Source organism: Xiphophorus hellerii, chromosome 1 (assembly GCF_003331165.1).
Source record: "Xiphophorus hellerii strain 12219 chromosome 1, Xiphophorus_hellerii-4.1, whole genome shotgun sequence".
Taxonomy (NCBI): Eukaryota; Metazoa; Chordata; class Actinopteri; order Cyprinodontiformes; family Poeciliidae; genus Xiphophorus; species Xiphophorus hellerii.
Genome location: NC_045672.1, coordinates 4753353 through 4814300, shown reverse-complemented (window position 1 = coordinate 4814300; position 60948 = coordinate 4753353). Strand labels below are relative to the sequence as shown.

Sequence of the window (60948 nt, the reverse complement as noted above, 5' to 3'; positions counted from 1 at the left end):
GTAAAAATAAATAAATGTATATAGTTGTTCAAACAAAATTGTGCAACACGTTTTCTACAATTATGCAATTTTATAGTGCATGGGGGAAAATTTCCACTTTGTCTTCAATTCATAATTCAGTGAAAAGTTTACTTGCTTATTTCATTATTAGGTCCGTCTCATTTCATACAGAATGGTCATATTTTAAAGTGTTATGTATGTTTGAAAAGATAATTGGATAACAAGTGAAAAACAAGCGTAACCACTTCGGTTACGCTGGTTTATGTTTAATCATCAGCCGTTTTCTTTTTCTTTCTTTGTGGAAAAATGAGAAATCAAGTAACAATGAAATGAACACTGCAGGCAGTTGGAGGGTATTTTATTTTATTTTAAATACATCATTGGTTTAGCCTGCACACAGTAACATCTCAGCACGTAAAACTACACAGTACAGACGGTCTGCCGCTTGCAGCATGGCAAGCACGTAACACGGACAGCCGTGGTCAGTGTCAGAGAGCCAGGCCAGCACAAGTCATTCATTTAGACTCCATTTAAAACTAGTTTAGGTAGAAAAAACACTCGGATGATGTTGGCTTTTTTTTTTTTTCCTTCACAGCACACCTCCACTCCAACATCCGCTGGGGCGGCGTGGCGCATTATTAACAGTAATTCTAAAAAGGACAGTTTCTGTATTTTCTCAGAGAGAGACACTTGGCATCAAAGAAAATGCATAATTCAAGTTATTACACAAAGTGTCAAGAGTTAAGATCCCTGCCCACCTTTTGGAAGTTTCAAGCATCTCAGACTAATTTCTGTTCCAATTATTCCTGTGCATTGCCACAGTCCTCCTTGTGCAGTGCTTAGGTATGGCTTTAGATGGGGTTTAAAGAGAAAGGAAGGATGCAAATGAATGCCATCAGATTTTTAGCATGCACACAGGGCAAGGTACTAACCATATTTAGCCACACGAGAAGTATCTAGAACTAAGCCTGGTTTAACATTCCCACCAATTACTCTTCCCACTCTTCTTTAACAGAAATAATAACACAGGGTTTTTGTTTCTGCAGAAATCTCAGTTTTAAGTGTGACCTTTTATTAGAACTCAGGCAAAACTAATACGATTCAAGCCTTTAAAATCCTAAATGTGTGCTCACTTTTTCTGTCTAATATAATATAATATAATATAATATAAAAAGCTGCAGAATTTTATAATACCAGAACACACTGGCTCATAAAAGCTGAACCTTGCTGCTTAGTGATTCAATGGCATATCATACACCCAATTCACTGTGTTTACACACAAACAGAATGCTAAGAAATAAAAAAAAACAAAACACTTTCTTTAAAAAAAAGTAACAATTCAAGACTTTTAAAAAATGTAGGATTGAAAAGAAGTATTTCAAAATGGAGGACGAGTGAAAAACAAAAAATAACAAAAACAGACGGTTTGATGAAAACATTGAATTGAAAGAATCATGCGCAGACTTTCCAAGCTTCTCTTCGGGTCGCCCAGGTGCAAAGTTAACTGTGAGGATGACAAAAAGGAGAATTGTTTTTACAAAAAAATTAAAAATTGAATACTGATTTATACAAAATAAAAAGAATTAAATAAAAATATGTAACAAAATAAGTGATTGCATAAAATATTCACCCCATTTCAAGTGGCTGAGCTAATTCAACAGAGGTCAGAGGGCGTTTGATTAGGGGACGTCTGTGCTACTGCGGCATGTTTAGCATTGAGGTGCTATTTGAATAGCTTTACTGATAAGCTAACTCCTTTTAGCACAACTTGAACACAGCCGTAATTTTTGCATCATCCCATCAAATCATTATGGAGCCAAGATTAACCAGCAGTGGACCGAGAGAAGCGGCTTCGTCGTCCGCTGTTAGCGGATGTCGCTTGTGCGTCAGATTTATTGGCGTACCAGAAACAGTGAATATAAAGGTTTTGGACAGAACTTTTGTATGTACAGTACAGACCAAAAGTTTGGACACACCTTTTAATTCAATGAGTTTCCTTTATTTTCATGACTATTGACATTGTAGATTCACACTGAAGGCATCAAAACTATGAATAACACATGTGGAAATATGCACTAAACAAAAAAGTGTAAAACAACTGAAAATACCCCTTATATTCTAGTTTCTTCAAAGTAGCAACCTTTTGCTGTGATTACTGCTTTGCACACACTCTGCATTTTCTTGATGAGCTTCAAGAGGTAGTCACCTGAAATGGTTTTCACTTCATAGGTGTGCCCTGTCAGGTTAATAAGTGGGATTTCTTGCCTTATAAATAGTCATGAAAATAAAGAAAACCCATTGAATTAGAAAGGTGTGTCCAAACTTTTGGTCTGTACTGTATATATAAACAATTAACTGAGTTGAACATTTTTAAATCTATGTATGTTACTAATTAATAGAAATTTACGTGTCAAAGTCCTGAACCTAATCATACCATAAAATAGAACAAGATCCATCAGCCTCGGTGACAATGTTGCACTTTTTTGCAGTCTCACAATTTACTATTTATTGTAAATGGATAAATGCACTGGTCCGGGGTATAATATAGGTGCTACTTTTATTTAATCATCTATGGTCCCCGACCCAGTAGGTAAAAATTTTATAAGAGAAAGAAATACATAAAAACATAATCAAAACACTATATAAAACATAATTAACACTTTATAAAACATAATTAAAACACCATCAGGTATACAATGCAAGAGCATACACACACAGCCTCTGTAGAGTCAACATCCATTCTCCCAATACTTCTAGTTCCAATCCGTAGAGTTTTGGCCGCTAACAGGATCAGAGTTGGCACCAGGGTTACAATAGTTTTGGGTTTTTCATTACACTTAAATTTTATTTAGTTGTGAATTTTTGCTTGTCTAAGTCAGTTAGTTTTAATTAGTTTTTAAAGTGTGTTTGCTAGGTTTCATTAGTTATCATTGGTTAAATATTGTTTAGTCTCAGTTTCAGTCTTTATTAGTTTTTTCGCGCTTTGGTTAAATTTTAGGTGGAGGATTCAAAAAGGTCAAAGTATCGTATTGTGATTGTTTATACGTCAATTGCGTGACAAATACGCAACAGAAAATATAATTTTCAAAAAATGTATTCAGTTATTATGGAACCACAAACTGAATGGTGTTTTCTCACAACTTTTGTTCTTGACATTTTGCAGACCAGCGTAGGTGCCACCAGGAGGAGTACGCAGTGCCGTAATTTGCCGACGGCAGACGTAAACTGTTTGTGTGAGGGAACGGGAAAAACATACATTTCACATCAGATCAAAACGCCAGTAAATAGATTCATAAACACAAAAAAAACGTAGGACGTAATACGCATAATTTCAGTATGTTTTAGTTTTATGAATGCACGGTGTGCAGTTTTTCCCCATTAATTACCGTTTTTATTTATTTCATTTGACAAAAATGTCAAAATGCTTTGGCTGATCGCACCGAGATCAGAGCGGCATCATGCGTCGCTATCGGATGGTGGCTATCGCTACCATCTGATAGCTATTGCGTAAGTTGCTTCTGTAAGCGACTTACGCAACAAACAGGCGGCGGCTCGCCTTCACTCCAAACTGAGCAGCTCCACGTCAAAGATGAGCGTGGCGTTGGGGGGGATGATGCCCGGGTGGCCCTTGTTTCCGTAAGCGAAGTCCGGCGAGCAGATCAGCTTGGCCCTCTGACCCACACTCATCTGGAGAGAGCAGGAGGAGGCACACAGAGAGGAGAGATAATGGGTTTGCAGAGCTGCTCATAATGCAATATCTCGCAGGAGACATGGCAGGGTGGGGGGGAGCATCTAGAATTGTTAATGATGTTTCACTTTTACTACATCAGTTCCACTGTTATTACTCTCAGCAGCTCACGCAGCAGCCATCAACATCCCAGAGGGGAAAAAAAATAAAAAATCAAGCCTTTTTCAGTTAACAGAGAGTGTAGCTTATGAAATGTTTCTGACCAAACACTAATAACTTCACGTATTTCAAAAGATAAATGTTATCAACAGGAACAAAACACAACCTTTCATGGGATTCCTAGTGCAGCGCATATAAAAAAAAACCCCACAAACATTCACCCACTTGGGATATCTTATCCTTTTTTTCGGTTTGTTGCTTTTACAAATAAACCGCAATGAACTAAATTTGCCATGTTTTGAGAAGAAAATCCCTTTAATGTCAAAGTGGAAACAGATTTCTACAAAAATAATGACAATTAGATACAAATATTCAGTGTTGAATAGGTAATTCTACATTCCCCAGAAGAAGGCTACTTGAGTTGTAGCTGCATCTGAGCCTATTCTCATCCAACTAATGAAATATTTCTTACATTGCTTTAAAATTTTATGATTTAGTAGAGCTCACAACAGCATTGGCTCTGTACTAAGCCTATAATCAACTCCTTCTAGAAGTCATTTGCAATGAAAGAAAACTGATGAATTACGGAGAAGAATTTCATTAAAAAACAAAAAAGTCAGGGTGAATATTAAGAACAATTGTGTTTCAATTAGACGTAGAATTGTTGTCATTTGTCAATATTTTTTTAATCTAAAATTTATTTGCTAAACAGATAAAATAAGGTTTGGTTATGATTTCTTTTATGAGTTTGTCTACAGACTTATCTGAAGTTCCTTGGAGATATGTTTTAGAAAATTAATTTTGAGAAAGATTCTGCTGTTCTGATTTTGAGAAAGAAAAAAATACATACTGCAGCTTTAAAGATTGGGCTTTTCCAAAGGCTTTCTGTTTCAGTCCATGTAGTTGTTTTCTAACGACTCCCAAAAGTAGTTTTCTTCTTGTCGAACAAACATGCTGTTTAATAATACTGTTATTAACACCCTTCAGCCTACCTGCCCCACTCCTTCCTCCCACCCTCGGATCACTTCCTGTTTGCCGAGCTTAAACCGGAAAGGCTTGTCCCTGTCGCGGGATGAGTCGAACTTCCGTCCATCCGTCAGGGAGCCTTTGGAAAAAGCGGAGAGGAACAGAGCTGTTAGACAGGCAGCCAGTTTGTAGAGTTTTTATAGCATGTTATATTTATGTATTCCTTCAAAGAAATTGGGTGTAACCGATTGAAAATTTCCAAGTCTAGTATTCTGATTAGCTAAAATATGACAATATTAATAATAGTAATATGATGCATAATACATACAGTAAAACCATCTTAAGTCGTTCCAGCTAAGTGTTAGCGGTACACCACTTTTATTGCAGTTTTCTGGCCAATAGCAGAACTTATAAAAACCTGATCTGTAGGTTCCAGTTTTTTGAAGCAAAAAGTCGCTTTACTTCATTTCATTTCATTCTTAATTTCATTCACTCAATAATAAATACGAACAGTTCACGTAACACCTAAAAGAAATCAAAAATGAAAAGAAGCAGAAAGAAGCATAAACCTATATCTGGTCCCTACTCACATAGGAAAATTTGCTATTCAGTTCAGAAGACTAACACAAACATATTTCAAAAATTACACAGCAACACATCAGCTGATTCATTACCATATTGCTGCGTCATAATAATTTTCAAATTTCTTTTAGAAGAGAAAGAGATTTATATTGTTTTATCTCACTGTAAAGAGTGACCCATAAACTGACCCCTTTAATTGAAGTAAATCTTTCCATTGTCACCATTCTGACTCAAAAGTGTTTTGAAAATCTCAGTTCCCTGTAAGTTGTAGCTGCTTTCTCTTTTTACAATTATAATTCCATTGTCTGGCAAAGAAATTTTATGCGCTTTGTTATGCACGATTTAAAATATTGTACTCGTTTCAGTAAGTTTAACTGTAAAAGCTATACAGCGGTGAAGTTGTAGAGAAGATCGGTGCAGAAGGTTCGCTTCACATTTAAGCTACGGCAGTTCGCATGTCACCCAAAATGAAGGAAACTGGGGCAGATTTTCTGGTGCATTTTTAGTAAGCGTTGTCAACCACTGCAAACATTGCTTCAATCTTTGCACTACTTCTGCTTCGTGACCACACTGTGGTTATCAAAACTACTATTAGAGATAAAATACATTTTCCTTGATGGGTTGATGCTGTTATCTTTGCTTTTTGGCAGAAAAATAAATGAACTTTGTGCCTTCTGTGCAGCAACCGCAGCCGTCTGTGGGCGGCGTCAGGAAAACCCATGCATCAACCTCCAAGGAAGCCGCCTTCCAAAAATAATTCACAGCCAGGCTTTTAGAGCCATTAGCACCAACAAGATGTGGGTGTGCACGGCGTGATGTGTCTGTGTGGGTGCAGCTTTGCTCATCTTATTGGGAGGGATGCAACCTTTAATCCAGCCAGCTGAGTGGGACTCCTCTCCGCTGCTGGACAGCCTGATAGCAGCCTAATGGAATTATCCAGAAGAGCCAAAAGGTTCGATCCAAGCATCATGAGGCCCCCCCCCTCCCCTCCCCTCCATTTCATCAGCCAACAGCACAATACACTGATAACCATAGCATCACACTGACTGTTTTCCTGCAGAAGGATCACTTCAAAGAGATCCTCACACTGCATGGGGAAAATAAAGGGCTGGCTTTTTAATAGAATATCCTGTTTCATGTAAAATGTCAGGGCTGCTTTGTATTCTGTCAGAAAAATGGATAAGAAAGGAAATCCTGCAGACTGGGTGATACTCCTTGGAAAAAAAAAAAGAAATAAGGAGAACATAAGCCGTCTTCTAAACAGAAATGCCTTGTGGTGAAAGACTAAAATTAGGCCTTACTGCAAGTTACATAATGTTGAAGCAAGCAGGCTAATGTTACCGTATCTGATTCCCCTCCAATCTGCTAGTCAACGTCCTGATATATGTACAGTCATACTGGAAAGCAAAAAAAACATTCTAACAACCAGTTTGGGCACTTGGTCAGTGACTTTTAGGATGTTTTCACACCTGATAGTCCAGTTGATTCGGTTCGATTGAGAACCAAAATTGCAACATTTGTTATATTTCCAGCTGCTGCTGTTCTCTTTCACCCTCTGCACTGTCAAATGACCCAAACCCTTTGAAAACCCTTTTTTCCCCCCCTCGCTTATGGTGGCACTGCACCAAAAAGCTCCCAGAACTAGCTGCAGAGTGTTGCTGGGTAAAGGAGTGTCTGGGTTTCCCCACTGGACCTAATCTAAGATAAGTAGATCATAATCAGCTTTATTGGCCAAGACTGTGCCCACAAACAAGGAACCTGAATTCAGTTCAGAGGAGGTTGGATTACTGCAAATATGCCTAATTCTGATGTGGGCACTCTGACTGCTGTCAGACTGTTGTTTTTGCAAATGGAGCTCTGTAGCGCCAGCCTGGTAAAAGCCTCCAAGTCCTACTCTTTAGTTCGTACAGAGAGTCTGGACCCTTGATTATTGAGAAACAGTTGCTTGCTTGAGGCATGGACTCTGTTGACGCTTCAAACAACTGGAACCAATTTTAGCCAACCGCTAATGTTTGGCAGTGATGTATGAAATGTGTCAACTTGATCGTGAAGAAGCTACATTATAACGCTTACTAGAAATAGCCTGTGCTATAAACTGCGATGAGAGAAGTGCCAGGTGGAGAGAGGTATCTATCAATAAGAGGGGCCGCAACATTTTTGCCAACAATACAATGTCTTAAATATTCATCATACTCCAACTTTAGTTGCTCAATTCATTCTGATAAATCAAACTCAATGTGAGAAGTTCCAGACGGAGCATTTGAGGGAAATGAGAATCAAGGAGGATTGCATAGCAAGGAAATGGCCAGGCTACTGTAGCAAAAATCTGTGTTTAAACAAAATAAAAGGTTAGCTGTATCTTACAGAGTTCATCCCTCAGCTGTGGTAGAGAATGCTGTAACCTGATTGATGGAGAATATTGCTTTTCCATCAGTGAAGTCCATGTCTCAAAGAACACAAGCTGCCACAATAAACAGAGGCGATGCAACAAACTGGGAATTTAAGAGAAAGAAAATCCAACGTTTACAGAAAGAAACGATGTGACTATGTTTACAACAAAGACATTTACCTTTCACTTTTGGAATGTTCTGCAAAACCAGGACTTTCATATTAGTTTTTTTGTTTGGTTTTTGATTAAAATAACCCTTAAAATCAGAAATAAGAATAAAGGCACCAGCAAGGGGTGCTGTTCAGTTATATACTGAAGGGTGGCACTCGATATATCAGAATCAACTTGTTTAAACACCTCAAATTCAAACCAAGGATAAAAAATAAGAACTAACAACAGGTGAACACAGACCAGACTTTTTTGAAGCTACCGAAAACATAAATATGCTTTGTAATTATTATTACATTGTTGGATGCTGAACATTTGGTCTGTTTTTTTTTCAACAAAATGTAAGCACAGAAGAAAACAAACATGCATCTGTATCGACACTTCTTACTGGTTAGAACTATTTAAGGTGGTGCAGGGAATCAGATACGGCTGTATTTAATAATTCGTCAATAACCAATGACGCTTGCATGCATTGCCTCGGGCTGCTACTAAACGTTAATGCTTGGTAACTGCAGAGCTGGGGAGAGCACCTAAAAATTGTACTCAGGCAAGAGTGGCACTAATTCAGTATATTTTTACTCAAGTAAAAAGTAAAAATGAACTGTCCTAGTAATTGCTCAATTAAGAGTAAAATGTATTCTATAAAAAGGTACTGAAGTGCAGAGTAAATGATTAATTTTTAATTATAACATCTGATTAAGTATTTAAAAATGATGTCTGAGTTCCAGGCATAGCTGGAACATCTTTCCAAATGATACCTGTTGACAGTCCATGTGTTTGAATCCACACCTTCATAATCTGTAACTAACTGGAAATGGCCGAGGGGACTTGTTCATGGTTTTGCTGTGGCTAGTCACATTTGTTTCCATCTGCAAGAGGATCACGGCTTCAGTGAACAGTTGTTTTCCTGCAAGACAATGACCTGGACCATGGAGCTAAAGCTACACAGAAATGGTTTGAAGACAACAAGATGGATGTTCTGGAGTGGCCCAGTCAAAGCCCAGACATCAATCCATCAGAGAAATTGTAGCTGGATCTGGAAAGGGCTTGAAGAGTTTTGCAAGGAACCGTGGAGTAGAATTGCAGTTTCTCTCTTTTTTTCCCCAACGCGTCCTGTTTCAAAGTGTGGCACTCAGACAGCGATTCCCAACAGATTTACTTTCACAAGCAGAGAAAAACATCTTTAGCTATGATGCTCCACTTGAGCATCTTCCTGAGTCTGTTGAATTATTGCCCAACAGGACAATTGCATCCTTCTGTGTGCCACACCCTTCTTCGGCTGACAGTCTTGTCCGATTTGTAGCTGGAAGCCATGCCTGTTCATGGCAACTTCTAACTGCTTGGAGAGAGAAAGAAGGATAGAGAGAATCAAGACAACAACCCAGAGGTCTGCAGAGGAAAAAAAAACAACAACAGAGAACCAAAAAACCATAGCAACCAACGATATATGCTTATATATATTTTAAAAAATACAACATCACCGAAAAGCACACGGTTCTAGTTAATACAAGATGTATTTAGTGGCAACCACATCCCAAAAATAAATGTATCTGAAAACACCTGAATGAAAACAACTGTGTATGTGTGAGCATGTTTGTGTATATAAGGTTTCCCCATAAGAATGCTCACTAGCATGTGTGGAGAACAACAGACCCAACCGAGGCAGACATGAGGGAAATTGGAGCCCAGACATCCAAAGCACAGAGACCCGAGAGCACCACCACAGGGACAACTGCACCTCCCTTCCAGAAAGGAGCACTGAGTCCCAGAGGAACCCCCTGTAGCCACAATGCAGACGCCTAAGTGGCCTGCCCACAGTTTCCACCAACAACTGGATATGCTGTTGGCTGGATGTGCAGCATATCCAGCCATGAACACCAAGACACAAGCCCCCAACAGCTAGTATGCCCAGGTTGTGCCAAGCAGTCACTAGAAAAGGAATCTACCCAAACACCCAACCCCAGACAGCGAAAATCACCAATGCACTGGCAGGCAGAGGCACCAGCCACCAGAAGGAAGTGTGGCAGGGGGGAAGAAGGCACATAGATGATTCAGGAGAGGGAACACCCCAAGACCAAACCTGGCAGATAAACAGGCAGACACAATCACATGTTCCCATCCTCGCACAGACATCCACACCCATTCACCCAATGTAAACACACACAGAAATGGATGCCATACACCCACTAGCACTCCCGATACACACTTTGTACTCCTAGGTCCAGGTAACGATACCCCTGAGGGGCAACTAGCACCCAAACTCAGGAGGTGCTTCTCTTCAGTCTGGGATGGAGCCAAGCAGACTGCCCGAGTTCCTGCAGTAGTGCAGTGGTCCATCAGTCCAGACTAGAGGTTGGTACGGTCCAAAATACCCCGGTTCAGACAACGACCCCATCCAGACACAGTTGCAAAAAAGGTTCACAGTCCAAACGTGCCAGTCAACCAGATCAGCCCCAACAGAGGTCCAACTCTATGTGCCCCCACCCTCCACAGTCCTCTAACATGAACCCCCCCAATAGGCCACCCCCAACCAGTGTATACCCAACATTCCAATAGAGATATGATAAACCTCCCACTCTCAGGGCGAGAAGAGAAGTCCACCCCAAAAAGCAAATGAGAGCACAAGCACACGATGCGAACGCCTGCACACAGCCCGGCCACTCCAAACACCTCAAAAATCTGATGTGCAATTGAACTCTGATGCGGATCAACAAAGCAAACTTGTTTGCCTACAAACCTAGGTTTCAGTTCTGTTGAAGTGAACTCTGGTACGGTTGGAATGCATATATGAATGCAAGCGGACCGGAAACATGGGAAGCGAACTTTAGCGCGAGGCATCCTGGATAAATACAACCAAAACAAATGTGCATGTCTTGCGACTGTGGGAGAAATGACTTGTGGTCTTTTTATCAACGACGAAACAGGAAACCCTACAACCGCTAAAATCAGACATCACTCCACTTTTGTTGTTTTTAATTTCATGGAGAAGGAAGTTGCGCTCAGTTTCTTCTTCCATTGTTTTCTTGTCGTTTTCTTTAGTGGATCTTGGTGCAGCGCCACCACAGGCGAGGGGAAGAGAAGGATCTTTGAAATAGTGCAGTGTGAAAGCTGCACCAGCCCAAAATGTACCAAAAGATGCAATTTTGGACCCCAATCAAACCGAGTTCCCCGGTGTAAAAACACCCTAGTCACCATATTTCTAAAGTTATATAACACAAGCAAAGGACAAGGAGCACAAAACTATTTACATTTTAAATAGCAACAATACCAATAATAGTAATAATAATAATAACAATTTTCACACTAGTCGGTACATTTTGAAATTCATGACTTTCCTTTTTTGCAAACCATAAAAACAATCCCTTTTATGCAACAATTGACAATCAATTTTATGCTTCATATCCGTGAGGAGGATGACCGGCTCCAGAGGGAAGGACTGGCTGAGGCGATGCTGATGAGGTTGGGAGGGAATCTGCTTTCATGTGCGTGTCTGCTGAAAAATATTAAATGAACAACAATACAAGCGGGGCTGCCATTATTCCAGCCTCCCAGACGATTCTAATCCGCTCAGCTCAACTGCCACTGACCCCCCACCACCCCGCCCCTCGACCCCGAAGAAACTCCAACAAAAGACGGAACCAGGCTGGAAATCAGACAGGATTTAAAGTCTGGCTGTCTGTCTAGCTTTCTGGGGAAATCCTGAGGCGGGATTCATCATACTCGCTGTTTATGAGTATTATTGTTGTATCCAGAGCAGACAGATGATGACCTGAATGCTTTTTTTATTTTATTTTTTTACTGAAGCGCAGTGTGGAATCCAGAGCACCGATCATGACGCGCTTTGGGGGACTTTTTCCTGCAATATCTCGTAGGAAAACCAGTCCCAGGGACATGTGTGGCTGGAAGTCAAGCCGCAGCTGCTGTAGATGTGAGGCAGGAACATGCCAGTTGTGCCTCGCAGCGTGTCTGTGGGTCCCGATCATTTCTGACCGCGGTGCTTCCAGGATAGAACTATTCTGAGCCAGGGTTTTATTTGGGGTGCAGAGACAGTTGCCCGCAGCAGTCACCCAGCTCGTCTCAGAGCAATCTCCAGAGAAGGGGGCAGAAAAAGGAACAAGTTTCATCTCCTTCCCCAACTCACCCACGTAATGCACCACACACGTCTGGCCTTTTTTGGGGAAGGTCCTTCCTGTGGAGGAAGCAGAGAGGCGCTCAGTTGGAACCGTGCAGAACAGGCGGTGATTTCTGCGTCCTGCAGCGGAATTAGACAGGAGGAGAGCGGACAGACGGGCTCTCCTACATTCCCTCTCCACCCCTCCTGTGCGGCGGCTCTTACCGTCTCCCGGCGTGACTGTCTCGATCTCGACTCCCATGTCAGCGGTGTGCGTCTTCCTGCTGCCCAAGGACCCGGTGCGCTCTTAGTGCAGCCCTTCAGCCTGCTTGGTCGCTCCTTTCCTGCTGGATCTCTCTCTCTCTCTCTCTCTCTCTCTCTCTCTCTCGCTGCAATCAACGTAAGGAGAGCTACAATGCATTCAAACCACTTCCGCTTCGGACTTCAAAATAGTTGAAGTCTGGAAAAATTTGGCACTTCATTTCACAATTTTAATGAAAAACACACAAAAAGAAAAGGATACGGAGGAAATATTCTTCAGCTGTTGTGTCATTCCTTTATATCCTTGCTTTCATCCTTTTCCTACCTCATGTCAAAGGCGCAATGAGGTGGGAGGTTTGTCATATAGTATATATACTGTATATATATATATATATATATATGTAGCTTCTTGTTTCTGTTTTTGATTTGGCACTCAGACAACAATTCTGTAACACAGCACCAGACAGGACATATTAATAAAAAAATATATAAAAATAATGATGTGATCCCTAAGAAGAAATTTAACACACATTTTGTATGTAAACAGCATTGCTCTGCAGACAGATTGAGATCAATTTCCATATGCAAAATAGAAAAAAAAATCATCAGACAGTTTCTCAAAAAAATCAGACAGTTTCTCATATCTTGTCTAATTAAAAGTGTTCCCATGGTGTTTATGTACCCATTCTGGGTAGGAAATAGTATTTTGATGAACCAGCTCCATGTTGTAGCAAGATAGCTTCCTTTGTCTTTAACGAGAGGAAATGAATTCAGATTGAACTCCTGTGAAAGCGATTTATTCTGATTTTATTGATTCTGTCTTGCCTTTTAGCATCACTAGCTAGTCTGGTCATCTCAGTCTGAAAACCTAAAACAGATTGGGAGCCTTGGTTCTGCATATAATTGGAATATATCTTACTAGTTTAACTATAGATCCATGAAATAAAACAGAATAATACTGACCCCCCCCCCCCCCCCCATTTATTTCAGTAAATTAAATCACCAAATAAATCAAAAATATTCAAATTTATTCTGAATATTACAAAACAAGATAAGCGGCAGAGTAAAGATGACAAATAAAGTCTTAAAGTAAACCTCGTTATAAAGAATTGGATAGCTTCCCTGCTTTTATTGTGAAGGTCCACTGGATGCACCATTTTCCTGTGTTTCTGACTAACCTGACGCCTGGAGGGCAGCGTAGCAAAGTGGCAGAAGTACTTTTCGCTACAAGTAAGTCATAATTATTCACAAAGAAAATCCAGAGATAAACAACCATTATTCTGGTTACTTCGATCCTTTCATCAGACACATGGGGTGTTGAATTAATGCAGAGTAAAGGAAGAAGAACTTAGATGTTTCTAATTATACAAAATAAATAAATAAATAAATAACAGGAGATTTAAACGCTAATATATAACCATACCTGGCTTTTAATTCTCTAACTTTTACATGAGGAAAACCAAATATCAGGGCTCTTTCTTGTTACCATAGAGAAAGTGTCAGACATGTGAATGCTGATTTGAAAAAATAAATAAATAAATCAGCGTTAATCGGAATGCTTTTTAAAATCTTGTTTGACTTAATTACAAAATATAAAATTAAGATCAGGCTGTTAAGTCTGACTTTTTTCCCTCCTTGTTTCATCATGCATCACCTGTCTTGTTTTTCAAAATAAAAGTCCGGAGAGGAAGCAGCTATCTTCACATATCCTTGATTAAACGAAAGCTCGACATTTTTAAAAAACGTAAAATGATTTAAGGCAATCTCTTCCTAACCCACATGCATGAGAAAGTCTGGAGACAAATGTGAAGGTTTAACAATTATTGGAGACAATTTTAAATGTGGGCAGTTTCTATATGTCCAAGAGTTGGTTACATACACAGTGTTCCAACTTATTATGCAAATTGGATTTAAGTGTCATAAAGATAAAATTTTTTGTTGTGCTATTAAATTTATAGATGGTATTGTGTGTCAGGGCTCTTTGAATCACTATAATTAATTTCAGAGAGCTGGTTGATTAAGTTTGTCTGGTGAGCTCAATTAAAGGAAATCTACTTAAGAAGGATGTTCCACATTATTAAGCAGGCCACAGGTTTCAAGCAATATGGGAAAGAGAAAGGATCTCTGCTGACGAAAATCATCAGATAGTGTAGTGCCGTATGACAAGGTATGAAAACATTAGATATTTAAGAAAAACTGAAGTGTTATTGTACTGTGAAGAGATTTGTGGCTGATTCTGAACAAAGATGGGTTTGTACAGATAAAGGCAAAATGAGGAAGGTTTCTGTTAGACAAATTCATCGGATTAAGAGAGCAGCTGTTAAAATGCCCTTACAAAGCAGCAAACAGTTATTTGAAGCTGCTGGAGCCTCTGGAACCTCAAGGTGGAGGATCCTCCAGAGGCTTGCGGTGCATGAACCTACTATTGGGCCCCTAACCAGAGCTCACAAGCAGGAACGGTGGCAGTGGGTCCAGCCGTACATGAAGATTAATTTTCAAACAAACTTGTTCACTGATGACTGCTGTGCAACCCTGGATGGTCCAGATGGATGCAGTAGTGGATTGGTGGTGGACGGCCACCACGTCCCAACATGGCTGAGACGTCAGTAAGGAGCTGGTGGAGTCATTTATTGGGCCGAAGTCATGAGGAGAGAATCATTGGTCGGCCCCTTCAGAGTCCTGAAGGTGTGAAAATGACCTCAGCAAAGTATATGGACTTTCTGACTGATCACTTTCTTTCATGGTTCAAAAAGAAGAGCCGTACCTTCAGTAGCAAAATCATCTTCATGCATCACAATGAATGCTGCAAGGAATACCACTGTGTCATTGGCTGCTATGAGAAACTCATGGTGTGGTCACCATCCTCCTCTGACCTCAACCCTATTGAGAACCTTTGGAGTTTCCTCAAGCAGAAGAGCTGAGGGTGGAATGCAGTTCATATCAAAACAGCAGCTCTGGGAAGATATTCTGACATCCTGCAGAGAAATTCAAGCAGAAACTTTCCACAAACTCACAAGTTCAATGGGTTACCTAGCAACAACCTATTGAGTAACTTGCACAGCAACAGTTTCAGGTTTCGCCACTGTGGCTCATAACTGCTTAAAATTAAAGGATGGCATGGAGTGAAAAATGTGAATAAGATAAGGAAACGTCGTGCCACCAGCTACATCGCATTTCAGATATTTAAAACAAAAAAAATTAATCAATAATTATTGATATCAGCAATTATTCATACCAAGTGACATAAAATGCTTATATTGTGATAAGTGTTCAGTTAAAGTCACAGACTCAAACTGACAACAGACAGTCTGAATAATGGGCAACAGTTTAGAAACATTACTGCATCTGAGATAAATGATTTCTTGTTAAAAGCGCCTGGAAGAGGGAAGCTTAAATTCCCCAAATGGGCCATGGAATAAATCCCTCACAATTTGTTGGGTCATTTGTTTTTTCGTACCTTTTTGTATAAATCTCCCAGCATCCTTTGCTCTGTGGCAATCATCTTCTTGGCCACACCCATGATGATTCTGGACAGAGGCGGAGCCACAACGGAAGATTTAAGCGTCACCTTCTGGAAAAGAAGGTCAAAGTTAATGAAGAAGAGCAGAGCTGCAGTCGAGACTAACTTCTCTGTGTCTGAGTTTGCTTTTTTCTTTTTCCAACACCTGAGTTAACCAGCGGTGAGTACAGCTGATAATATTGATTGTGTTTCTTGCCATCAACATCAACATGGAACTAAAAGATTTCAACAAGCAGCAAACTGGGGAAAATCATCTAGTTACTTTCGGAAACACAAATCATCTCCAGTCATTTGTCTTGTGTATGGTGCAGTTCTTGTTTTACTTCCATTAAGAAAAAAAACAAAAGCATCTGTAGTTCAAAAGTCGGTTTTATTGAACTCCAGTCAATAACAATTTCTCTCCACCCAGTTTAAAGTTCACAGAGAGACTCTTGCAGGCAGAACAATCCCAGTTAATGTGTCTGAGGAGATTAAATGTTATCTTTATAATGTGTCAAAACAAAGTCCACGGGGAGATTCTCCAACTTCTTAAGGACTGGTGTCCGTGTTTCATCCAATTTTTGGGCTTCTGCAGTGACGGTCTAGTCAAAGTTAGTCCAGGAGAAGTCGAAGCCTGTCCAGCATCTGGATTAAAGCTGTAAACTTTGATGTGTTTTCTCTCATCTGTCATTGTCTCGGTCATTTCTCTGGACCACTTTGAGCTGAGACGTTTCAGTTGGACCCCTGGTGGTTCCTGGTGCACCGCTTGGTGAATATTATTCCTCCAAAATCGGTGACAACACGGTCCAGACCAGGAAGCATAATTGCAGTTTAGCACCTCTTTCCGCACTGTTCCGCACCCATCACCCCATTAGGACAGTGCCAAAGCCAAATGGATTACAGATTAATGTCATAAAGATAAACACGACGAACGAAACAGGAACAATGTGAAGGTTTAACAATTGGTTTATTGAACATCAGATCTCTCTCTTCGAGGACTTTTCTCATTTATGACTTGATTTGCGACATTCAGATTGACTCGTTCTGCCTCACAGAAACCTGGCTGCAGCAAGAAGATCATGTTAGTATGAATGTTCTAATTGTTCAAATATTCATATTCCTCAACATGAGGTGGGGGAGTAGCAACTATTTTTCATTCAGATTTACTAATTAATCCTGTGCCTACTAATAGCTGCAGTTCTTCTGAACATCTAAACCTTAGATTTCCTCATCCTAGTTGCGAAGCAATAAAATCACTTTTCTTTGTTGCTTTGCATCATCCACCTGGACCTTAACTCTCAATTTTGAGATCATATCTCCTTTTCTTACCTGAATCAGTGTTAAATACTGATAAGCTCACTATAGTGGGGGACTTTAACACTCATGTTGACAAAGAGTTCGATAGCCTAATTCTATCTTAGACTCAATTGGCTTTACTAAAATAATTCACAGTCCTACCTACTCTGGTCATCATACCTTAGACCTTGGCAGAGTGTGAAGAAATAACGGCAACTCTCCCTCCCCCTCTCCCTGTGCTGGCTGAACATTTTTGATAAGCTCTAATAAAAGTTCATTATAGAAGATCTTTATCTTCTATAAAGATAAAGTAAAAACTTTTAAAGAATTTGTTTCAAGCTTAATTACCTCAGAATCTCAGAAACACATCAGAAGGCAGCAATTTCATTTGCTTCATAATGTTTCTTCCTCATTGCATGTGGCATTAGACAACTTAGTTGCCTTAAAAAAGGAGGTTGGCCCCCTTGATTTAATTCAGTGCTGTGTACTCTGAAGAAGAACACTAGGAAATCTGAGAGAAAATGATGGTACACATTTAGAGGAGTCCTACTTAACTTATAAAAATAGTCTATTGCTGAATAAAAAAGTCCCTTTGCCAATCTATAACACTGTATTTTTTTGTATTAATAGAGGAGAATGTAGGCTTCGTTTTAGTCCAGTTGCCAAACGTAAATAATCATAGCTCTGGTGATTCATTCATTCACCCAGCTCTCATAAAGTAGAATGCCTTTATGGGATTCTACTGAAATAAAATTGGTTCAATTAAAAATGAAATTGTTTCCATACTCCAGAGTGTGATTACTACATCCTCTCTAAGTGAGGCAGCACAGAATGTAACTGTAGAACCTGATGTGTGTTTGGTCTGTTTGGGGTCAGTTGAGCTTTATGATTTGTCAAAAATATGAGCTTCTTCCAAACCTTTGACATGATTGTTGGACCTCGTCCCAACTAAATTATTTTTAGCTAGTTGTTTACTGCCATGTTAGCTACGACTAACCTATCCATAGTACATGGACTTGTACCACAAGCTTTGAATGTAGCTGTGATTAAGAAACCTTCTCTCAACAACAACACTATTAATATAACACTATAAATAGTGATTTATATATAGGATCAGTTGGAATGTATGTATTCCAACTGAAAAACATTTTTGCATAGAGAAGATGTTTCTTGCAAACTGCCGCTATAGAAATCACCCATCACCCCATTAGCACAGTGCCAAAGTCAAATGGATTGAAGATTAACCTGAAACAAGCAAATGATCAAAATGTCATAAAGATAAACACGACTAACGAAACAGAAACAAGTTAAACATGGTTTATTGAACATCCGATCTCTCTCTTCGAGGACTTTTCTCTTCAACTGAATTGAAATTGAACTGGTGTTTCAGAGAGGATCAGATCATTTATGTCTTTGTCTGATTTGGTTGGAGGTGTTGAAACCATTCAGGAGAGTTTGCCTTGTGAGGCAGAGAATCTGAAAACAAGAACCGATGTTTAGGATGCATCTCGTTTCACACCGAAAGTGTTTCAGAAAGCTGAGACAGCAGGTCCTGAAGTAACAGCTTCTATTGCTCCTGACGCCATCTGGTCTCAGGGTGATCAGATGTTCTTCTCCTTTGGTCCCACCGACTGAACTCCATACGTGGAACCTGATCAGAACGTCATTGCAGACCTTCAGAGTATCTTGATAAATCACTGATCTGTGTCTCCTGTCCTCAGAGTTCAGACATGTCTTCTGGCACCTACCTGTGGTCTGAAGATCAGTTCCTGTGCTCCATCTGTCTGGACGGGACAGATACGGTCACCACGCCATGCGGCCACAACTTCTGCAGAACCTGCATCACTAAAAGCTGGGATGGAAGCAGTCTCTACAAGTGTCCTCTGTGCAACAAGCATTTCACCGCCAAGCCTCAGCTGAAGACCAACACTTTGCTCTCTGAGGTGGTTGATCAGTTCAGACGTGACGCTAACCAACAAGCCGTCAAACCAGAAGAAGTTCCCTGTGACATCTGCACGGGACCCAAACTGAAGGCCATAAAAACCTGCCAGGTGTGTGTGCTCTCCTTCTGTCAGACACACCTGGAGCCTCACCTGACCGCTCCACGGCTGAAGAAACATCAGCTGATGGAGCCTGTGAAGAACCTGGAGGACAGGATGTGCATGGAACACGACAGACCCCTGGAGCTGTTCTGTAGGACCGACCGGATGTGTGTCTGCTCGCTTTGTCCCGTCTTAGGTCACAATAACCACAAGCTGGTTCCTCTGAGAGAAGAATCTGAAGGAACGAAGGCAAAGCTGAGGACGACGGAGGCCGAAGTTCAGAAGATGATCCAGAGCATGCAAATAAAGATAAAGGAGATCAAAGAGTCGGTTAAGAGCAGCAAAGATGCTGCGGACAGGGAGAAAGCGGGAGGCGTTCGGGTCTTCACAGCGCTGAAGGAGTCTGCTGAGCGAGGCCTGAAGGAGCTCCTCAAGGAGATCGAAGACAAACAGAAAACTACAGAGAAACAGGCTGAAGACTTCATCAGAGATCTGGAACAGGAGATCTTTGTGCTGACGAAGAAGAGCTCTGAGATGAAGCAGCTCTCCCAGGCTGAAGACCACCTCCATGTCATTAAAAGCTTCTCCTCCCTGACAGCCACTACACCCACCAAGACCTGGACGGCGGTCAGAGTTCGTCCACCGCCAATTGACAAGACCGTGGCGAGAGCTGTGGCTCAGGTGGGGGAGGAGATGAAGAAGATAATAAAGGAGGCGGAGCTGAAGAGGGTCCGGCAGTTTGCGGTGGACGTGACTCTGGATCCTGACACAGCTCATCCTAAGCTCGTCCTGTCCGATGACAGAAAACGAGTGGAGGTGGCTGATGTTTGGAGGAGCCTTCCAGACAACCCAGAGAGATTTTCCAAGTGTGTTTCTGTTTTAGGCCGGCAGGGTTTCTCTTCAGGCAGATTTTACGCTGAGGTTCAGGTTAAAGGGAAGACTAAATGGAGTTTAGGAGTGGCCGCAGAGTCCATCAACAGGAAGAGAATAACTCCACCGAGTCCTCAGAACGGGTTCTGGACCGTTATGTTGAGGAATGTAGATGAGTACACGGCGTGTGCTGACTCCCCGGTCCGTCTCCATCTCCAGCCTGGTCCTGGGAAGGTGGGGGTGTTTGTGGATTATGAGGGGGGTCTGGTCTCTTTCTATGATGCAGATGCTGCAGATCTGATCTACTCTTTTACAGGCTGTAGCTTCGCTCAGAAACTCTACCTGTTCTTTGATCCCTGTAACAATGATGGAGGTAAAAACTCTGCTCCCATGATCATCTGTCCTGTAAATCGGGCTGGTCGTTGATCTGTTGAAGCGCCATGCAGAACTTCTTTTATATATTTGTTATTTAGAGCTGATCATAAATATGTAGAGTATTTATGAACAGAGGCTTGTTTCACAAAAGCAGGATTCAGAAATCCAGGATATGAGATAAAGTCAGGCTCGACATAATCTTAATGGGATCAGTTCAGTTTCACAAAACCCACATCAGGCTCAGGAGGCACGACTATGTTGAGCCAGGCTGAAGTAATTCAGGTGAATGCGCCTCTACAGATTTCTTCCAACAGACCATGAGAGCTATCTTTTCCATGCTAGCTGGACAAGATAAGTTCCCATGGCAACATATGCACTACTGCTTTTGTGAAACCGAATCAAAGCTCAATTCAGCCAGGATATCCAGAAGCCCGGCTCATTCCGCTGCCCTGGCTTTGCGAAGCCGGCCTCCAGTTCGTGGTTCTGCTGCAAAATATTCTCCAAAAACTGGAAACACAAATAAACTCATTTAAAGCTAGCAGTCAAATAAGACTGAAAAACGCACAAATAATCTTAGATAATGACAACAGATATGCTAAAGAGACCCAGCTGTTTATAATTCTGGGCCTTTTAGAAGCAGGTTTGGGTCCTCTGTTCTGGACCAGAACCAGAACCAGTCACATGTTCCCCCTGCATCACTTTCATGTTCTCTTCTCTTTCTCCGAGCTGAACTGTTGGTTGGATCATTGAATAGAAGTAAAATATATGGAGACTAATTATTTTGTGTTATCTTTACACAAATATATTTGTGTTTCAATATACATGTATTTCTTTACTTTTATTGTAACTGGTGTTTAGTTTGTTTTTATTTGATCCGATCAGATTAATTCTGTACTGTACTCCAGATAAACTAATAATAGTATAAAGGGACAGACCTGGTTGGTTGGTAACTAATAAAATGACAGAACTGTCTGGTCTGTGTCTTTTATTTTGATGTGTAAAGTTGCGTCATGATCTAGAAAACTGACCTGTTGGATGTAAAAAAATAAATAAATATAATCATCAAAAATACACCAAATTATGTTTTTGTTGGAAAAATGTTTTCTCATCATGATTTTTATCTTTTCCTTATCTACTCATATTTACACATGTATTTTTCTCAATATGTTAGTCATCATTTGGTACTTAGTCATTACATTGTTTGCTAATTGTTGTTTATGTTCGTATATATCCTACATTTCCAGAGAGTTTAACTATGGAAAAATATGACATTAACTTTGCTCATTGTAAAAAAAAATAATTTTTGCAGTAATTAGTTCATTTCCTGTCTGTAAGATGATTGTCTTCTGCTGGGGGTTTTTGCAAGGTTGAAAAAGCATCCGCTCTAGTTTTGCGCAGGCTTAGGCAATGTACTGTTTATAAGCACAATCTTTTCTAATGGTTGTTAAAGAACGTTGTGATCTATGAACTTTATGTAACTCACTGTATTTTCTCCTTACTGCAAGTAAAACCCAGTGAAACAACAACTGCGCCTGCCTTTGTCACTGTTTGTGTCTTGGTTTGTCCCAAATATTAAGTATATGAAGTACTCACACATTTTGGATGTTTTTTTTTTTTTTTTTGCCTTTTTGTTTTTACAAATCAGTCATGAAGAACAAAATGTGGCTTTTTTGACAAAGAAATTTACTTTTTTGTAAAGTTTTGTAAATTTTCATAACTGTGAATAACAAATGTAATATTTCTAGTGGGAGTAATACATGTTACGTTAATGACAATAAAGACAATTCTAGATAGAATTAGCAGTAAAATATTGGACATGTGACTATTCCAGAATTAAAACGACTTAGCCAAAAAGATTTGGTTATATATTAAAGTAAACTGACAAGATCTTATAGACAAGCAATATTCAAGGCAACATTCCCGACAGACTGTTTTACTTCATTCAAAAGGAGTTTCTGCCCCCCAAACACTCTGCGCCTGTTTGAGGGTAGGTTTGTGTTGTGCCTTCAAAACAAAAGCACGCGAGTTGAAGATTTCAAAATCAAATATTAACAAACACACCTGTCTCCAATATTAGCGGGGAAACGTTCCCCCGTCTCCTACCTCTATGAATACTATAATAAAGTCGCATTACGTGAGTAAAGTACGAGAATAAAGCCATATTGAGAAATAAAGTCGTAGTATTACGAGGATAAATAAATCTTCCACCTGCACCTTTTAAATAAATAATATTACTAATAAAAACAAGACAGCGGGTTCTCCTTACATCAACCATAAAATGAGTTTATTTCACTGGAGGTCCAAACGTGTTTCTGTCTTCCCCAGGATGCATAGAAGATGTCATTGTCACAGAAATTCAGATTCTACTAAAGGAAACCAGTGTTTACAATCTCTATGTTCATTTGCTCAACCGGTTTATTAGACCAGACTCTCGCTAATATGCTGCTGTGGGAACGGGGCAAAGCATCTTTAACTGAGAAAAGGAAATTAAGAAACAGAGGCGTTTTAAAAAAATAAAGTAATTTGCTTTTCAACAACAGACCTGTTGTGGCGTTATATTAGAAGAAAGGAAAGTAAGGCTACTGGTATCAGTTGGTTAAATCCTTGTGTGGGGAAAAGAAAACATGATGAATCTAATCTTTGTTATTGTTTGTGCAGTTTACAAGTGGAAATCTGCTCCTGTACCAGAATATAAACTTTGTTCAGCGGCCAGATTATAGTACAAGCTAAAGTGTAGACTGGACTCCAAAGTGGACCAGCATAACGTTCCTTCAGCTAGACTCAACAAGACAAGAGGAAGTGACCAGCATCTGGTGATTTCTGACTGGTTCACCAGCGTTTCAGCCCTCTGGAGTCTGTGTGGATGGAGAGGGGGGAGCAACATCTTAACATTTCATTTTAGAAAAACAAAAATCAGGAACTAGAAGTCCATTTAAGTCCGTGTGTTCTGCTCCGTCAGAGGGGCTGTGGTTCTTCAGCCACTTTGGGGCGAGGGAAGCAGAGGGTCAGGGGGGGATTCCGGGGACGGGGGTGGCTGTCTCGTTGTCCCAGCCTCAGTTTAGCCGCTGGACGATGACAGCGTTCAGCAGGTTGGCCTCCTGCAGCGTCTGGCTCTCGTCTGCCAGCTCCTTGTTGGGGAAGGTCGTCATGAGAACAAACTCTCTGGCAGCCATGGCGGGTCGGGCCAACACCACAAACTGCCGCAGGTCCGAAATCCTGAGGAACACCGGCAGAAACAAGGAAAGGTAACATTAGCTTAGAGAGAAAATGATGCAGAACGCTTTATTATTTTAGTTTTTCATCAGTTAATTTCATCAGTTCGATTCACTTTGCTGCTTTATTGGCTTTATCTGTATATTAAATACGTTGTTTCTTTTGTTTGTTTGTTTTTTTTTTCTTTTTCCCTTCAAAGCCTAATGACCATGCATTGTCTTCTGTAACATACTTACTGTACAGTCTCTTTGTTATTTTTGTGTTTTTTTAACCTTTGTTTTATTATGCATGTTCCAACTTGTTGCTATGACAACTGAATTTCCCCGTTGTGGGACAATAAAGGATATTTCTGCTGACGTTATTCCCCCAATAAAGACATTTAGTGGAACACAAGACATGTTTGTTCTAACAAACTTTGATTTTATGTAAAAAAGAAAAAACAAAACTTGCCCCTCTGTGAAACTATAATTGCCCCTCTTGATTAATCTTCAGTCAACAGTGATTGACCTCACATGTTATTATTATTTTTTTTATTATTCCTTTATTTAACCAGGTAAACCCCGTTGAGATCTAGATCTCATTTTCAAGAGGGACCTGGGCAAAAAATTTGCAATCACTGGTGCAATCACAGATCACTGGTTTTAAATAAAAAAAAATAAAAATAAATAAGAAGATCACTTGAATAATACTTGCACTAGAATTTGCACCAGTTAGATGTTTTGGTTTCTTGAACTGGGACTTCTCTCCAGTGAGGGTGTGGCGGTGTATTAGCTTAACATTACTCGATCAAATATTTACTTTAAGGAGGCTCCCTTTCTGAATGAACAACCGCCATTAGAGTATTTAAACTATGTTATGACACCTATTTAAAATACTTGAACTTGTTTTGTTTCTGTAGATGTTTGGACCTGAAAGCATCATCCTAAATGGTGTCCTATAATGTTGGACCTGGGACTGGTCAAGAGAGATGAAAGCTGACAATAAGAACACTGATCTATGATTACATTATCTCCTTGTTATTTGTCTGCATTAAGTTGACTATTTCTTATCCTGTTTATTATAAAAAAAATAAAAAACCCAAAAGACAAATGAGGTTTAACTAAAAAGTGAGGCTTTTTAAAAGTCACGCTTAGGTTACAGTTTTGATTACAATCTTAAAGGGGCAGTATTATGCGTTTCCAGCCACATAATGTTTAGTATTTATTGATATAGCAAATCAAGTAACCATGTTACCTTCAGTTATTATAAAAATGCTTTATATATCAAATTACTTAAAAGAAATTTTACTTGAAATTGGGCGTCTGTCTCTTTAAGGAACTCATGCTCTTGCTGAAACTCCACCTTCATGAAGTCATTAAAACATGGCTCCTCTATTAAACCTTAAAGTTTTTACCAGAATTGAACTGAGAATTGAACCTATAACGAGCTCAGCAGATGCATAATTCCACCGGGTGTTTGCTGATTGCTGCTGGCTAGTCTGAAGGAGCTGAGTGGGGCAGGGGAGGGCTACTCTGTGAGGCAAGAGCTTGAAACCTGCAGCTGATGAAGAGCTTCAACTTGAAGTGAAATTAGGTTCAACCAGGTGTTTTGTACAGTTGGTTGCCATGATTCCTCAAACATGCATAAGAATGAAGACAACACCCCAAGTATGTTTTTGATGAGGGTGTAACATCTTAACCTGTCATAAAGCTCAAAAAGTCAATTTAACATAATACTGCTCCTTTTACAAAGTTCTGCAGTTTTCCGATATACAACTAACCCACTTCCAGAAGTCTCCGCCTCCAACCCTATAAGTGTTCACCTGTGGGTGTGGTTGAACCTCTGGACCAGCTTGCCGCCGTCAGCCAGTCGGATCTGAATGTTAGTAGTAGGTTGAGAGGGGTCAAGGCTGACGGAGGAACTGGCTTGGGCCTCGTTGGCGGCCTGGTCCTGCTGGGAGGTGGGTGGAGCTGAAATCAACTCTGGAGTGGCACTGGAGAAAAAAGAAAGAAGAAAAACCAAAGAGATACAATAATCAGGCTAAATTTATAAAAACTGTTGATATCCAGCCAAATATACACCTGGTTAGAAATCTCACCTTCCTAGCTTCTGTCCTTCACCTTCGAAGGCTTTAAAGGCGACCTTGGGCTTAGCAAAGTCCTCGTCTCTGTGGTCCTCCATGTCCAGGTTGACCTGGCCCCCTCGAGCACGCTGCCTCAGCTCCAGAGGAATCTCCCTACAGGAACACATCAACGTGACTGATGCTGGATCTGATTTATCCGCTTAGGACACAAGTGTCAAACTCCAGTCCTCAAGGGCCGCTGTCCAGTTTTTAGATGTGCCACAGGTACAAAACACTGGAATGAAAAGGCTTAATTACCTCCCTCTTGTGTAGATAAATTCTCTAGAGCCTTGCTAATTATTCTATTCAGCTGTGGTGCAGCAGAGGCACATCGAAAAGTTGCAGGGCAGTGGCCCTCCAGGACTGGAGTTTGACATCCCTGGCATGGGACATACGGCCTGTGAAAGTTGTCTCACCCTCGTCTAATTGCCTCCAGGAAGTTAGCGTTCCCTGGGTCGTTGTAAGTTCTAAGTTCACCGTTATCCAGGCTGAAGCCCGTCTTCCACAACTTCAGAACCACATGTACCTTAAGCAAAAAGAAACACACCATACCCGCATGAGACACAATCACTACACCCTTGGGTTTAATTCTGATGCAGTTGAGGGGGGAAAAAAAGCAAATTTTTTGTAGGGGTGCAATAATTGCAATTTTCTGGCTGACCTTTAAACACCAACAAAAATGACCACACCACAGACATTAGCTGCGTTTAAATAGGACTGATAAATAGGATTGAAGGCAATTTCAAAAATGTTTTTTGATAAAAAGTTTTGGCGCTAGGTTGAGGTGGTGTTTTTGGTCATATCGAAATGAATGGATTTTGCAAAACTGCAATGGAAACACTTCATTCACATCACAAGTCACATGATCAACAACCAGATGTTGCTACTGGCAGAAACGACAAAGAAGACGGCAGGAAGTGATAGGAGGACGATGACGTAGCGTGTTTTTAATTACTTATGTGAACAAACTTATTCACCTGTTATTTTAATTGCTTTATTTAATGGAAACATCGCACTTGCTAAATTTTTGAAAATAAGCGGAATAGCAATATCAAGTTTGTGGTGGAAGTGCAGCTACTGAAAACATGTTTTTATCACTCAGTGAGATTTTAAAGTGGTACATTTTCTGCTTTGGATTATTAGTGTTCTCTTTATTGCTCAGAAAACAGACTCGGTTTGTAAGGTGGCTCCATGTTTGTTTGCATCACAGAGGATAACCGGGATCTGATTGGCATGGTAACACCAAGGCAAAACCGGTAGGAAGTGAAGGGAAGGAGGACCTGCTCTTACGTCTTGCTGGCTGTTAGACGCTTGCCTCTCTCCAGATACGTAGGTTGACTCCTCTTCTGGAGCGGCGCCCAGTCTGTAACCTCCACCAACAAAAGCCTAAGAAACGACACAAGGTCATGAAAACAGAGTGAAAGACAAACAGAAAACAGACAGTAAAAACGTAAGTAAACTGGACCTTTGCTTTGCTGGATTCTCCAAGTCCTTTCCCAGTTCGGTCCAGCGGCACGGCTCCATGTTCTCTGGCCCCTTTGAACAGATCCTCCACGACCTCGTTGGAGCTCTTCTTCTTTGGCGGACCAACGATCTGTTGCCCGCTGCGCTCTGATCCCCCCGCGAAAAACCTGTTATGATTGAGACAATGATAAATCAAAATTCTTGTATTTCACAATAAGGGTGAAATACAAGGAATAGGGTTAGGGTTAGTACAATACAATAAATGCCCACCCCTGCAAAGCGAGGGAGCTTTCTCTGTAAATTTGTGTTTCACACAAAACTTTGTTTAGTCAAATCATCAGAAAGTCAAATGAATCAGAAGGGAATGATTCAGTCGTTGGCCTGGCCAGAGCAAACTGACTCATGGGAAAGCATTTTTCTTATGAATGGGGCGTCAGTAGCTCCGTGTCCCCTGACCGTACAATGGTGCTAATTAACATTATGAAAATAAATTAACTTAATGCAAACACAGCAATTTTGAAAAAAAACTGTTGTTTTACACTAAAGTTTTGGTGCTAAATTGAGGCGTTTGTTCTGGCCGTATCAAAATTTATTCATGTCGCAAAACTGCCATGGAAACACTTTTTGTGCATCACATGATCAACAACTGGTGGAAAAGATGAAAATGACAGAAAAGATGAGGACGACGACAGGAAGTAGTTGCAGGATGATGGAGTGCCATGCTTTTCAATGACTATTGTGTAAACAAACTTACAACTTCATGTGTGATTTTAATTGCATTTGTTTACTGGAAACACTGGAATTGCAAAATTGTATTTGTTAGACATTAGCAGAACATCAACGTTTTGCGCACATTTGGAAAGAAAACGCAGCTAGTGTGGAGAGTGTTGAACGGGACACAATGCTGATGTAGAAAATGGAATGTAAAGTATTTATCTAAAAGTATTTAGACAACATTAGCTATTTTGATCTGGGCCTTTATTTTCTCAGAGCGTACTAAAAGTAATAGAAAATAAAACAGAGATGGTTTTTGGGTTATTCCATAAAGGTTGAAATTCTCAGCAGCACACAGAACCAGAGTCTGTCAAGGCAAAGCTAACTGGTTTGGACTGGCATTCTTTACGCATTTCAAAGGGAAGAAAAAAACATAATTCAGTTGAGCAACTATTATGGTCATTGTTTAAAAAAGTGAATAAGCAGCTAGTCACACCAACTCAAGTCTGAGATACACAATACAAACAATACAGAAAATACCAGTGAACAAACACACCCAAAGCACGACTACCTTTGTTTCCAACAAAAAGTATGATTTAAGCCTGGTTTAAGACCATAAAGCCAGTTCAAGAGTCTAGATTAGTAAAATATTTGATAACTATTTATGGACAAAATGTTCGGTTCGTGTGCTGATTTAATAAAATCGCCATTAAATCCTCCCTCATCCGTTACAAAGCAGCCCAGTGGATCGCCCTGGCAGAGGAATCTGTTTATGCAGCAGGAACACCAGTGGCTCCCAGTGAACGAGGTGGGGGCCCAAACTGGCTTGGTGCTTTCTGGAACCAGCTTCCTAAGGTGTGCCTCTTCCTGTGTCGGCCTCAGTCAGGATGAGGATGCCAGAGAGTGCTGCTATGAGTGCAACAGCCATTTATAAGGGAAAGTGCAAATTGCTTTTCCCTTCATTAATCTAGAACTTATCAAAGCTTCTGAAATATCCACGTGTTTATTTTTATATTTAACAGCTGTGTTCCCATCCGATTGTTCTTCAAATATTCAACAGATTTTTTAAATGTTGCAAAAAAGAAGAAATAAAAAGAAAACAGGCAAATTAAGTGTGTTTCCATCTACTGGTTTGGAGTGTATCAAACAGGCTATGCAAGGCAGGATTTTGTCAGATGTTGATGTTGCGTATGGAGTAATAAACAGGAAGCAGAGGTTGCTAACAGGCATGGAGCACACATCTCAGAAAAATTGAGAGAGTCTTCCTTTGATAAACTTTAGAGGTTTGAACTTTGTCCCTCTGGTAAGGCACAGACACACCACTGGATGGGAAAGTTCGCTATGTTAGATTTATCCTGAAAATGTGTTTCCATCTCCTCTTTAGCACGTTAACTCTTTTTTGGAAAAGCCAAGAACCATGTCAAGTGAGTGGAAAAACTTGAAGAAGTTATTTAGAACTGTTCAGTTTCCATCAACCCTTTCTAAATCAATACATCAAAATGCAAATGAAAAAAGTATTGAAAGAAACATGGCAGGATTTTCCCCAGAATACAATAAGCCTGGAGGGCCATCAGGTTTTCTGAGGGCAACTCTGCATGACTATTGTCTAAAAGCTCCAACATGAAGAAGCTATTAAAATATAATCTGAATGACCTTTTATTCTTTAATTACACATTTAAATGTAGAAATAATTCCACCTGAGAAACAGAAAAAAGCCATTATTAGTCAGTTCACTTACCTCTGACCCTCCTCTTCATCACTTTCATCCTCTGCCTCATGCATCAGATCTCTGAAGGAGGTCACCCTGGGCTGACTACTGTACATAAATGGTAGTTTTTATATTGCAAAATTACTAAACAATAGTAATAATATTAATACAAGTCTGAATAGAACAAATGTTGAAGAAAAGATGTAAAAAAGATCCCACCTGGGCCCAGTAGATCGAGACACGGAGGAGCCGCCCTCAGGCTGAGGAAGTGTGATAATGTCATCATCGTTTCCATCTTCAAAGAAACTGCCCAGTGCAAGCTGGGGAGGAAACGTGGAGACGGAAATGAGATGCAGGAATGCTGCCAGGCGGCTTTCACTCAGCACCTGACTGGTGAACTAGTATCACCGGCCTCAGTGAGACCTGAAACTAACATCTGTCCTGGGTCAGGGCGGATGAAGAAAAACTTCACGTCAAACTTTCATTCCATGGTCTACTGGTTCTTTATGCACAGTGAGCAACAGAAGGCTCTCTATGAGGAATGGGGGTTGAAGTCTAGCCAATATTATGATACCTAATGTTAGAAAGCTGAGAAATATATTGATCAATGGATTTCTGAAGACTACTATTAAACCAGGGGTCTGCAGCCTGTGGCTCTTTGGCCCCTCCACCCATGGCTCTTCTATTAAGAAACATTTTTGATTAGAAGGCAATAAGATAAGGTGGTTTATGAGTTGTTTTGTAGGTTTATGCAGTATCTCCATATGTAAAACAGAAGGATACCAATCAGCCAAGGCTTTTGAAAATAACTAGCGCTACACTATGCTACCCATCTTTCTTTATTTGACATGTTGATGGGCAGGGCATATTCACTTGTTCTCATATGACAAAATAGGGGTTTTTTTGGTCATTTTTAGTCAGTTTGATCAAAAATATGAAGATTTTTGTTGAATTTCCTTTGCTTTCCACAGAAGCCGAGCGTGGACATTTGCTTTTCCCAATGGTTTTCTTGAAATAAGTTAATTTCCCAGTGGTTTTCTTTAGATGAGTTAATCTCGTGAAATCAAACCTTGGTTTCTCAAAACTAACACGAGACGATTGATGTGTGCATTAACTTCCATTCCTCAAATGCATGTGGTTGTGCCTGCATTTTAAGGAAATCAATTTAGAAGAAAACTATTAGACAAAATATATGCGGAAAACATCTGTTCTTGGCTTCTGTAGCTTTCAAAATAAGACTTAATTTAGCACATATTCAAAAAGACATTTCATGTGGCTCTAGTCAAGTTTTTAATTTTGTAGCAACAAGGGGAAGGTGGCTTTTTGAAAAGGGACACGTTTATTTTGTCTGCACAGTAAGTAACTCAGATCTGATCGTTCAGGCCAAATCTTAAAACCAAGTGAGAACAAAGGAACCTTTAGTTGCCGAATGAAACTGAAACTGCCGGGATAAGACAGAGCGCCATGTTTTCCCACAGCCACTGTTGTAGGTTTGACAATTAAAAATGAGAAGCAAAAACAAAAACATGTTGATTTATTTAAAGTAACGTTTCACATATCTAATCAGTAGCGGTAGTTGGTCTTGGTTTTTCTAACTCAACTGCTTACACTAAAATGCTGCCAGGTCTCTTATTTTTCACTAGAGTTTTTGACAGTTATTACATTACTGTCAAAGAAATTCTGGTTGAACTAAGCCAACACAGTTTAACAATGCCTCGTAAAAAAACGTAAAATCTGTTATCCAAACTCTGTTCTTGTGCTCACATGAGTCTGGCATGTTTCCTTTCGTATCTATGGAGTCGCTTTTAAGCAGAAACTCGAGATTATTTAGTTTCTCTAAATAACCTCTTTCGTTTATGTGTCTTATTAATATGTCTGTAATCATAAACACAATGTTATATTTGAATTCGACTGATGACTCTGCTATCTTTTCAGGTTACAGGCAAGCAGCTTTACCCTTACTGCGTCAACTAAATTTAATCCAACCTAACCTAACAGGGGGCTAACGCTGGCTAGCACGGCTCATTGGAACCACGGCACACCGGCTAAAACTTGACAGAAAGACGCCCGTATATAGACGAGTACAGCTGTTCATATTTGGCTATTTGGCTGTCCGACGACGTCGTTGTTGGTGTCTAAAATCACTCGGGTCGGTATTGTCCAGGGGTGACTTGCACAAATGACTGGCGACACAGGCTAACGTTAGCCGGCGAGCTACTCATCAAACACACCGTTTAACCGCAGTTTGCTTCTGACAGAGCGCGGTTCTGCCCGATACAGTCGAAGGAAAACCCGCTGAAAATCTCTACCTGCAGGTTCCAACCGGCGGACTCCAGGAAAAAGCGGGCCCTCTCCTCCTCCACGCCGGTAACAGCGACGAACTCCCTCACTGACTCCTCTTGACTCGCCATTTTGATTTGCTCCTTCAACGAGCCGTCCGCTTCCACCTGAGGAAACAAGCAACAGTTGTTCGTTCCTGTCTGATTTCAAAGTAGAAACAATAACGAAGAAATATGACTGAACCATAATTAAATTAATAAACCTGAAAATATACAGAATTTCAAAAAGTTTTTTTTCCTCATTAAAACACGCTCAAATTACTTATTTTCTAAAGGTTCATGCATATCATGCCCAGGACTTACTGAAGCAAGCATTGATAAAACCACAAGAGGGCAGTGTAAGCCCACATTAGAAAGACCATCCTAACTTTGACATCAGTTCAGTTAATCAAAACTAAACATCCATGTTGAAAATACAGAATGTCTGAAACTTATTTGTATTTAAAAAAAAAAGTATTTTTAGCACAGCTCCAAAAATCTTTTCTTAACAATGATATTCTTCTTGGTTAGGTAAATTCAAGGTTTCTGGAGAAGTTATATGGGATAGTCAAACCTAAAATTCAGGAGGAACAGTGTGGGTTTCATCCTGGCTGTAGAACACTGAATCATTTCTACACCCTCTTTAGGATCCTAGAGGGTGCATAGAAGTTTGTTCAACCAGTCTGCATGTGTTTTGTGCCCATCACCTGCAATGCGTTTCATTGTATTATTCAGGTAGTCCTGGGCGTACTCCCCAGGACTTTGGGTAGTAGCAGCTTGATACCGGCTGCTAGGTCCCTACATCCAGTGTGAGAGCTTAATTCACATTGCTAACAGTCAGACTTGTTTCATGGCCAAAGTTTCTAGGCAAAACCAAGGTGCTGAGGAGATCCATTTTGGTAGCCTAAAGATTGGGTTTCTTGTTTTGCAGATGACATAGTGCTGTTAGCTTCATCAGATCATGATTGCCAGCTTGCACTGGGAGCGGTTTGCAACCGAGTGTGAAGTGGCCAGGATGAAAATCACCACCTCCAAATCCAAGACTACTGTTTTGAGCCAGAAAAGAAGAGAGTGTGCTTTCCGACAAGGTCTTGCTTCAAATGGAAGAATTTAAGTATCTCAGGGTCTTGTTCAAGAATAACAGAACAATGGAGTGGGAGATCGATAGGTGGAGTTGTGCTGCGTCTGTTGTGGTGAAGAGAGACCCTCATTTCCTGGTGTAAGTTCCTACCTACCTTCATCCATGGTTAAGAGCTTTGGGTAGTGACCGAAAGAAAGAGATTGTGGATACAAGTGGCTGAAATGAGTTTCCTTGCAGAGAGTTTGGGCTCTCCCTTAGAGGCAATATGAGGAGCTTGGTTATCCAGGAGGGATTCAGAGAAGAGCGGCTACTTCTCTAAGTCAAGAGGAGGCCGTTGAGGTGGCTCAGTTGTCTGGTTAGGACAGACAACCCCTTGGTGAGGCATTCTGAGTATGATCACCAGGAAGAGACCCAGAGGATTACCCACGATACACTGGAGGGACGGTGTTTCTCGGCTGGCCGGGGAGTGTCTTGGTATTCCCTCAGAGGAGCTGGCCCAAGCGGCTGAGGAGAGGAAAGTCTGGTTGTCTGTGCTTAGATAGTGGATAACTTCATGGTGTGTTTTGTTTTAGTCTAGTAGTTTTGCTTGTATCACCCAATTCATTTATTTATTCAAGCTTTGGTATGATGATTGTGTATAAACCCAAACATAGCTATCTGTCTCTCACCATGTTATTCAGAGACTCTCTGATTAACAGATGCTGACTGAGAGTGAGGCCCCTCATCTGTTCCAAAAACTGTTCCAGCAAACACGAGGCTCCGATTTGCTAAGATAAGCAGATGGTGAGAGTATTCCCACAAGAGTTACACCTCTCCACCTCCTGATAAGGTGACTGCAGGCAGGGTGGTCACATGTCATAGAGCAGTAACTGAGACAGATTGAGAGCGTCTTAATTGTTTCAGGAGGGGAAAAGACTAGGTGGGAATTTAGTGCAACCTGCTGTTGGTTGTTTGGTCTTCAACACTAATTAATCTGAGAAAACCTTGTTGGCATTTCACCTTTTGTAGCACCACGCTCTGTCTCTTGGCACATGCAAACACAAAGCAAGATAAAATATGAACAGTGGCAATGGGTAAGGCTTAAACAGCAGGGGTTATGTTTTATATTCCCTCTGGGTGGTTTTTTTCCTCTTTCTTTAAGGTTTGAATGAGCAGACAAAAACAAGAAAGATATGAGAAAGACGAAGCAAAAAGAATTCAGATAGAGGAGAAGATAATGTACCACAAACGATGTCACACCTTCTGGCCTGGAACAGACTTATTAAGGTTTAAGTAACACAGCATACACAGTTATGAGTCAAAGAAAATCCACATGACAGGTTGCAATCAGGGAGTCGTTCCTCAGGTAAGCCCTGCAGGGATGTGAGGCTGGATGCTAATGTTTGCCTTCCCATGAAACCTGAAGCTGGAGCTGCAGTGTAATATTACAACAAGTGTCCTGTTCCAGAGGCTTAGAGGTGGAGAGCTGGACTCATTTTGAAGAAAGACTCATGACAAGGCAAGTGACAAGAAATGACAAAGATACAAAAAACTGACTTCTTCTTCTATCAAAATGACATTTAAACCAGCTTATGGAGATGAGATGAAAAGTTGTCATTCACATGTCCAAGAGGACCAGTGATGTTTTACTTGGCTGTAGGCATAAACGACAAAAAGCTATCCTTTTATTTAAAAAAAAGTTTGCTGCGATACTTAAAGGGGCCGTATTATGTAAAATTTAAATTTTTGAGCTTTACATCATGTTATTATGTTATTCCCACATCAAAAACATACTTGGAGTGTTGCTTTAATTGTTTCATGCACGTTTAAGAAATCCTTTAATCTCCCATGGAAACCATTCAGTTGTGTAAAACGCATAGGTGGACCTAACCCCGCCTTCAACATGAAGCTCCTCCTCAGAGCTGCTTGGACAATGCGAGAAAATTCTACATGTTTTGTGTATGTAGCATTTCTATAACAACTGACTGTAACATAGTTACTTGATTGTACTATAAAATGACACCATGTGCCTGGAAAATAGATAATACTGCCCCTTTAAAAGATGCGTAATTTATATTACAGAAGAGACAATATAAATTATGAAGACATGAAGACAGCCTTGATATATAAATGTAGTTTGGAAAAAAAAAGATTAAATGTCATGACACACACAAAAGAAGACTTTCAACAGCCCTGTCAGGGATGACAATGAACTATAAGTCCAATTTCTTTTCCTCCTGTCTTGGGTGATGAGGTCTGATGACTAACTGACCTGAAACAAGTTAAACGAGTTAAAAAGATTAAGCTGGTGCAATTATGTGTGTATAAGATTTACAAATTTGCAAATTGATACAAAATTGCCTCTGAGTTTATTTCCTTGCCCTGGCAGAGTCTGCTGCTTCTGTTCTTTCCAATGCCTTAAAAATGAAACATTTTATTTTTTTTTTACAAATAAAAATCTGAACGCTATGATGTCATGTATGAGACAAGTCAACATGTTGAAGAATGGTCTGACTGAACCCAAACTGAACTTTTTGACGTATAGTGCAAAACACCATGTGTGGCAGAAAAGCAACGTTCGCAGATGTTTTCCACCCAATGTGACTGAGCTTGAGCTTGGGCAAAAGAAATCAGACTTTGTGTGTAAATCTGGTAGAGATATACTCCAAAAGATGTAGAGGTAAATCTGGAAACAAGACATTCTACTTTGTTACACTTCAAATTTATGCACCATTTCTTGTCTCTCTGTTGTACACAAAAAACAAAACAATAAAATACATAAAGTCTGATCTTTCAATCAGACATAATTAGAAAAAGTTCAACAGACAAGAACACATTTGCCAGACAGAATACAATACAGGCACCCTTTATTGTTATACTTTGGGCAAATTCAGGTGTAACAGCAGCAAGGTGAAAGGACAGCATGTAGATTCAGAGAAATATTAAAAATCATTAAAATATAATAAACACACATGATCCATCAAAAATGAAGAACAATATACTGTAAAGGCATCATGACAGCATAAAAATAGTGTGGAATTACTAAATATAGCACATATTCATCCAAAGGAATGCCCAGCTGAGTCAGATCATTTTAAAAAACAGGGACATGTGTACTTGTGTATTAAAAATACAGACTACTTACATGGAAATACAAGAGTGGAAACAGACATGTGCAAATACCAGCAGAAATGTTATTTGAGATGGGCAGATCTGTGGAAATCTCAGCACGGATTTTATTTTAACTATAAGTACTGCTGAAAATCTCCATGAAAATTATTTTCAGCATTTAAAGCTAAACATTGTAGTCTTAATGACAAAATATTCCCCAAGCTATTCCACAAGAACAAGTTATGGTATTTCTGTACCCTATATAAAAAAAAAAGGATAACCAGAGTCAAGGGGAAAAAAAAACAGAACACCTGGCATAAAAATGCTTGAGAAAGAAGAGACCGTAACAAAAAGAAACCGGAGAAATCCACTTCAGTGAGATAAATCACAGATTGAGCACTGAAGTGACGTGAGAACTGCGTAGGAAAGCACTGGCCACACTACCTACGAGGATCAGGTTTCAAGTCTTGCTGTAATTACTCAATCGAATTTAGCTCTGGACTTTGACTACGCCATCAAGCCACAGGCTTTGTCAGATTTTTATTTGTCAAACCAAAATCTTTAACAATGCATAACAGTTGCATAATAGCGCAAAACCGTTTAACGCTGTTTTGCGCTGCTTCTGTGTTACTGTGGTACAAAATCCCAATAAAACACATTACAGGTTTCCTCGGTGTGAATACTAAACCCAGACATTGTATCTGGACCCACGACAGGCATCCGTAACCACATTCCAAAGGATAAGTGATGAAACATACAGTACAAACACTCTTTTTGTCTTTAAATCTTATTAACTGCATTCAGTAGGGCTGTTTCAATCACCTTCTTATGTTTTGCAACGAGACCCCGGCTAAGCCCCTGTACTATAATACTTACTCTGGTTGTGTCAATGTCATCGCTGGCAGTGGTTTACTTTAATAAAGAATGCAGAAGTGTACTGACAATATGACATCAGTATTTCCCTTGGGAGACATTTTTAGATGGTTTGACAGACACTGTCATGCAAATCCAGGTAAAAATGCTCCAACAAAGGCGACACCGGAGGGGCCCTGTCAGTGTGGGTTTTCTTCCCAGCCGTCATCAGCCTGACCACAAGCGCTAAACCGCCAGTCATACTCTTCTCAGGAGCTAGCTGATTTGATACTGCTGCAACACGATAAAGGTGACCTATGGTGGTTTCCTGTTCCATTAGAGTGAAGGACCTCCGGTGCTGCATAACAGTTTAAATCAAATCCTGATGAGTAAACTAAACAGAGTACAGAAATGGATTATACTTATATTAGTTATCAAAATGAAAAATTACCAATAATATGAAAGTTTTTCATAGTCAGCTTAAAAGGTTTTCTTAAAGGGTCAGTATTTTGTAAAATCAACTTTTTTGAGCTATAAATCCTGTAGCACTATTATTCTCTCATAAAAAACATACCTGGACTGTTGCCTTGAATCGTTCATGCATGTTTGAGAAATCCTCTAATCTTCCGTGGCAACCATTCAGTTAGGCAGAATGCCTGGTTGGACCTAGTCCCGCCTTTGAGGACAAAGCTCCTCCTCGAAGCTGCGGTTTTGGAGCAGCCCTCCCCCAGAACTCCTCCACTCAGCTCCTTCAGACTAGCCAGCAGCAAGTAGCAAACACCTGATGGAACTGCACATCTGCTGAGCTCATTATAGGAGCTACTTCTCAGTGCAATGCTGGTAAATATGTTGTAAAAGGGTTAATAGAGGAGTGATGTTACGATGACTTCATGAAGGTGGAGCTTCAGAAAGAGACAGTTTTTAAAGAGACAAAGACTCAGTTTCAAGGTAGTAAATTACAAAGTCAAATTTCTTTTAAGTCACATAAACCATTTTTAAACCAAGTGAAGATAAGTTACTTGATTGTGCTGTAAATACCGCTACATGCCTGGAAAAAGCATCTAGTGCTGCAGCTCTGAGAAGGAGCTTCATCCTGGAAGGTGGAGCTTGGTCCACCCAGGCAGTTTGTACAGCTGAATGGTTGCCATGGGAGATAAAAGGATTTCTCAAACATGCGTGAAGCGGATCAAGACAACACCCCATGTATGTTTTTGATGAGGAAATAACATTATAACACGATGTAAAGCTTAAAAAGTTACTAGTTACTTTTTGGGTTAATGTGTGACTTGGACACATAATGTGCCTCGTTAATTGTCATGAGGACACCAATGTCCTTATGGACCCACTGACTTACTGCCATTTTGCTCCAGGTTTAGATTTGACCACTAATGAATAACAGTAAAAAGAAAAGTATGTGGGCCCTTAACAAACTCACAAAGGAGGGACAAAGTTCTTTTTTTTTTGTTTTTTTTTTAAATCTCTCCAGGAAGACACTGATGCAACTCATCAGCTTTGTGTGCAAGATGTGTAATTGAATATAGATCCACTTAAAAGGTGAGGCCAGATATTACTCAGCCCAGACGGTGCCTAATTACTCTCTGCCTCTTTCAAAGAACTAACAGCTTCTGTAGGTAAAAGGAATCTTCCCTCTCAATCACCAAGGCTTCCCTTGGGTTCTGTGGGCAGGGCAGATGTACAGGCCGTCTTATCTGTTGCCTTCTCTACATTTAATTCAGCCTCTGATGTTTACAGAAAAGAAAACATCTACTATCAACAGGAAGGAGGTGCCAAGAAGGAGCTTATTATCTCCACAGCCATTATGCTGTTAGTTTTAGTGTCCATGTTAACAGATGCCTCCTCCATGGGCTGCCACCTTATCGTGGTGGAGGGGTTTGAGTGTCCCAATGATCCTAGGAGCTATGCTGTCTGGGGCTTCATGCCCCTGGTAGGGTCACCCAAGGCAGACAGGTCCTAGGTGAGGGACCAGACAAAGAGCAGCCCAAAGACCCCAATGATGAAGGAAAACTTTGGACTTGGTGTTCCCTCGCCCGGACGCGGGTCACCGGGGCCCCACTCTGGAGCCAGGCCTGGAGGGGGGGCACGATGGCGAGCGTCTGGTGGCCGGGCTTTTACCCATGGAGCCCGGCCGGGCTCAGCCCGAAGAGGAAACATGGGCCCCCCCTCCCATGGGCCCACCACCCGTGGGAGGGGCCAAAGGGGTCGGGTGCAGTGTGGGATGGGTGGCAGCAGAGGGAGGGGACCCTGGCGGTCCGATCCTCGGTTGCAGAAACTGGCTCTTGGGACGTGGAATGTCACCTCTCTGGTGGGGAAGGAGCCGGAGCTAGTGCGTGAGGTCGAGAGGTTCCGGCTAGAAATAGTCGGTCTCACCTCGACGCACGGCTCTGGTTCTGGAACCAGTCTCCTTGAGAGGGGCTGGACATACTTCCACTCTGGAGTTGCCCAAGGTGAGAGGCGTCGGGCAGGAGTGGGCATACTTGTTGCTCCCCATCTCGGCGCCTGTACGTTGGGGTTTACCCCGGTGAACGAGAGGGTAGCATCCCTCCGCCTACGGGTGGGGGGACGGGTTCTGACTGTCGTTTGTGCTTACGGGCCGAACGACAGTTCAGATTACCCACCCTTTTTGGAGTCCTTAGAGGGGGTACTGGAGAGTGCTCCTCCTGGGGACTCCCTTGTTCTGCTGGGGGACTTCAATGCTCACGTGGGCAATGACAGTGAGACCTGGAGGGGCGTGGTTGGGAGGAACGGCCCGCCCGACCTGAACTCGAGCGGTGTTCTGTTGCTGGACTTCTGTGCTCGCCATGGATTGTCCATAACGAACACCATGTTCAAGCATAAGGGTGTCCATATGTGCACTTGGCACCAGGACACCCTAGGCCGCAGTTCGATGATCGACTTTGTCATCGTTTCATCGGATCTGCGGCCGTATGTCTTGGACACTCGGGTGAAGAGAGGTGCGGAGCTGTCCACTGACCACTACCTGGTGGTGAGTTGGCTCCGGTGGTGGGGGCGAAAGCCGGTCAGACCTGGCAGGCCCAAACGTGTTGTGAGGGTCTGCTGGGAACGTCTGGCGGAATCCCCTGTGAGACGGAGCTTTAACTCCCATCTCCGGCAAAACTTCGAACACGTCCCGGGGGAGGTGGGGGACATGGAGTCTGAGTGGACCGTGTTCCGTGCCTCCATTGTCGAGGCGGCCGATCGGAGCTGTGGCCGCAAGGTTGTCGGTGCCTGTCGCGGCGGCAACCCTCGAACCCGCTGGTGGACACCTTCGGTGAGGGATGCCGTCAGGCTGAAGAAGGAGTCCTATCGGGCCTTTTTGGCCTGTGGGACTCCGGAAGCAGCTGATGGGTACCGGCGGGCGAAGCGGCATGCGGCTCGGGCGGTTGCTGAGGCAAAAACCCGGGCGTGGGAGGAGTTTGGAGAGGCCATGGAGAAAGACTTCCGTACGGCTTCGAGGCGATTCTGGTCCACCATCCGGCGTCTCAGGGGGGGGAAGCGGTGCAGCACCAACACTGTTTATAGTGGGGATGGTGTGCTGCTGACCTCTACTCGGGACGTTGTGGGCCGGTGGGCAGAGTACTTCGAAGACCTCCTCAATCCCACCAACATGCCTTCCACTGAGGAAGCGGAGCCTGGGGACTCTGGGTTGGGCTCTCCAATCTCTGGGGACGAGGTCGCCGAGGTGGTTAAAAAGCTCCTCGGTGGCAGGGCCCCGGGGGTGGATGAGATCCGCCCGGAGTTTCTTAAGGCTCTGGATGTTGTAGGGTTGTGTTGGTTGACGCGACTCTGCAATGTCGCATGGACATCGGGGGCAGTTCCCCTGGATTGGCAGACTGGGGTGGTGGTCCCCCTGTTCAAAAAGGGGGACCGGAGGGTGTGCTCCAATTATAGAGGGGTCACACTCTTAAGCCTCCCTGGCAAGGTCTATTCAGGGGTCCTGGAGAGGAGGGTCCGTCGGATAGTCGAACCTCGGATTCAGGAAGAGCAGTGTGGTTTTCGTCCTGGTCGTGGAACGCTGGACCAGCTCTACACCCTCGGCAGGGTCCTGGAGGGTGCATGGGAGTTCGCCCAACCAGTCTACATGTGTTTTGTGGACCTGGAGAAGGCGTTCGACCGTGTCCCTCGGGGAGCCCTGTGGGGGGTTCTCCGGGAGTATGGGGTACCGGGCCCTTTGATACGGGCTGTCAGGTCCCTGTATGACCGGTGTCAGAGTCTGGTCCGCATTGCCGGCAGTAAGTCGGGCTCGTTTCCGGTGAGAGTTGGACTCCGCCAGGGCTGCCCTTTGTCACCGATTCTGTTCATCACTTTCATGGACAGAATTTCTAGGCGCAGCCAAGGTGTTGAGGGGATCCGATTTGGTGGCCTTAGGATCTCATCTCTGCTTTTTGCAGACGATGTGGTCCTTTTGGCTTCATCAGATCGTGATCTGCAGCTCTCGCTGGAGCGGTTCGCAGCCGAGTGTGACGCGGCCGGGATGAGGATCAGTGCCTCCAAATCCGAGGCCATGGTCTTGAGCCGGAAAAGGGTAGAGTGCCTTCTCCGGGTCAGGGGGGGTGTCCTGCCCCAAGTGGAGGAGTTTAAGTATCTCGGGATCTTGTTCACGAATGGGGGAAGAAGGGAGCGGGAGATCGACAGGCGGATTGGCGCAGCGTCTGCTGTCAAGCGGGCGCTGTACCGGTCCGTCGTGGTGAAGAGAGAGCTGAGCCAAAAAGCGAAGCTCTCGATTTACCGGTCGATCTACGTTCCCACCCTCATCTATGGTCATGAGCTTTGGGTCATGACCGAAAGAACGAGATCGCGGATACAAGCGGCCGAAATGGGTTTTCTCCGTAGGGTGGCTGGGCTCTCCCTTAGAGATAGGGTGAGAAGCTCAGTCATCCGGGAGGGACTCAGAGTAGAGCCGCTGCTCCTTCACATCGAGAGGAGCCAGTTGAGGTGGCTCGGGCATCTGGTCAGGATGCCTCCTAGACGCCTCCCTGGTGAGGTGTTCCGGGCACGTCCCACCGGGAGGAGGCCCCGGGGAAGACCCAGGACACGCTGGAGGGACTATGTCTCTCGGCTGGCCTGGGAACGCCTCGGGATTCCCCCGGAGGAGCTAGAAGAAGTGGCTGGGGAGAGGGAAGTCTGGGCCTCCCTTCTGAAGCTGCTACCCCCGCGACCCGACCTCGGATAAGCGGAAGAAGATGGATGGATGGATGGATGGTTAACAGATGCTTCTCAGCACGTGCTCATTTATTCCAAATGGTCTCTTTTTTTTGTCTCTTCAAAAAGAAAAAGCCAGCTCCGTTTCTCTCTCATGGCAGCAGACAATCATCTGATACGGTCAGCCAAAGCAGGTCTGCAGAGACCGGGTTTAAGCTACTGACCCACATACAAAGAGAGTCCATGGAGTGTGAATTAAATTGCAAGAACTCTTCAGCATAGTGTTGGTGGAGATCATAAAATATATAATGTAATGCTGTGGTATTAGCTGCTACAGCTAGAATGTTTTGTAAAGCAAAATGAGAGGATTCTCCTTATTTTCTACTGCCAGAGCCAGATTGATGACGGGTTCCAGTCTTTTCTTTCTGGGTCTTTCTGTAAGATGTCATATGTTTTCTCCTTCCACAGCCCAGGGTCACTAAAGGTCAAGCACTCACCACTCCCTCATTGTAACTCATTGAACAGATATTAATGAGACTCTCCAAAGAGTTACGGTCAACAGATTGGCAACAAATAGAGATGTAAGAGGATAAATCATTCAAGTTTATTTGGTAGTAAATACCATCCAGTCTGCTACTTTGTGCACTTTGAGTCTAAATTCCAAAATATTGCCTTGCAGTTCTTTATACTTATCTTTGAAGCAATCTTTAACATAAGGTGACGGTTTTTTAGAGATTTTCTCTAGACTTTGTGTTCTTTTTTTGACTTTGTGTTCTTTTTCTGCTCAGTCTGATGGAGACAGAGCAGAATGGGGTTAAGGCCTAGTTCAAACCTCCCAGTCCACACTAATGTCTATTTGATCGCCAAGCCTTTGTGACAGGATGTGTTATCTGTTCCTGCACTTTAAGATCTGAGTCCTGCCAGTGTAAACAAACAGTATATAAACTCAAGTCTGAGCTCCAACCATGGGTAAGTAAACTACTTTTTTTGCCAGTAAACTTTTTCTGCCCAAAGCAGATGGGTTTACTTTGCCACCGTGTCTCACTTTTTGTCTCACTCATGACACTCCCGTCAAATGTTGCTCAGAATACGACAGACCTCAGTGGGAGAAAGAATCCCAGAAAATCGCTAGCGGTCTGCTAACGTGTTCTAACTGCTGCGTACATCATCGTGCTCCGATCTGTCGGATCGGATGCCATAACAGATCGGGTGAGTTTAGGGTCTAAGTCTTCAAGGGAATTTGGAGGAATGAATTTAACCAAATGGAGGGTTGAAAAAAATAATTACAATGATTAAATATGTCTTCCAACACATGAATTTGAACGCGCTTGTAGTAAAAAATAACAAACAAAATCTGGCATAAATTAAACTCAGTACCTGAAAGATTATTCAGTTGATACAATTTCCCAGCAGATCCTGGGAATTCCCATATTGGAACTAAAATTGGAACTTTGTGGAACTGTGTTATATTTGGTATCATTGATGTACTCAGACAAGTGAATTGTTACAAATACTATCTTTGTAACCGATTTCTGGTAAAAAAAAAACAACAACAAAAAAAAAAACTAACAAGTAGTGAAAACTTTTTAGCTATAGCCGTAGCTAAAAATTTAAGCAGTATTTAAGAAAACTGCAGAATTTTGAGGTAATTTGACAAAAAAAAAATCCAAACTACAATAACTAGATTTTATCAAATCACATTAAGCTAATTTATTGCAAAAGGTAAGTCTGCTAAATTTATGCATATTCCACACCTGTCAGATTTTAATTTGTCAAAAAACAAAACAAAACAAAAAACTATTTAAAACCAGCTATGCAGCACATTTTATCCATCATTATGTCACATAATACTAACAAAAGTATGTGCAACATAACAAAATGATAAAAACTTAATAGCAAAATATATACTTCTGGAAGCTGCTGTATGCACACAATTATGGAAGAAAGATTAGTATCAGGGCAAAATTAGATCTGAACACAAACAGTGAGTTGTAATCTGATCTCCTGACTTCACTGTCTTCAATGTTTACTCCATGACTTTCTCCATAACTAACTCCATAACTGAAGCAGCTCAGAAAGACACACTGATCTGGCTGAAAGAGTGTGTGAAACAAAACTTCTCACTTTGTTTAAAAATGCCAGCAGCAACATAAATTATTCTCATTTACCTCTAAAGTCTACGACTACATCTTACATTTGCAGCAACTAGAAGTAAACATGTTTACGTCTGCCTCACAGTGGAGCCTACAGGTAGAGAGAAGAGGTCTGAGTAATCATTAGCACACCAAGCCCCCTGGCTCTGTGTGCTGCTGTTAATGACCACTAAATCTAAATCAGACGTTGTAAAAGAAGATAATAAAAAACACTATAAATGAATATTGAACCAGTGGGGCTCTTTGTTTGTGTTTTATTATCCCACCCCCCACCAAACACACACACACACACACTTTAAATGCCCAACATTTGCTCCACATACACACATCTCTCTCTGCTTGGCGTAATACCACATGACAAACCACTAACTGCCTTCCAGACAATACAGCCCCCCGCCCCCCCTTCACAACCCAACACCACAGCTGTCCAGTGTTTCTACGACGGAGAGGCAAGGGTTACCGTAGTAACCACACGCTCCTCTGGATGCGGGAGCTCATCTGGCTGTGTGTCCGTCCATGCTGTGCCTGCAAGGAGCCTGCCCCAGATCAGAGTTGACATTTGGCAGCCTTCGGGGTCCGCTGTGTGTGTGTTGGTGAACAATTGTGAGGGGGAGGGAGGTGAATCCAGTCTGGTTGCCTTTTTTTTTTTTTTTTTTTTAACGACTTGAGACTACCGGGACCCTCTGGGCACATCAGAGATGTTCACAATTTTGATATTGTCAAACTTTTTTTTTTTTTCCAAAGATTTTGCTAAATATCTGAAGCTGAGTGCACCAATTTAACAGCTGGAGTGAGAAGTCAGGATGAAATATGAATTCCATAAGTAGGTCTTTTGATGAAGAAAACGAGGCTGGGACGTGTTCTGTGTTCCACGATTCCCTTTTCGTTCTTTTTGCGCCAGAGCTTACGTAAGATGCAGACAAGGCTGAGCCTCAGAAAACCAGAGTGAGAGGAAAAAAGGAGAGAGAGAGAGAAAGAAAAAGAGAGAGAGAGAGAGAAGCCAGGAGTGATTAACAGGATTATGCAGATGCTTGACTGGTGCTAAAGCCTTACAAATCACTCTCCTCTCAGATGAACAGGTCTGCTACATAACTAAATCAATTTCTACCTTACAGAGGCTGCAGGATCATCATCCAGTAACAGATTTTGCCCATTTTTTAATATCACAATGGAACATTTTTGAAAAATTTTGTAATTTTAGATCTTTAACGGGGCGGTATTATGTGTTTTCCAGCCACATAATGATATTTTATAGCATAATAAAGTAACTATGTTAACTTCATCGTTATAAAAAATAAGGATGTATCAAAATATGATTTAAAAGAAATTTGACTTTATAATTTAACACCTTGACATTGGGCCCCTGTCTCTTCAAGAAACTCCTGCTCTTCTGAAACTCCGCCTTAAGGAAGTCATCACAACATGGCTCCCCTATTAACCCTTTAACAACATTTTTGCTGGTAGAAATGAGAAGTAGCTCCTATAAATAAGCTCAGCAGATCGGCAGTTCCATGTTTGCTAATTTCAGCTGGTTAGTCTGAAGGAGCAGGAGCTCCTAAGGTTGGAAACTGCAGCTCCAAACAGGAGCTTCATACTTGAAGGCAGGGCTCAGTCCAACCAGGCGCTTTGTAGAGCTGAATGGTGGAAATTAAAGGATTTCTCAAACATGCATGAAAGAATCAAAGCAACACTCTAGGTATGTTTTTGACGAGGAAATAACATTATAACGCTGTAAAGCTAAAAAAAGTTGATGTTTCATTTACTGTCACTTTAAAAATATGGGTTAGATTTTTTGCCCTTTTTTCTTGAAGAATATGCGAAGCTAAGTCAGACTGGATGAGAGGATATAATCAGAGATCCAATTAATCAGATCCCAGATTAATTGGATCTGGGTTCTGGACTTTGACTGGGCCATTTTAACAATCACATGCTTTGATCTAAACCATTCAGTGGTTAGGGTTATTTCAGGAAGGTTGAAGATAAGCTAATTTGCATTTGCATCCCTTAAATGCACTGCAGTTTGTGGCAATGTAAAAAAAAGAAAAAAACAACATTTAGAAAGTTTAAGGATGCGAATACTTTTGCAATGATCATTACTCCCTGCGTTACACAACCATGAATCAGATCTTTTACCTCAATAAAACGGCATTCCCCTCACTCTCTCCTCCTAACATGTTTAATGACATTTGAATAGCATGACGTGTCAGAACATAACAGTGGAGCCCAGTGCTACGGAGTCTTGCTGGAATCATTCCAGACAGGAGAACTGGGACGCGGAAAGCAGGCCAAAGTTTCAGACGTTCCGAGCCAGCCGGCGCGGAGAAAGCGATAGCCGGTCTGTTGGGCGAGATAACGTGGAGTCAGACGCTCGGCCCCAATCGCACATGAAAGAGGTTTTTATAGGCTGAGCCGAGGTTTTTTTTTTTTTTTTTTTTTCCTCCCCGGAGCTCCTCCATCCCTCCACCGCAGACACACCAGGCATCATGCACTTCTCTGTCTTCATCACACATTCACCCCGCTCTCCCCATCCACCACCTCGTCTCTGATTCTCTCAGAGACAAAACAAGACCTTGGGTATCGTGACACTTTATGCCGCCGTGTTATCGCTGTGCGCTGGATGTTCACAGCTCTTTCAAACTTTCTGTCATCCTCCCCCATGCGCTTCCTCTCTGACTTTTTTTTTTTATCTACTTGGATTTGACTACACGGTTTGCGTGACAGCTCCCATATTGTCTCGCCGTCATCAATAGGAAAAAATAAATAAATAAATTGGAAAGCGTCAGTAAATATATTCTTTCATAAACGCCTCCGACATCTACGGCTTCATCTGCCTGTCAAACTCCACCGTTTGTGTTTGATCGGCAACCAGACAGCTACGCCCCTCCTCCTCCTCACATCTGTCTCTGTTTATGGGATTTTCCTCCAGGACCAGAGTTAGCAGAGGGGAAGTGATGCCAAGCAGCTTCCTGTCCCGTATAGTCATGCCAGTCTGGGAGTCCCTCTTTGACAGCTTATTGACACGCTGCACGTCACTGTTTGCGTGTGGAAATTTTGGCACATGCGCACAACGCTGGAGGGCAAAAACGTCCCATCCGTAGCCGCCCTGCCAAGGTGGAACAATTTCGTTAAGAAAATGAAACCTGGAGATGTATCATTAATTTAGTGCAATGTGCCGCAGCAAAGGGAAAATAATCCAGAAATAAATGTTGAACAACTCAAAACCACTAGTATTCTTCATTTCTCTCTCTGTCTCGCCCTGGACTATGCTGTGTATGCAGACTCGTTGCCATGGCAACCGACTGACAACAGCTCCACTAGTGTATCAGAATCTAACACCAAAAACCAATGTAAACATTTCCCACAAAAAGAACAGAACACTCAGTCCATTACAATTTTAAGTGTAGATCGCGTTTATGTTTTTTAAGTGAACTGACACACACCGAAGTTTACAGCAAATACATAACATGTATCAAGTACATGTTACGATTGTCAAAGTCAAGCTAGCATAACCTACTTCTCTCTCCCTCGCTATTTTTTTTTATTAAAACTTTTTCCTGTTCTTGTTTTCTAGTCGTTGACTATTTGTAGCAAACCACTGGGTCAGTTTTTCTTTTATATATCACATTTAAGGTTTAGCGTGTTTTATTGGCAACTTTCTCAGCTAAAACCAATGGTAGTCATGGTCGGTGAGCAGTTTTTTGCCCTCCTGCAGGACGCAGTGGGGCAGAATATCTATATGGGTTTTAACGAACATAGACGAATATCTCACGCAATTAAAACATTACAAAAAAGTTCCATATTTTTTGTCCACTGCAACTTCATATATTTGTGCTATTGCATTTATTATAGGCCTCAGGAGGTGTCCTTTACCACTTCTGTTTTATGTGTGTGGCGTTACATGTTCAGAGTCTTCGCATTACATCAACCAAGAGGCTTTTGCATGAAGTAAAGATAAAATGTAATTTCTGATGCTGTAGATATCATTTAGAGCAATTTAATTTGAATATTTAGGCACAATATTCCACCAGGCCTGCCGAGCTTTGTAGCCTTGAGAATCCATCCCCAGCAGAAGGTGCAAATGTTTCGACATTTGTAAATATTGTATGGAACCCTGTCAGTGACAGAAACCAAAATACAATCGCAACCCAAAAATAATCCAAATACAAAAAAAAAAGTGACAGGTAAAGCTCAAAGACCCATCTATCATGACAAGAAAGTCACATGCAATGCCAGCAAGATTTTACACACAAACTGAATCCATATCAACACGGAATTTAGGTGTATTCAGTCATTTGTCTGTCCAAAAATCTTCACACCATCCTTTCTACACAGGTGTTTAAAAGTTAATTGGTTATTTGTACTGAATGAATGAATGTCCTGCACCACAAAAACATGAAATATTCCCAAGTATTTTTGGCTGCTAGAATAAATGTGTTAGTACACTTGAAATAAAAGAAGTCCAGGAAGATATAGAAGATTGTTTTAAGTCAACAATTTCTTAATATTAATGAAAAAGTAATTGTTCCATTGGTACATAATTTCACTTTTAAAAAGATATTTTTCCCATGGTATATGTGAAATAATATGCCAGTGGAACATGTTTACCTATACTTTACTTTATTCAATTTTTTTATTTGATTACTCTATTAATTGTCATAATACATGATAGATACTTAATTACTAAAATAAACATTAACAACAGCCTCAAAGGAATTATTGACTTAAAATAATATCCTATAGCTTGCTGAACAGTTACTTGTAAGTTAGTTATGTCTTATTACAAGTATACTAAGATATTGGCATGCTGTGGAGGCACACGGGTAAAGCACAACCCATGCATGTCTTCCTCCTCTCTCATAACCCACTTTCCTGTCTGACCTCTCTCAAATAAAGACCAATAAATCCAATTGAGCAAATAAATCCTATAATAAAAGTGTAGTAAGATGTTTACACCAGAAACCAGAACAATATTACTTGGTAAGATTTTGTGGTTTTGCAGTGTGAAAAGTTGTGGCATCCATTTACATTCAGTCCTCATCTATCAGTGCTTTGTAGAACCATTATTTTCCTGCAATGACAGCTGCAAATTATTTGGGGAATTTTTATACCAGGACGGCATGTTTAAAGATGACATGTTTTCTCATTCTTCTTCTATTTTTTTTGTTTTGTTGTTGTTGCAAAACATCTCCAACTCAGACTAGATGGAGAACATCTGCGAACAAAACTTTTCAGGTCTCATCACTGATTCTCAGTATTTCATAGCTCTCGGTTTGACTGGGAGATTCAAACATGACTATGATTCCATATAAATCTTCCATTGTAGATTCCATTTGTTACATTTTTTCGTATTTAACAGTTTCTATGAAGTGACTGGCGCCAGCTTTTAGCACCACTCACTGCACTCATCTCACCCCCATTATACTCATTGTAAGACTACAGCACCAATTGACTTTACCTCTGTTGAATTACTTCAGTCATTTCAAAAGGAGTTCATATTTATTCAGTCATTTATTTATGTTGCATATTTTTTATGCAATTGTTGTTTTGTAGAAATCAAATTGTTCTTTTTATTTTCTGCACTAATTTGTGTTTTATCACACCATATTCCATTGAAATACATTAGTATATACACTGAAAAAATGAGAATTGAGGGGTCTTTCATTTTGCACAAACAAAATAAGTTAATAGTACACAAGACAATCATGTCTCTTGTATTTACACGATTGAATAAAGAATCATTTACTTAATTATCAACAATAATGAAACTACACATTTTCTTTACGTTGGTTTAACGTAATTATATTACATTTCTAAAACCATTGTAATCATGTTTTATCATCACCGGAAATGATGCAATATATCAAAAGACACTATCAAATATGATTGGACAATAATAAGAGCGGTCTTTTTAATCTTAACCAATCAGAAGCCAAACAAGATATTTGTAAAGATATCGCGATTGCCGCCCAGTTTCTTCCGACTCCTCAGCGACAAGAACGTTTAAGACAAATCTTTAGAGGAATATCGATTAGGTAAGTGATCTAAATATATATATTTTTTGTAGTTCAGAATGTTTCCACATGATTATTGTCTTGTATAATAGCTCATTGTTAAACTATCTGCATGTTCTTTTGTTTTCATTTTGCTAGCTATTCTTATTAGTATAGCTAATAGCTGTAGCTAAATACAGCAGTACAGAACAGTATGCTATAGTCCATCAAAGTTGTCCACAGAAGACGGTTGTTACCGATCATATTTTTAATTTGTGTGCTTGGGATAGATCAACGAGGTGGTTTCAATAGTTTCCAAGCAGTGAAATGCCACCAGGAGAAGTGTCCGTTACTTTATTTCCCTCATGGCTACTGTGACGATTTAGAACCGACTGGCTTCTCAATGTTCTGTTCGTATAGAAAATGCATGTTTTTTGTTCTTTCATATTAGCACTGTCAAGCAAATGAGCCACCTCTTCTGGGATTATACCCTTGTGGAAACATGATACACTAACAGAACCGATATTCGTTATTATGGTAACAATTCTGCATGTAGCGTCGCTGACAGAACGACAAAATAAGAATATGAGGGATTTTGAGTACTTCGACGGGTTTCTGGGTTATTTTCCCTTATCTGTGGTGCACTGCGCAACATTAATGATCCCCTCCATCTTCATATTTCAATTTGCTAACGTAATGGTTCGACTGCATCAGCGCCGCTGTATGGATGCCAAGGCCATCCAGCACAGTTCGCTGGGGGCGCAATGGTCCAGCGCAGTGCTGGAGCACAGTATTCGGTATGAGTAAAAATCCGAATGTTTTCCAAATTCTCAAGACTTATGCAAAGTGTCCTTTGTAAATATCTACTGATAACTGCAATATATGGTAACACATTTTTTTTTCTTTTTTTTTAAATGTATAGAAATATTCGAAAAATAGTGTGCTAGGAACATTTTTGACAGATTTATGAACCACCTGCATCGGAACAGTACTGTTTTGTGAATGTGACATGCTTATTAATGACAGGTAGAATGTTTGTCATGTAGATGTTGTTACTGTGAGCCCAACAGTCGTCTCTGGCTCGCTGTCTCTCGCCGCTCCGCAAGTGTCAGCCCCTCCAGCGGCGGCGGCGTCTGAGAGCTCACCCTTTTTTCAATAGCTTAAGGGAAGACTCAATGTAAAGTGTTTACAAATTTGGGTTGTAGAACAGATGTAAATTAATTATGGCTCCTAGATAGGAATTGCTTTTTTAATTCATTTTTGTAAGCCAAGATGATTTAGTATAAAAAAACAAATTTAAGTTTCAAATGTGCCTTCCAAACTTTAGCACCCATGAATTTTATGCTGATGGCAGATATTTGTCAGGACATTGAGTTTTGGTAATCTGGTGAAGAGCTTAGATTTTTTTTTTGACATTAGAGAGGTATGACCTGTCTCATACATGTTTTTTTGGATACCTTGTTAATCTAAGATGTCTAGGCACATTTACTTCACTGTTCACTTTGGCAACACGAGTGATTGTGGCCTTCTTCCAGATGTTTATAATTTGAAAATCATTCCTTTGTGCTCATTTTTTCAGATAAATGCTGAGTTTAAGAGAATTACGACCATACCGCTTCATTCAAAGTTCTTCTCTCAACTGGATCTCCACTGTGACAACCTGAGGAAGCTCTTCAAAAGAAGAGGAGGACAGCTCGGACAAAAGCTTAGACAAATTGTTGCACAAATGGATGATGTAAGTGATGTAGCCATAACACAACTAATAATATAGAAAATTACATTTTTCTTGTTTTAAATGTTGTCAACTTGGACTTTTACTCTTGCTTATTTTCATTTAAAACTGTACTTTTAACTTTATTAGTTTCTATCTCTTCACCATAAAAAACATTTGGGTAAAGTACATTATTAAACTTCATTGTGAAGCACAAGGCTTGAAAAAAATTCTAATTTTTTCATACTAAATTTCCTTCAGTGTGAAGATGTTGATGTTGCACGGGAGTGTGTCATTAAGGGAGTCTGCATATATATGGGAGAAGATCCAGCCAAGCTCATCCATAAATATGTGGTATGTATCTTAATGTGTATTTACACCTAGTGATAGATAAATCAATCTAAATATAGAAATAGATTTAGATCTGCATATAGTTGTATCTATATAGACTTAGATGTCTCTAGATATCTAGAGATAGATCTATCTTTACATGAATAGACACATAGACCTGTCTATATCTACATGTAGGTATACTTAGAGATATCTGTAGAGAAAGGACTAGAGATATCTATCTATCTAAAACTATCTATTTCTCTAAATCTATCTCTAAAACTGTCGATCTATATAAATCTATCTATATATCTATTTCTTTCTCTATGTTATGTTAACTATATCTATATATCAAGAACTAGATACAGCTAGGTCTAGAGAAAGAGATTAATTTGTCATTTCTTCACATAGGGTGTGGATGAAGCTAATATTGAAGAGGGTATTGGAGCCACCACCATCGGTGTTTTTCATCTTAAAGACTGTTCTTCAGCAGATGAAGACATCGGGGTCGTTCTTGAAGGCATCAGAGTGTTGTGCAATTTGGATAGTGTGCCAACAGCTGTTGCAATGCTTTTTGGACTGATATATGCAATGAACCTCGCCTACCCTGCTGACCTCCGCTACACTTTCGAGGTATTACAGAAAATAGTAATGGAACTGGATGGAGGTAAACTGTCAAACAAGGCATTGTCCCTTAAAAACCACCTCTATGAGTGAATAGAGATTTTCTCATGTTTAATTTGGTAATGTTCTCATGTTCAGTTTTTGTATTTCTTGTTGTATTCTTTATTGGAGGACACAAATGTATTTTTTTAATGAGGAACGTTCACCTGAAAGACTGGGCTTCAGCAGCTTTTACGTTCCAGTATGTAGTGCTACTTATAACACTACTGCTACTTAGTGTTACAAATATGTTAAAGAAATTTGCTATAAAAGTTACATTACACTGATTTATTGTCATGCAAATTACATGTTCAGAATTGTTTTAGAAATTTTACATACTTTTCTAAATCATTTTGTCTTTCATATTAATATCTTATAGATAAACTTTTAAGATGTAGTGTTTCCCTTGTAAAAAAATGTTCTTGTTTTTACACATTTGTTTAGACTATCACTATGGTATTACATAGTAATCAGTAAGACATGTGACAGATAATTGGTGTAAAAAGTTTAGCTTTGTCTCATATTGACATAACATACTGATAGTTTTAACAAATATGTTAAAAAAGTCTGTAAAGCTATGTACTGCAGCATTAATTAATGTCATTTGAATACATGTTCAAAAACAGTTTGTAGAAATTTGACATACTTTTCATAATCTTGTACATCTTTTATAGAAATATGTCTCAGGTTTTCCTTCATGTTCATAAAAATTGTATTTACTAAATTTAAAAAAAATTATGTCTCTTCAATTTAAAATATGTTAAGTACAAGATGGTGTGATTTAAATTTTCTTTCAAATAAAACTAATTTGTTCAGTAGCACTCGCTTTCTTTGTCTTTCTTGTCAAATATCAGTCTTTAATTTTTTACAGTAGAACAGCATATAGAGAACTTGAAAAAATTAAGTAGGATTTAAAGCTGTAACATGTGTTCCATTAACATGATAGAATTGTGTTCGCCCAACACAATTTCATTGAGTAATACTGGCAATGAAAAATAAGCTGGTGTTATTCATTACAATAGTGTTGCTGAGACATAAAAAAAGTTATTGATAATACATAATATATTTACATTATGGTAAGAGATAAAATGTTTGTAGTTTCAACTTAATATTTTCAAGTAATCTCATGTAAATAAAATATGTTGATTTGACGAGCTTTAAGTATTTGAGGGAAAGAGGGAAAATATGTCGGTTCTACTTATTTGCATTGTGTGGGACGGATGTACACAATAAAATTAAGTAAAATGAACAGCTTTTTTCTTTCAGTGTACTTTGCTTATAGAAGTATAAAGAAAACTTTGAGGTATGAAAACTTCGACAAAGCAAAGAAAGGGTTATGAATAGGCCTAAGCATTTTTTCTACAACTGTGTGTGCTTTTAAATCTCACTTCAAGCCACATACGACTTTGAGCTTTGAGCATTGGACTAGAGTCTAGAATCTAGTCACTAAACGGAGTACATGGAGTTCTCTGTGAGCACAAATCACAGCTCAGAACCTCCAACGTGAGTCAGAATAAAAACTGGGATTTTATATTATCCATCACTCTCCACTCACACAACAACAGATTTGGACCTGTTCTCACTGATGATAACACAAGCTTAAACAAGCCTGTTTGTCAGAGCACTTATTCCACAGAGGAAGACTCCATGCCAGTAGCCAAAGAGAACAATGTGTGTGGTATGTGTTCATCAGATTGAGCTGCATTGGCACACAAGAAGAGTTGACGCAAAAGGAAAAGAGATTGGAAGTGTAAAGGGAACTAAAAACAGGAGGTTTGAAGAGGTTTCACAAGTGCTGTGTGTTTTTTGTTTGGGTTACCGATGCTGAAAGATAAGAGATTGAGTAACTTATGGAATACTCCCAGTTACCTGCGGCGCGCCTTTTACGCATGACTTCTTTCACCTCACCGTCACAGTGACGGCCAGAGGTGATTCAGCCTCTGAGGGTGTGTGTGTTTTTCTGGATGTGCTACAATTTAATTATCCTGGTAAAAACCAGCCTCTTGTTCTTCGTTTTGCTTCATCCATAGTGTCTGGACGCTCAGCTATAGAGAAACAACGGCTCCCTGGATTCGTGGACTCTGCCAATCGCTAGCATTTGGCTGTGATGTACTGCACCAGTACATACACTATGAACTTTTCTGGAAATTACCATCCCCCACTGCAAAGACAGAATAACCAAGGTGAACCACATGGCTTGTTAATGTTAATTCAAATTCAGGTAATTCAATGTTAATTGGAAGCACAGCCAACACGAACTGAACAGTTTCATTCACTTCCTTTACTGCCATTGCCAAACTACAACCATAGGCAGACTACACTTGTAAAACAGCCCAAATCATAGTTCACAACTCCTCCTTCTGTTCACTGATTGGCCCGGATGAAATTCTAAAGGGGAAATCTAGCTCATTGGGAGAAATAATAATTTACACAGTTGTGTCCTGCCCTAATTTTTGGGTCATAGTCTCTGAAGAGATGGATGGGACTTTCTTGCTTTGGAGGTCTGTATTTTAAATCCATTAAGATACATATTTATAAGTTATGTTTTGGCGTCTAAATTGTTGACGTCCTATTAAAGGTGTAGCATCAGCAAGATTCCAAAGCTTGCACCACTCTTTTTATATAGAAATACTGTCTTAGAAAAAAGTAACTAAAATTGGTATTGTTTGATTAACAAAAAAAAAAAAGAAAACTAGATTTTAAAGTTAAGTGGAAAAATTATAAACACTTCAACTTCCAGCAAACATCTGCAGAATGAGCTCCTATATGGTGTCAAAGTTGAATGGTTGGGACTCCACAACAAAGTATTCAGTTAGTGAATGCTTTGAGCTTTCACTGTATTAAATTAAATTATGCATGGGATTTAAGCATTTTTATCACTATTTCTCCCTCCAGTAATGGAAATCCTCTAAAGTTACGCCACAGATCGTTTGCATGGGTGTGAATTGTTTTGTTTACAAGTACAAAATGGAGATAGGAGGAACAAAATGGCAAAACTTACATAAAAACTGGGGCTCTGAGTGGCAAAGGGTTGAACTCACCCTGAACCCAGATTTCCTCATCCACCATCTGTTTTAAGTAAACTTCTCTATTTTTATCTCATGTTCTGCTTGGCAGTGTACTCAATGTTCTTTGTCAATTGTCTCTGGTGCCACCTGTTGAATGGGAGGCTTTACCACATACCACATGCTTTGTTGGGATGTCCAATGCAACATTTTATTGCCATTTGGCAATACAGATTAGAAAATATATGTGACACAAATGTGGATGAAGTCATCCAGTATCCATCAGGATGCTGAAAAAAACAAAACAAAAGGAAACTCTACTTGTTTTAGAAATATTGTGTCAAACTGTTATAAATTTGTTGATTTGAGGCACAACAATAAATGTTTGCGTCCATATAAGCCTTGAAAATGACACAGTGCTTGAAAATGTATGAAATAAGCTGCAACAGTAGTTCTTTCAGACCTTGCAACAACTGCCATCAGCCTGCGATTATGGGAATCCATAATTGAGCAATTTTCCTTTTGGAAAAAATCCATTTGCTGTTGCAGACATATAATTCCATAATTTCTGAACAAAGGGAAGTAATAAAAGAGCAGCAATGTTTAGCTCTCAGACAAACAGAGCTAGATTGTTTTAGATGTGAAGAACAATGTCCTCGATTCAGAAACACATCCAAACAGAAATGAGTTTGGCCGTCACTGCGTCACACACATGCAGACATCCACACACTCTCTGGTGAAATTCCACACCAGCCATGGGTTCTTCCTCAGATTACACTGTGGTGCATGAATAGTTCTTGCAACATCGAATAAACTCACTTGAGAAACAACTGAGACCATCAAGAAGGTTTCTGTCTGCTGATCATCATTTCAGATTTTTCTACTTTTGAAGGAATAACAACTTGGCAAGAAATAAGAAGCAATAAAGTTTAAAACAGGGAACATCTTTGTTTCAGTCCCAAAGATATAAAATGTCATGCGCAACATTGTCTTACAGATAACCAAATGGACATATACGTGCATTCATTTTTGTGGAAATTCCATCTAACACTTTAACAATGTGCTAATGACTGGTAAAGTCACTTCCCATCTTTGTTTCTCTTTTTGCACTCCATTAATAGTGGCCTTTTTATTTTTCTAAAAATTCCTTTTTCAGCTCTTCCTTTGAACTTGACATTTACTAGACAGGCAGCAAGCTTCTCTGGCCAGAAAGGATGGGGCATTTCTTAGGGGTAAGAATTTAAGAGATGGAAAATAAGCCTCAATGAGTTGAAATATGTATTTGTTTGTTCTTCATAGCAGGGCATTTTTGAATGTCCATCTCTAATGTGATTGTATTCTGAAATCACTATTTGCCATGAACTCCTCCTAACGTCTGAATTCTACTTTGAAAAATCAGATTTCAGTAGGAGGGGAATTATGATGTCACACTCTAGCTAGCTACAACTACTGCGTCAGATCATGCTTCGACATGGGATGAATGTTAGTCAAGACGAGATAACCTGAGACCAAGTCAAGACCAAGACCAGGGCGTATCGAGACTGTGACAAGACCAAGACTCTAATGCTGAGTCAAGATGAAGACCAGCATCCCACACAGGGGCATCACTCAATAAAATGTGAAGCATTCCATTTTCTTACTTCCCTCAATATACTACAGGTGATGTTAGCTTGTGCACCAAGCTAGCTAGGTGGAAAACAGCTGACAAGAAACAGAAACCAGTGCCCTAAAGCATCCAGATACACAGGTAGCTATATGGGGGAAATTTTCCGCCATAATCCAAGAACACACATTTTTCAGTTTGAAAACAGGATTTTATATCTTTCTTCTCAAAACGTATAATTCTTGTACTCAAAACTTCTCCTTGTGCTCACACTTGCTCGGAGAGTCTCTGCTATGATTCTCTGCTTGCTTACAAAACATGGAACTGCCTTTCGGCACAGTCGCCTGGAAACCTCTCAGCCAATAGAATGAAAGTGTTGCACTGGGTGCATTTGTTTCCTTCCAGCAGGTGTATCTGTGTGGCTACTATGGATTGTAGCAACCTGCCCAACATCAAACGCCAAATGTGTGGAGTGAGCAGGACTGCAGGCCTAAACTTGACATAAGTTTGTCATTTTTCACATTTTTGGGAAATGTCACAAAGAATTTTGGTCATCTCCAGAAGTGTGCCGGAGCTGGATGGGGATAAAAGACAATGGATTACATGGAAGCAGGTCGGACACATGTAAGAGGATTGGTCATGTGTCCAATACGATGTGGGGAAACAAACAGACGAACAATCAGCCAGCTGTAAACCCGAACTCAACAACGGTTATTATAATCTGCCTTCATCTCCTCCTCCACAGTCAGCAACCTATCCTTATCGGCCATTGTGTTTCTGGTAACTAACGCCACCACAAACCGAAGTAGCTGTCCTTCGTCAAATCTTATCAGTTTAATCTGAGAAATTTTTCCTCAAGTAAAATTTCTCTGATGAAATGCCTTTACTTTCTGTTTTGTTGCAACACCCTCCTTTTATACTTCAACCAACCTCTGCATCCTCTCAACCCCCCCATGCTGGCCAGCAGACAGTACAAAAGAGGTTTACTCTAATCATTTCTATAATCACCCCCTGACCAATAAATACCCCCGTTTCTGTCCAGCATGATACGGAAAATTGTAGGTCATCATCCTAAAGTCTTTGCAAGCTGAACCAGAAGAAACAAGCATCTTTAAAAACAATCTGTGGCAAAAATAAAATAAAATAAATACTGAATGTTTAAAATTGTGAAAAAGCATCCTTTGCATACATTAATGACAAAAAATATCATTGAAAGTTCAGAATATTTGTTGTTTTATTCGTCAAGAGGACAATCAGACAATCAAGAGGAATGTATAAATGTAGCGAGAATCTATTGTGCTTTCATCAACCGCATGACGGTGGATGTCAAAAAAAGAAGACGTTAGATAAGTAATGCAGTAAAGACGTTATTTGTTGTATGGTCTTGAAACTGTCCATAGCACTCATTTTAATTTTGAAAATAATAATTCATCAATTATGCATCAGTGATTATATAGACTACTTTCCGCCAAGCTCAAATTAATTTTCATAATTTTAATAATTTATACAAATATACCTGCAAACAATAAATGGATAAATGAAATCAACTGGAAAACCCACATTTTTGTTGGTTGTTCAAACTAAATCTTTGACAAACATTTCAGTTTATAATGATTAACGTTGGATATAAAAGACTCAAAGTCCTTGACCCAAAGTCAAAGTCTCTGCATAACTTTTATCTCTATCCCTATGCCTATGTCTACGTTCTCCTACTGCAAGGAGGAAGACCAAAATGTATCACTTGAGAAGATCCGACTGAAAGCCTCTTCTCAGGACTTGCTATACATTTACATTGATCCCCAAGTCCCTAAATCTAGGGATTTAGGGACTAGATTTAGGGACTTGTCCCTAAATCTGATCTTCTTTATGTGGTGAAGATCAGGGTTCTGTTATAAACAAAATAAAACCAGAACTCATAAAATAATAACTGGATTGTTTGTCTTTTGCATATGCATGAACCCCACAGTATGGTGTGTCTGTAATGGATATTACTTGTAATGGATATCCAATCCTTGCACTAGCATCCAATCCAGTGCAAGGATTGGATATACCTGACCTGGTTAGCACAACCCTGAACTGGTTATGTTAAGGGGTTAATAGTAAAGTGGACTAAACCTTAGCTATTGAAATTTTTTTTTTGTTAACACACCTATGTCTTCCAATATTTTTCTGTCTGAGAAAATCCTAATTTTATTAAGTAAAGTGAAATCTACATTCCAAGAAGTGACAGCTTGCAGATAAAAGTTGCTTTATCTGTAGAAACAAGAAGCCTGTCTCCAGTCAGAACAGCGTTTGCAGTTCAAAGCAGATGAGTTACTGAAGATCTGTGGAGTCTAAAAGCAGCAGAGGCCTTTCATCTGGACCTGTTTCCTCGTTTGCCTGGGTTCTTTTGCTTTTTATGTGTGGATGCGCACCAATACACACATGCAGTGTTGTACTAGGGTTTTATCATTTGTGTTGTGCCTGAGCGGACAGGCGTCTTGCATGTGCACTATTGTTCAAGCAGTAGCTTAAACGACAAAGAAGGCTTGGTTTATTTCCACATTCTTCCATTTGTGTGTAAGAGTTGGGTTAAATAAATTGAGTTCCTATATTATCTGAGAGAAAAAGAATTGAATTCTTAGAAAATTCACTGAGCATCTCCAGTTTGACCTTCTTCAGCCATTCAATGTTTTATCCCCATGCTAATGTACGTCCTTTTACTCCTCAATATCGTACTCCACCTCTCTGATTTCAATTATCAATTATCTTTTCACAAAGGCTTCCACCGCTCACCCAATCCATAATCTCTTCATACACAAGTCAAAAGAAATCAGCCACGATGTCAGGGAGAGAATAGTAGCATAAGATCCCAATAAAATAGACCAAAGCTATAAATGTCAAAACGTCTAGGGAGCATGAATGTTTTTGGAAGCCGCTGATATTCATATTCCTTACATTGCATACCTCTACAACTTTTACTTCTCACGTGTTCCGAATCCTCAGGTCAGAGGATGTAAACACATCCCAGCTTCTATTCTCCACCTAAACAGAGTTCATCAGCTGCTGCTGCAGCTGCTCCTCCTCTCAAAGCCGCTGTCTCCACAGTTCATCTGTAGGCTTTCTACACATCCATAAACGGATGGACGGGCCGCACATGGGAACACATCCATATCTCAACAGTGCTTATGGAGTCAGTGTTTACATATTTCATGACTGAGGCAACACCGAGTCATAATGGCTGAATTACGGCGACCGTACGACTGTCTCACAGGGTGCCACGTTTTATTGGCACCCGTGGTGACTGACTTGCGCTGACATACCAGCATAGCGAGAGGCGTATGGATGTATTGCGAGTTCTCTGATTGACAGGAGGATATTAAAAGCCTTGTGGGGTCTCACCTCGT

The 60948-nt window shown here is 40.6% G+C and overlaps 3 protein-coding genes across 5 annotated transcripts; 1 reads left to right on the top strand and 2 right to left on the bottom strand.

Annotated features, from left to right (window-relative positions):
• Nucleotides 1-345: 345 nt before the first annotated feature.
• fkbp1ab (FKBP prolyl isomerase 1Ab) lies at nt 346-12459 on the bottom strand. 2 transcript variants are annotated; one of them, XM_032569294.1, is made up of 5 exons: nt 12289-12459; nt 12094-12141; nt 4840-4952; nt 3557-3687; nt 346-1504 (listed from the first exon to the last, which is right to left on the bottom strand). In XM_032569294.1, exons 1-4 carry the CDS (start codon nt 12323-12325, stop codon nt 3559-3561), a joined length of 327 nt encoding a protein of 108 aa, XP_032425185.1. In that variant the 5' UTR covers nt 12326-12459; the 3' UTR covers nt 346-1504; nt 3557-3558. The 2 variants fall into 2 exon arrangements, with proteins under 2 accessions (XP_032425185.1, XP_032425175.1); XM_032569284.1 differs by having other exon boundaries at nt 3534-3687; nt 12289-12453.
• Nucleotides 12460-15900: 3441 nt separating this feature from the next.
• On the top strand, nt 15901-21934 carry LOC116719336 (E3 ubiquitin-protein ligase TRIM21-like). Its single transcript, XM_032561831.1, has 2 exons — nt 15901-16004; nt 18841-21934. The coding sequence occupies exon 2, from the start codon at nt 18850-18852 to the stop codon at nt 20455-20457; it is 1608 nt and encodes a 535-aa protein (XP_032417722.1). The 5' UTR covers nt 15901-16004; nt 18841-18849; the 3' UTR covers nt 20458-21934.
• A 728-nt stretch (nt 21935-22662) lies between these two features.
• On the bottom strand, nt 22663-32052 carry nsfl1c (NSFL1 (p97) cofactor (p47)). Of its 2 annotated transcripts, none has more exons than XM_032569204.1 (9): nt 31916-32052; nt 29826-29926; nt 29637-29711; nt 27186-27351; nt 27011-27106; nt 26137-26246; nt 25697-25834; nt 25421-25591; nt 22663-23622 (listed from the first exon to the last, which is right to left on the bottom strand). In XM_032569204.1, exons 1-9 carry the CDS (start codon nt 32015-32017, stop codon nt 23460-23462), a joined length of 1122 nt encoding a protein of 373 aa, XP_032425095.1. In that variant the 5' UTR covers nt 32018-32052; the 3' UTR covers nt 22663-23459. The 2 variants fall into 2 exon arrangements, with proteins under 2 accessions (XP_032425095.1, XP_032425087.1); XM_032569196.1 differs by having other exon boundaries at nt 29637-29714; nt 31916-32051.
• Between the last annotated feature and the right edge of the window lie 28896 nt (nt 32053-60948).

What these genes read in the sequence shown, in the direction of transcription:
- fkbp1ab (XM_032569294.1), bottom strand. Translation starts at nt 12,325, where the DNA reads ATGGGAGTCGAGATCGAGACAGTCACGCCGGGAGACG. An exon ending in GACAGTCACGCCGGGAGACG is followed by an intron (nt 12,142 to 12,288) that starts GTAAGAGCCGCC and finishes CTTCCTCCACAG; the next exon opens with GAAGGACCTTCCCCAAAAAA. An exon ending in GGGAGGAAGGAGTGGGGCAG is followed by an intron (nt 3,688 to 4,839) that starts GTAGGCTGAAGG and finishes TGCTCTCTCCAG; the next exon opens with ATGAGTGTGGGTCAGAGGGC.
- LOC116719336 (XM_032561831.1), top strand. Translation starts at nt 18,850, where the DNA reads ATGTCTTCTGGCACCTACCTGTGGTCTGAAGATCAGTTCCTGTGCTCC.
- nsfl1c (XM_032569196.1), bottom strand. Translation starts at nt 32,017, where the DNA reads ATGGCGAGTCAAGAGGAGTCAGTGAGGGAGTTCGTCGCTGTTACCGGC. An exon ending in CCGCCGGTTGGAACCTGCAG is followed by an intron (nt 29,927 to 31,915) that starts GTAGAGATTTTC and finishes TTTCCTCCCCAG; the next exon opens with CTTGCACTGGGCAGTTTCTT. An exon ending in GAGAATCCAGCAAAGCAAAG is followed by an intron (nt 27,107 to 27,185) that starts GTCCAGTTTACT and finishes GTCGTTTCTTAG; the next exon opens with GCTTTTGTTGGTGGAGGTTA.